The following is a 68,037-nucleotide window of genomic DNA, read 5'->3' as shown; positions in this document are numbered from 1 at the left end:
AAATTTTAAAAAGAACATAGTTTACACTGCAAAGCATGGAATACTTTTTTAAAAATTTATTTTCTTTTGAGAGAGAGGATTGGGGCGGGGGGAGGGGGCGGGCAGGCGGTGTGCTGGTGCATGCACCAGCAGAGGAGGGGCAGAGAAAGAGAGAGAGGATCCCAAACAGGCTCCATGCTGTCACCTCAGAGCCTGATGCCGGGCTCCAACCCCATGACCCGTGAGACTATGATCTGAACCAAAATCAAGAGTTGGAAGCCACCCAGGTGCCCTGGCAGGGAGTACTTAAAAAGAAAAAAAAAATTTTTTTTAACGGTTATTAATTTTTGAGAGACAGAGAGAGACAGGGCATGAGCGGGTAAGGGGCAGAGAGAGGGAGACACAGAATCCGAAGCAGGGTCCAGGCTCCAGGCTGTCAGCACAGAGCCCAACGCGGGGCTCAAACTCACGAACTGAGAGATCATGACCTGAGCTGAAGTTGAATGCTCAACCGACTGAGCCACCCAGGCACCCCATAGGCATGGAGTACTTTAATAAAAAATTTAAAATATCTAATGACAGGTTTGTGAGATGGAGCCCCACGCTGACAGCAAGGTGCCTGCTTGGGATTGTCTCTCTCTCCCTCTGCTGCTTTCCCCCGTGCTCTCTCTCTCTCTCTCTCTCAAGATAAATAAATAAGCTTAAGAAATATAACTTAAAAAAATCCAATGACATTAAACATTTCAAATTAAAATCACAAATTTGATAGGTTAAATTCTCTAATATGTTAGCTTTTCTAAAACATTTCAAACATCTACATCCTCTATACCTTTATAGGATGGTAAGATCTCTTATCTAAGAGAAGCCAACCGACCAGACTTATTTAAAGACTGAGGACCACAATATGGTTATAGATTGGAATTACAATAAGATATTCTGTACTGAGACATTGGTTCCTAGTTACTAATTCCACAATAATTCTACCTAAACTTCAGGTTTTCATGCTAATCTCTTCCTGTCCCAGGAATGTGGCCTTCAGACACAGGCAGGAGAGGCTCCTGCTCTAGTCTCAGCACATAGCACAAATACACATTTATTTTAAAAACACAGGCACCTTGGGGCACCTGGCTGGCTCAGTCATTAGAGCATGTGACTCTTGTTCTTGGGTTTGTGGGTTCGAGCCCCATGCTGGGTGTAGAGATTACTTTTAAAAAATCTTAGGGAGGTGCCTGGGTGACTCAATCAGTTGAGTGTCTGACTTTGGCTCAGGTCATGATCTCACAGCTTGTGAGTTCGAGCCCTACGTCGGGCTCTATGCTGACAGCCCAGAGCCTGGAGCCTGCTTCTGATTCTGTGTCTCCCTCTCTCTCTGCCCCTAACCCACTCGCATTCTGTCTCTGTCTCTCTCAAAAATAAATAAACATTAAAAAAAATTTAAAAAAAATCTTAGGGGCATCTGGAGGGCTCAGTCAGTTAAGCCTTCAACTTCGGCTCAGGTCATGAGCTCACGGCTTGGGGGTTTGAGCCCTAGGTCCAGCTCTGCGCTGACGACTCAGAGCCTGGAGCCTTCTTTGGATTTTGTGTCTCCCTCTCTCTCTGCCCCTTCCCCACACGTGCTCTGTCTCTCTGTCTCTCAGAAATAAATATTTTTTTAAAACTTCGAAAAAATCTTAAACAAACAAAACCACAGGTGCCTCGATTTTGTTATGTAGGTTTTACCAAGTATTAAAAAATCCCTTTTCTCCTTAGGAAAGGGGATATGCCTATTTTAGGCATAAACAGGCCTCTGAATGTGGTAACTTTCTTTCTTTCTTTCTTTCTTTCTTTCTTTCTTTCTTTCTTTCTTTCTTTCTTTTTTTTTTCCACATAAGTGGTAGTACCTGCTACATATAGAAGAAGAAAAAACCAAAAAACTCCATGAGTGCCTCTGTTACTCTCGATTCTATGCTCAGTGTGGAACCAGCATGACTTCTAAATATCGACCCTCGTGTCAGATGCTCTTCAGGCCCCAGATTGGCACTTCTCCACAGCTTGTGCCCAGTGTCTGTGAAACAGAATGGGTTGTGCTGCTCTCTGTGTTGGGGACAGAATGCTGTGGATTTGAGTGGCAGAGGGTTTAGGTAAGAGAAAAGACAAACTAACTTGTTAAGTCCTTTCTCTCAGACGGCATAAATGCAATAGATTTTTACATAATGTAGCATTTCCCAGTCGTGCTAAAGATCCATTTCTCTTGCTTCATGTTCCGTTTATAGTTCACACTGGTTAGTGTGGCATTTGCCAAAGTTACACAGAGGGACTGAGAAATATGTTGAAATATTAAACAACTCCTATTACTCTTAAATGGGCATGTATGTAGGTAATATGACGTGAAGCATGATAAAGATAACTTACATTATCACTAGATGGACAATTGAATGCTAGAATTGAGAACAGTTTTATTTTTGTAAAAATATTACAGTTTGACACTCCTGGCTGGCTCAGGCAGGTAAGCCTCCGACTCCTGATTTTGGCTCAGGTCATGATCTCAGGGTCGTGAGATGGAGCCCCGCATCAGGCTCCTCGCTGGGCATGGAGCCTTCTTGGGATTCTCTCTCTTTCTCTCTCTCTCTCTCTCCCTTTCCCTCTTCACCCCTTCCCCCACTCGTGCTCTCTTTCTAAAAAAAAAGGTTTAATTAAAATTTCCAAAAAAATTAAATTAAAACATCAGTTTGAGTATTTTAATTTATTTAAAAAACATTTTTTTAATGTTTTTGAGAGAGAGAGAGTGTGAGCAGAGGAGGGGCAGAGAGAGAGGAAGACTCAGAATCCGAAGCAGGCTCCAGGCTCTGAGCTGCCAGCACAGAGCCTGATGTAGGGCTTGAACCCATGAACCGTGAGATCATGATCTGAGCAGAAGTTGTATGCTCAATCAACTGAGCCACCCAGGCACCCCTAGAGTATTTTAATTTAAAGGTTGGTGTTTATTTATCATAATTTTAATTAAAAAAATTTAATGTTTATTTTTGAGAGAGAGAGAGGCAGAGAAAGAAGGAGACACAGAATCAGAAGCGGGCTCCAGGCTCTTAGCTGTCAGCACAGAGCCCAACACGGGGCTCGAACTCATGAGCTGTGAGATCATGACCTGAGCTGAAGTCGGACACTCAACCGACTGAGCCACCCAGGTCCCCAATTATAATTTGGATTTGAATTTCAATAGATAATTTTTAATTTTTAGAGGGAACTCTGAAACATGACTATAACTTTACATTTTAAATATTTGACACTTACTTTAACATTTTTGATGAAATGTATATATTTTGAATACAATTACATTTTGTTTTTTAATCTTTTAAATTGAAGGTTGGCAAGGCTTTTCTGTTTAAAGCCAGATAGTAAATATTTCAGGCCTAACGGGGCCTGTGATATCTGCTGCAACTATTCAGCTGTGCTTTTGTGGGGAAAGCTGCCATAGACAATAAATAAATGGATGACTGAGATTGTGTGACAGCAAATATTAACTTACAAAAACATACGGTGGGCTGAATTTTCCCAGTGGGCCTAATTTGCTGACCCTTGCTTTAGATCATTACTGTCAATACAATGTGAATTGTGTGAAAAATATGGATCATAATGATATAACTCATGATTTTGCTGACATAAAGGCAAGAAAAATTAGTTTTATAGAACAAAGATATAATAATGCATTAATTAACTCTGTCTCTATTTTATAATTGACCCAAAATTGCCACACATCAACAGAATGCCCAGAGAAGCAAATGATTATCTTCGTGACTCTGGGTTGGTTGGGCAATGATTTCTTAGCTATGTCATCAAAAGCACAAGTGATAAAAGGGAGAAAATAATGAAATTGGACTTCATCAAAAGCCAAAACATTTGCTTCCAAAGGACAACATCAGGAAGGTGAAAAACCCTACAGAATGGGAGAATATGTTTGCGAATCATATCTCTGATAAAGGAGCCTGTATCTAGAATACATAAAGAACTCTTACAACTCAGTAAGAAAATGACGAATAACCAAAATTTTAAATTGTCAAAGGATGTGAATAAACATTTCTTCAAAGAAGATATATAAATCGCCAATAAGCACGTGAAAAGATGCTCAACTTTATTAGCATCGGGGAAAGCAATGAGATACCACTCCACACCTACTAGGATGGATATAATAAAAAGGTCAGATAACAAGTGTTGGCAAGGATGTGGAGAAATTAGGAGCCTCCTACACCGCTGGTAGGAGTGGAAAATGGTGCAGCCGCTTTAGAAAACAGTCTGGCCCTGCACCACATGGTTAAACATCGGTTATCCATACAACCCAGCTCTTCCATTCCTGTGTATGTATTCTGGGACACGGGAAAACATATGTCCACGTAAAAACTGGTACATGAATGTTTATAGCAGCGTTACTCATGGTGACCAAAATGTGGGCTAACCCAAAGGTCCATCAACCAGTGAACAGATCAACAAAATGCATATCCAGACAATGGAATATTACCTGGCAATAAAAAGAAATGAGGTAGTGGGGAGCCTGGCTGGCTTAGTCAGTGGAGCACATGACTCTTGATCTCAGGGTTGTGAATTTGAGCCCCCTATTGGGTGTGGAGCTTAAAAAAAAAAAAACAACCAAAAACCCTTAAAACTTAAAAAAAACTATAAAAACAAAAGAAATGAAGCAATGAAACTTGAAAACATTATTGCTAAGTGAAAAAAGCCAGTCACAAAAGACCACATATCTTATGATTTCACTGACATGAACTGTCTAGACCAGACAAACAAGACAAAGTAGATTTGTGGTTGCCTAGGGTGGGGATTGGGCCAAAATGGTGTTGGGGGCATGACTGCCTATGGGTATGGGATTTCTTTTGTAGAGTGATGAAAATGTTCTGGAATTAGATAGTGGTGATGGTTGCACAACTCTGAATAAACGAAAAACCATTGAATTGTATATTTTATTATTTTAATTTATTTTTTAAGTTTATTTATTTTTTTAGTAATGTCTACACCAAACATGGGGCTTGAACTCATGACCTGAGATCAAGAGTTGGAGGCTCTTCCAACTGAGCCAGCCAGGCGCCTCTGAATTGTCTATTTTATCTCTGTTTCTTTTTTTTAATAAACTTTTTAAAAAGTTTATTTATTTATTTTGAGAGAGAGAGAGAGAGAGAGAGAGAGAAAGAGTATGAGGAGGGGCAGAGAGAGAGGGAGAGAGATCCCAAGCAGGCTCCGTGCTGTCAGCACAAGCCCTACTCAGGGCTCCATCTCACAAACTGAGAGGTTATGACCTGAGCAGAAATCAAGAGTCAGATGCTCAACAGAGCCACCCAGACACCCCCTGAATTGTGTATTTTACGTGGGTGAATTATATGGCATGTGAATTATATCTTATTAAAACTGCTATTTTAAAAAATGCCATCTATGGGGTGCCTGGCTAGCTCAGTAGATACAGCATGTGACTTTTTGTATCTCAAGGTTGTGAGTTCGAGCCCCACTTTAGGGATAGAGTTTACTTTAAAAAAAAAAAAAAAAAAAACAAAAAAACAAAAAAACAACTGTGCCTGGCCTACGGTAGAGGCTGAAATAAAAGTTTGTTGTTTTTTTTTTCTCTTTCCTCTTCCCCAAACTTCCCTACCCAGGTTATCCCTGAAAGAATTGTTAGGTTATTTCACCTCTGACAGGACTTTTACCCACCACCGTCTAGGTGATCAGGGTTTTCTCTCTCCAGACACATGTCATACCCTTTAGACTTTGCCCTTCCTTTTTTCGATACCCGCTGGCCACCAATCAGCAAAGGAATTTCCCAGGATAGGACAGGCTTTGCTAGCACTCATTTGATTGCTAAGGAAGCAGCCACACAGACTAGCTTAAAACAGCTTTATCCCCCAGGCTCTACAGGGACTGCTTCTGTGGACCCTTCTCCCTGGGGTCACTTCACAGTTTGAGCTGGAGACTTCCATGACTCATGCCTGCCTCACCTTCACCTCTCTTTCCATTTCTCCCCCCAGCTCCCTTCCTGACTAAATGCTCTTTCTGTCTGGACATCAGGTAGGCCCACTGGTAAAAACTTACTTAAAGTTGAATACAACAACCACCACCAGTAAATATTAATTTCTTCACAACTGCCTAAAACTTGATCGGACAATGTTTCCCTGAGTCTGTAATTTACCAAGATCTCCCTGAATCAGTTCTGTTGTTGACTTGGTGTTAGACTTTGGGCTTTGCTCATCTGTAAAGAGAGGTGAGTGGAGGGTAAATGGAGTCCAGATTCTCTGAGGATCCTCTAGTTCTTAGGTTTCATCTTCACCTACTCGCAAACTTTTCTAACAGCGACTCATAACAGCTGATCATACTGCTGCCTGTATGTTACTTCCGATTTTTATAGCATTGATGCCGGATGGGAGAGCCTTGGAACTCATGTTGAAAGCAAGGAGATGAGGGCAGGAATAAGAACCTGGGCTCTGTTCTCTCGGTGCATCTGTTGTCACCCAACCCCACTCTGGAGCGAGCACAAAGCCAGGTGACCATGAGCCCTTGGTGTGGTTATTCATGTTATTGTAATATGAACCACCAGGGCCAAGCATAGTGCTAAGAACTTCACAAGCATTATTTTATTTAATCCTCAATATAATCCTAATGTTACTTCTCATGTTATAGACAACAAACTGAGGCACAGATGGGTTAAGACCCTAGCCCAAGGGCAACCAGCTGGTAAAATAAAGCTGTCTAGGATTGGTACCCGGAGATGCTAAATCCTTAAGGCGAATGTTTGCATGTCTGAGGATTAATGTCCATTCTGATGATCCTATGTCCATCTGAAAAGGGCTTCTCAAATGGGTTTATGTTTGGGAAGGAGAATAGGTGTTATGACTCTTGATACTCAGAGTGGGACCCAAATAGTCACTCAGTAGCAGGCAAGCAGGCAATCCTAACATCTGTTGGCAAGATGCCTGGAATGCGGGGGTCTCCAGCCTTTCTGTATATTTTTTAATGCTTATTAATTTATTTTGAGACCAAAAGCGAGTGAGCGGGGGAGGACCAGAGAGAGAGAGAGAGAGAGGGAGGAGCAGAGAGAGAGGAGAGAGAGAATCAATCCCAAGCAGTCTCCATGCTGTCAGGACAGAGCCGGACATGGGTCTCAAACCCACAAACCTTGAGATCATAACCTGAGCCGAAATAAGAGTTGGACACTCAACTGACTAAGCCACTCAGGCGCCCCCTCCAGCCTTTCTTGAGTGATGAAATTTCAGTCTGGTTTGAGTTTTGAAAATATCATTGCAACTAAGTAACTAACATACTCTTCTTTAGAATCCTGTTCTGGTGGCCCCAAATGAACCCAGAGTCTTTTGTGTCCAGGTAAAGCTTGGAAAGCAGAAACTTTAAAATACTTGAACCATTTGAAGCAGGGCGTCAAGTCAAGTTGTTGCCATAAAAACATAAATATTGGGACCCAGAAGATACTAAGGGGGAAAAAAAAAAGACGAAATTTCATTTGCTGTAGAGAGGCTCGTAAAAGCAAAGCCAGCCCATCTCTGGCCAGGGCCCAAGAAGATAAAAATGTACATAAAGGGTAACAGAGGAAAGGTGATGACATGTCATTAGATTTAGGTCACTCGAGCCTGGGAATTACCTGAGAGGCATAGGTTTGCGTAAAAGCCTGGTAAATGGGAGAATCACTGAACCTTGACACTGAACCTTGAGCTAGGGGGAGAAAAAACAAAACAATGGTTCAAAATCATTCAATTTAGTAATTTTGTGACAGAAGAAAGGAGACTCGCTCAGAGAGTGAGGTGATTTCCTGAAGGCCATGGATCTGAAGAGAGGCAGTGGCAGAGCCAGAAGTGGTGGCCAGGCCTCCTTCGGGCTCTATTGCTAGCAGCTACCCACCAGGCTGACCAGGGGAAGCCTGGGAATAAGTAAGGAGGAAAGGACAAAGCATCCTCGGGGACCAGTAAACACAGAAGAGTAGCCACAGAAGGAGAAGGGTTGTGTGGAAGCAAAGTGCCATAGGAGGTTGAAAAGGTAGGTGATTTAAAGCCCTTCTAGGCCTTGGACTGGAGCCGGAAGTTATTGGGAGGAATCTGGGAGATTCACGCTTGACGAAGGAGTGAGGTCAAAAGGGGGAGGAAAAATCTTACTCTGGTGAAACTGTGCAGGCTGCCTTTGAGGAGGGATATTTTAAGGCAGGGAGGCCAGTGAGGATACTGTGGAGGAAGGTGTGTACATGGGGCGCCTGGGTGGCTCAGTCAGTCAAGTCCTTGATTTAGGCTCAGATCACGATCTCACAGTTCGTGAGTTTGAGCCCTGAGTCCGGCCCCTCGCTGACAGTGTGGAGCCTGCTTGGGATTCTCTCTCTCTCCCTCTGTCTCTCTGCCCCTCCCCCACTTACTCCTATCTCTCTCTCAGAATAAATAAAAATAAACTAAAAGAAAAAAAAAAAGAAGGCGTGTGCTAGAAGTCCTTTTACTTCTTAAATATACGAGAGAGACAGAGAGAGAGAGACGGAGAGGTCTCAGCCTCACGCTCAGCTAGAATTCAGACTTGTTGGGACATGTCTGATGAGTGGTTTGGGCTGCCTTCCAGAAGAATGACTTCTAAACCCCTTGAGGAATTTCCAGATGGTCCGTTTCCATCCTCCCCTGCCCACCTGCCTGCCTCCGGTGGAATGAGTCCACTTTACCCCAGGCACTCAAATGTACGAAGAGGTCTATTGATGGTACATTGTGAACGAGGGAACAAGTGGCAACTGCCCAGTGCCCCCTCTCGCCCAGCCCAGGGTGGGATTCCTCCCACCTGGACACTTGGAGCGGATTCTGTGCTCTTGGGCCCTCCCGCACCGAGCCTCAGCTGCATGACCCTCCGTGTCTCCTGTCCCAGGAGAGCTGGTGGAGTCTTGGGACTCAGGGCGTCCTCAGAATGGGCTGGCAGTGTTCCATCAGCTGAAGACTGTGACCAGGGCCCGACCGTGGGTACCAGTTCCCCCAGCTCCACTCTGTAGATGCAGGCCTACCCCTGACTGGATGGTTCCCGAGAACGGAGGCCTGTCTCTCATTGGCTAATCTCCCCACCAACCGCCGGCCACCAGTCTGAAGAGCAGGGTCTATTTATGAATGGCATAAGTGTTTCTAGCTTTCTTAGGGAAGCAATTTAACAAATCAGTACATTTTTTGAGCAATTGTTAGGTTAAATAAGCACAACTGATGAGATGTAATTATAAACTTGGGTTCTCTCTCTTGTTAACCGTTTAAATTCAGTGGGGCTGTAGGATTGCTGCACCTGGATAAAAATTGAGACAGTCCCCATAATTTTCTTGGTTTTTTTTTTCCTTTATTTTTTAATGTTTACTTTTGAGCGAGAGAGAGACGGAGTGCAAGCAGGGGAGGGGCAGAAAGAGAGGGAGACACAGAATCTGAAGCAGGCTCCAGGCTCTGAGCTCTCAGCATAGAGCCCGAAGGGGGGCTCAAACCAAATTGCGAGATCATGACCTGAGCCGAAGTCGGACGCTTAACCGACTGAGCCACCCCGGCACCCCTCTTTTTTTCTTTTTTCTTTCTTTCTTTTTTTTTTTTTTTAAGATTTTTAAAATTACGTTTAAGTAATCTCTACCCCTAATTTGGGGCTCAAACTTACAACTCTGAGATCAAGAGTTGCACACTCTACTGATGGAGACAGCCAGGTCCCCCTCCTGGGGCACAAAAAATTGTAGTCTGTGTTCACCCTAAATCTGAATATAGATGCAATTCGGTGACGAAATATTTATATAATCATTAACATTCCAAATATGATGTAAAATTAAGGCTTTTCCCCTGTCCTTTAGGTCAGGTTGGACATACGTGGTCAGCAACCCTTTTGTCCCTCCTCTCCCAGCTTTCTGGCTGTGGTTTCTGATGCTTACAGTGTTGGAATGGACAGAAGCAGGAAAGTTTCCACTTGATTGGTCCTGGCATGGGGATCTGGCGTTGGTGTTCTCTGCACTTGGCAGGTGTTTTAAGCAGATACTTTTATGTGCTTTATATCCCTCTCTGTCTTAATCAGTTAGGGCCACTATAACAGAGTACCAATGGGTGAGTTATAAACAACAGAAATTTCACACAGTTCTAAAGGCGAGAAGTCTGAGATCAGGGCGCCAGCAGGGGCAGGTTCTGGTGAGAGCACTCTTCTGGGTTTCAGACTGCTGACCAGTCTCACTGTATCCTCAAGTGGCAGAAAGACAGAGAGCTAGCTCCTTGGCCTCTTCTTATGAGGACACTAATCCCATTCATGAAGGCTCCACCCTCATGACCTAACTACATCTCAGAGGCCCCACCTCCAAAATACCATCACATCCTAGGTAGAATTTCAACATAAGAATTTGGGTGGGGGGCTCCTGGGTGGCTCAGTGGGTTAAGCGTCCGACTCTTGATCTGGGCTCAGGTCATGATCTCACGGTTCATAGTTTGAGTCCCCCCTCTCCCCCACCCTGTCTTTGAGCCCCTCGTCAGGCTCTGCGCTGACATCAAGGAGCCTGCTTGGAATTCTCTCTCTCTCTCTGTGTCTCTCTCTATCCCTACCCCAATCATGCTTACTCTCTCTTTCTCTCTAAATAAATAGGTGAACTTAAAATTAAAAAAAAAAAAAAAAGAATTTGTAGGGGACACATTTCGTTCGTAACACCCCCATTGCTGGGGACCTCTCACCTCTGGTTCTCTTCCTTTGGGTGATGCATTTACCTCTGGTTCATTGCTTACTGCTTTATCCATCCTTAGAAATCCAGCCATACCTCCAGGTTCCTGCTGAAATCTCTTTGCCCTTCTCGGCTGCCCTCTTAGATAGCACCTTTGACTCTCCCAGGCCAACCATTTCTCTTACTCACAGCTCTTCTTCTGCCCCAACAACTGTGAGGATAGCTACTTCCCAAGTATAACCCCTACTGTGCCTCTTGCCATTTTGGTTTCTCAGACTTGACACCTGTGAGATGGGGGTGGAAAGGAACTCACAGCACAGCTTTCTCCAAAGAAACTCTCATCTAAAATCTTACTCTCAGCTTGTTTATACCTTAAATACTCTTTGCCACTTACTTTGTAAATCCTGGTCTAACACTTCACTTTGGAAATTGGTATTTCTTGTGCTTCGACTAAAGCTTCTATTTTAATTCATCAATTTATTTATTTATTTATTTATTTATTTATTTATTTATTCATAATATAATTTGTCAAATTGGTTTCCATAAAACACCCAGTTAAAGCTCCTATTTTAACATCTGATTTTGTTTCATCTAAGACACGTCTTGAACCAAAATGCTTCTCTTATCTGAATCCTGAGCATTAATATGATATTTACTTCTACTTAAAATTTTTTTTTTCATCTTGATAAGTGTACTCTTCAATCCCCATCATCTACTTCCCCCGCCCCTCCACCCACCTCCCCTCTGGTAACCATCAGTTTTGTTCTCTACAGTGAAGAGTCTGTTTCTTGGTTTCTCTCTCTCTCTCTCTCTCCCTTGGCTCATGCATTTACCTCTATTTTTCAAGCAAAGGATACTGTCTACCATTTGGATTTATTTCCCCGGCTCCACCCTTATAGATCCAAATCTGGATTATAGTGTTCTAGTGAGAGAAGGGGGCTCTAATTTAAAAGAGAGAGAGAGAGGCAGCACTTCAACCAAACTGTAAGGCCCTTGGAGGGAACACCTGTATGGTCCTCTAACTCTGGAGGAGAGTTGCTCTCCCTCTCGGATTTCTAGCATCTCTGGGATGTGGCGAGAGGTGATAGAGAAGTGGCAAAGGGAAACGTCTTCAACCGAAGACTGAGACACTGCTGGGGATTCCCTGCAGGAACAGGCATGAGCAAAAAGCATTCAGAAACGTAGGGCATATATGACCTTGAGCAAGTTAATTCTCTAAGCCTTGGTTTCCACCTCTGTGGGATGAGAATAAGACTCTCTGTGTTGCTGAGAGCCAAGAGCCTATGAAGTGCATCTGAAGTTGAGAAGTGGGTCACGAGTGTCCAGAATTGGTATCGACAGTTAGACTCGATTTAGTCTCCCATCTCAGACCGTGTGGACCTTGAAAGTCAGGGCCCATGTCAAACTGTTTTCCTTCTGTCTCAATGGGAGCACAATTTACTGGATGAAATTGTGGTGCTGTTGGCCTGGATGTTTGTGGCGTGGATTTGCTCTACAGAGCCACATGTTTCTTTTCCGTGTGCTCTCCATCAGGCCGAACCTGCAGAAAGTGAGTGAAGGACCAGTAATTACCCCAGCTTCATCACATCCGAGAAAACCCACTCCAAAGCCCCTTTAATGATTGATGTGATTACTTTGTTTCCTTTTCCAAGATATTTTTTGAAATGTTGAGCCCAATTCTCTTTGCTTCTGCTTTTGCTGCAACTCAAGGTGTATTTCCCGAGTTTCTTTGCTTTTCCCCCTATTCTCTTAATGTTCTTTTTACCTTCACCTGCCTCTGGGTTTTTAGTGTGCCCCGTGACCTGTATTCATTTGCTCAGACAGGGGTGTGGAGAAAGCGTAGGCCAGGAAATCCCAGCAACCTCCAGCTAATGCACAGAGTCTTTAGTTTGGTGATTACTACAATTGTTGCCTCGTGGAACAGTGAGCCATTAGCTGGTTCTCACCCCCCTATTAGTATTACCCTGTAATTTGATCACAATTAGACTCCTAGAAACACAGACATAGAAAACAAGTGGGCAAAGGAGGGAGATGGCAGAAAGCAACAGCAGCCAGGGGTTCCAGTCGAAGGCACTGTTTTCAGAGGGTGCAGGGCCAGAGAAGAGGGAGGTTAGGGCTCAGAATGAGGTAACTGGGCAAATGATTAAAGGGACTTCACGTTTTACTCCTTGGTATTGGGGTTGGGGTCTACGGGGGCATTGATCTGATGGACTAGGCTGAGCTGGGCTTGTTTGACAGCAATGGGGATTGAAAGAGGTCTTAAGAAGTGACCCCACGTCCCCTTCACCTTCTCTCCTTGGAATCTGTGGGAGGAAGGTCTCAGAGAGGACCCCCAGAGGAGGTGTTTCTTTGTCTCATCTGGCTTCCTCTCTTGGGGCCCAAAGCAAGCTCTTGAATATATGTTGAAACCAACCTTCTTTCTGAGGGGCTCACAGAGATGTGGAGATACCATTCCCATTGGCTATGTGTCCTACCGGGAAGTCTGGATGTAGGCAGTGGACACAACCAGGGCTAGAAGTAGGAGGCATCGTGAGGTAGAGGAGATTTGAGGAGGGTGTCCTTAGACCTTTCCACAGTACTGCTGTCCTACTTAAGCCTCAGAAACCTGGAGTGCAGTGTAGAATGGAGGAAGCCCAGTACTGAGCCCCCAGATGACAAGGAAACTATTATATCACACTCTGACGTGGATTGATCCAGGAAGAAAAGAGCCAAGTGTGCAAGTTCAGCGCAGCCCTGTCCCCTCATTCTTAAATAATAGCAGCCGCCTTTGGCCAAAGTCAAGTTGCACAGTTGACTGAGGGCACGATGAAGATATGGCAGCGGGCAGGGGGAAGGGTGACTGGAGCAAGGCAGGGTGAGCAAGAAGCTGGGAGCCCAAACATGTGTGAGCAAAATTATAAAATGCCTCGGAGGCCTCCCAGTTCCCTTTACCCTACCTCTCCTCTTACAGTTAGGATCCAGTCTTCCTACAAATCCACTAATGTGTTTAATAACTGAATATCCTCAAGGGTATTAAGAGAAGTTTCTGGTACTCCAGAACGTTCTGGAAGTCCAAGGCTCCTTTCCCCAAATCAGGAGGCAAGACCTGGGTGCATGGGAAAGAGGACTTCTTCCTTCTGACTCTCTTGGTATCAAATTCTCCAGTTCTCATGGTAAACTTGCGATCCCAAGTTGGAGGCTTTCCAGGATAGTTCTAGTTTTAAATATTGTATCCTATTGTCCTCACAAGTACTTGTGAGGCCACATGCCCTGATTTTGTTATGGAAAAAAACTGTAAGTACGGTCCTAGCTCAGAGCATTTCCTGTCCAGCTGAGTCTACATAAATCTTGCCCTTCCCTGGCACCTAGGCGTAGTGGCGTTTGTTTAGCAGACTCGCTGGAATCCCAGCTAAGGAAACATTAGCTTGCAGGTTGGTGTAGGAACAAACCTCCCGTTTTTTGAAGCTTGATTCCGAAGCCCCCCAAAATGGATGCAAAAGCCCACCCTCATTATGGATGACGATTAAGACTTGTTTTCACCTGTAAACCTCAGATGTGGTCATGTGGCTTTCAGCTTTTCAGAATTCTCTCTCCCCCTGGCTCCCTGATACAAGTCCCTTTAATAGAGAACAGAGCCTTTTACTCTCTAACGAGAGACGAGAGTTAACTGGCCTCTTCCTTCTGGGGCACCGTTCTTCACACCAAAGGTTTCAACCCAAGGTTGGGTCATGAAATCAATTTAGTGGGTCCTGACCTTTGGCAACACTTCAAAACTCTATCTAAAAATGGATATAGAGGGGCGCCTGGGTGGCTCAGTCAGTTAAGCGGCCGACTTCGGCTCAGGTCATGATCTCACGGTCCGTGAGTTCGGGCCCCGCGTCGGGCTCCGTGCTGACAGCTCAGAGCCTGGAGCCTGTTTCAGATTCTGTGTCTCCCTCTCTCTGACCCTCCCCTGTCCATGCTCTGTCTCTCCCTGTCTCAAGGATAAATAAAACATTAAAAAGAATAAATAAAAATGGATATAGATATAGCTCTACATATAGATGTGGGTGCAGAATGGAAGGGAGAAGGGAAAGGAACACATTAGTACACACACTTGATTCGGGTAAGTACGGCTTCATGAAACGTTTGTTTCTGTTTTATCTACCTGTATGCATATGTATGTGTGTCTTACATGTGGGTCACTATGTAAAATGTAGTTTTTCCCTGTGAGTCACAGTAAGAAAGTTGGAGACCACTCTCCTAGGAGAGGTCACCTTGACACTGAAACCGCTAAGGCAGACCGTCCCCGAGAGCTGGTTCCACCGGGAAGGCAGAAAGAGTAGCAAGCTGCCCAGCACCTGTGTGGGAGGAGCCTGGCCAAGGGCAGGGGGACAGAGGGTGCAGGAGGAGAGAGGAAAGGGCCTGAGCCAAAGCCCACTCCTCGTCACCGTCACCTCCGCCAGAGCAGCCAGGATGCACTGAGTGCCAACAGCGCCCCAGGCGCTCCGCCAAGTGGCTTAAGTGAATTATCCTTTTCAAGTCTTACCACATCCCCTAAGGGAGATGAGTACTGTCCTTACCATCCCCATTTTTTTTTCTATTTTTAGATTTTTTAAAGTTATGTCGATGCCCAAACACAGGGCTCGAACTCACAATTCAGATCAAATGCTCTACTGATTGAGCCAGCCAGGTGACCCTACCACCCCCATTTTAGAGATGAGGAAACTGAGGCTCAGGAGGCTCAATAACTTGCCTGAAGACACAAAGCTTGTGCCTAGCAGACAAAACTTGGTCTCACACCCGGGTGTGCCCAATTTTTCAGCCCACGCTCTCTTGCAATCAGAGCGGGCGGTTCTCTCTGGCCTGAGGAAGGGGTCTGGTATTGGCCCGGTATCAATGATCAAGTTCTGCCAGCCAGGGGCCTTGCCTGTGGGCGCAGGGCGTGAAGGAGCTCAGGCTTGGGAGCCCCGGGGCCAGGGGCTGGTGGCTGCGAGGGTGGCGGGTGGCGGAGCCCTCCCCCAGCCCCGCTCCTGCTGGCAGTAGGCTGCAGCTTTGCCGCCGCAGAAATCGCTGCTAATTATAACCAAACAATGAGCAATCACAGCCTGCTGGCGGTTAAGCTCTCGTTAGAGGTCTGGCAGGCTTTTCATTAGAACCTCCCGGCGGCCTGAAGGCGGCGGCAGGAACTCTGGGCTCCAGCTCCCTCCTCCCCTCCTCCCTTCCTCCCAGCCTGGGCCCCCGGTTGCAGTGGGGCTTAAGCTAGCTCCTGCCCCGTGTGGGTGCTGTGTTCAGTGCTGCAGGGCGTACCGGAGGCAGAACTTTGCTCTTGGCTTCAGTGAGTTCACCGTCCCCCCAGCAGTCTTGTGATAGGAATCAAAAAAAGCCAGGCCCACTTGAGCCTGGCAGAGAAGAGAAAGGTTTTGGAAAGTTTTGTGTCCTTGGCCGCTTCTATCTTGAGGGCCTTTCTTGGATGCTGCGAAAATTTATTTTCTGCTGTTCAATAATGTGGAGCACAAAAGTGCTTGCTCTGGGTAAAGGATGTCTAGTGGTGCTCATTTCTACAGGACGTCCCAGGGAGAGGGACTCTCAGAATTTTGGGAAGTGTAAAGTGGGGTCAATAAAAGAGACACATGGAGGCGCCCGGGTGGCTCAGTCGGTTGAGTGTCCTACTCTTGGTTTTGGCTCAGGTCAGGTCAGGTCATGATCTCGTGGTACACGTGGGACTGAGCCCTGCATTGGGCTCTGCACAGAGTGCGGGGAGCCTGCTTGGGATTCTCTTTCGCCCTCTCTCTCTCTGCCCCTCCCCCGCTTGCACTCTTTCTCAAAATAAATAAACATTAAAAAAAAAAAAAGACACACATGAAGTCATTATAGGCCTTGGAACCCAGAAGAATTCCTCAGATGCCTAATTTGAGGGCTCAGGACTTTGGGAAGGGTGTGAGGGAACAGACAGCCCCAGATGGTGAAGCATCTGCTTCTGGTTGGGGGGAAATTTACGCTGTTATCCGGTCCTGGGCTGAATTGTGGACAGGTGGATCTTTGGCCAAACTTCAAAGTAGACCAGGTTTATCTTTTGCCCCTTCATCCCCCTCTTACCTTTCCTGGTATCTAACTTCCCTCAGGTGTGCACTGGGGACCATTCTCCCTGCCTCCATATTAGGGCTTCCTTGTCCGCTATCAACCAATCACGCAGGTCTCAGCTGAAAATTCATCAAGATATTCTCCCTCTGGGGAACCATCATGGATGTTCGGGATACTCGGGTCCCATTCCCCGAGGAATCTGTAATGCCTCCCTAGCAGAACACCTGCCCAGAGCTGAGTAGCATGGTACATGTTTACGGGGTGAATGAAGGAACATCTGAGAGGGACATGTGAGGGCCTCTGGTCCTCATTTTGCAGGTGAAGATCTAAGGCCCAGAGCTGGGCGACCAGCTGTCTCCATTTACCTGGGACTGAAGGGATTTCAGGACATGGGATTTCCACTTTTAAAACCAAACTAGTTGGTCACCTTGTCAGCAGCGGTGATAAGTAAACCAATGTGGGCAGAGTAGGAAGCCAACAGGAATTGGCTGGATTTTGTTCATTAGAAAGATGGGAAGCACCAGAGAGAAGCCTGTGGGAAGGCAATTCTTTTTTTTTTTTTTTAATGTTTATTTATTTTTGAGAGAGAGAGAGAGAGACAGAACTTGAGCAGGGAAGGGGCAGAGAGAGAGGGAGACACAGAAGCAGGCTCCTGAGCTGTTAACACAGAGCCAACATGAAGCTGGAACTCATGAACCACAAGATCATGACCTAAGCCAAAGTCAAATGTTTGACTGAGCTGCTCAGGTGCCCTGGGAAGACAATTCTTAAAAGAAGAAATAGATGCAGCCAATAAACACACAAAAAAGTCTTACTGGTAATATCAAAATACAAACTAAAGCAATTTTCATCTATGTGTTAAAGATTTTAAAATATATGAACACCTTGGGAAACTGGAAGTCTCACTCATTGCTGATAGAAATATAAACTGTTTTGATTTTTTTAAAAATATTTTAAGTAATCTCTACACCCAATGTGGGGCTCAAACTCACTGCCCTGAGATCAAGAGTCACATGTTCCATGGGTGCCAGCCAGGCACCCCTAAACTGTTTTGATCTTTCTGGAGGGCAATTTGGTGTCAGGTAAAAAAAAAAAAAAATGTCTTTAAGATAGCCATGCCCTTTGACCACATAATTCTATGTCTTAAAATCTGGTCTGAAGGAAATAGAGATATAATCAAAGTCTTGGGTACGAGGATGCTTATTTATTCACGATGGCTTCATAATAAAGTCAAGTTGGAGGCAACCTAAAATTTCCTCGTAGGAAACCAAATTATTAAAAAAAAAATTCCTCTTCATTTTTAAGCAAAGCAATTCAACTCCCCTTTTGCCTTGCCCTCAACTTCCAGCTTATGTCCAAAAGCCCGTATTTTAGACTCAGACAATTGTTTCTTAAAGAGGAATTTTGTCATCGGCCAGTACAATATTTTTTTTTAGCCACTCAGAGCTTGTACCACTCACATAGACTCTTCTGCCCCTTGGTGTAGTTACTCTGATCAGAGCATTTTTCGTTGTAAATAACAGAAACAAACTCAGACTATCTCAAGAAGAAAAAGGAGGAGGAAGGGGAGAAGGGGGAGAGAGGCAGGGGAGGGGGAGGAGAAAGAACGGTAGCAGGGAGGGTTTGCCTAAAATCCTCTGCGTAGGCTGCATTTCCAATAGGTTGTCTCTTTCTCTCATTTAACATAATTCTGAGTTTGAGTCCCTAACTCTGGCCCTTATTGGCTCTGTGCCCATAAAGTTACTTAACCTCTCTGTGCCTTAGTGGCTTCATCTGTAACAAGGGATTACTGATACCTTATACAGCATTTACTACATGGCGGGCTGTGGTATAATAAATAAGTACCTGGTTGTGGCACAGAGCTCCTAAAAACCATGGAATTTCCCGAGTGATAGGAGTGTGTTATGTTATTCCTAATGAGCCCTTTCTGACCACTTCTGAGTTTATGCTGAGATGGCTCAGGGTGGGGCCCCTAGATAGCTTCAGGATGGAGGCTGGCCACCACCAGTAAGACCAACAGGTATGATTAGAGTAAGGAACTTTCAGCTCCACCTCCCAATTTTCAGAGAGGGAGGAGGACTAGAGATTGTTCAGGATCAAAACTCTTGAACAGTAAACTTTGAAGAACTTCTTGGTTGGTGAATGCACCATGTACGGGAAGCATGGTGCACCCCAACTCCACAGGGACAGAGGCACTTGCATTGGGATCCTTCTGGATCCACTCTATGAATCTCTTCATCTGACCGTTCATTTGTATTCTTTATAATGAACCAACAAAGCATTCTCCTAAGTTCTGTGAGTCATTTTAGGAAATTACTGAACTTCAGCGGGCATTGTGGGAACTCCCAAGTTTGTAGTCATCTGGGCAGAAGTGTGGAAAGTCTGGGCACCCCATTCACCGTTGGCATTTGAAGTGGGGGCAGTCTTGTGGGACTGAGCCCTTTAACCTGTGGGATCTGATGTTAACTGCATGTTGATAGTGTAAGAATTGAATTGTTGTACACCCAGGTGCTGTTGGAGAATTGGTTTGTGTCAGAAAAAAAAACCCACACAAGCACTGTCTAAACATGAAGTGTTAGCTCAGTTAGTCCTTTTTTTTAATGTTTATTTATTTATTTTGAGAGAGAGTGCCCATGAGCTGGGGAGGGGCAGACAGCAGGAGGGAGAGAGAGAATCCCAAGCAAGCTCCTCAATGTCAGTGCAGAGCCTGACACAGAGCTCAATCCCGTGAACCATGAGATCATGACCTGAGCCGAAATCAAGAGTTGGATGCTTAATCAACTGAGCCACCCAGGCACCCCACTCAGTCCTTTTAACAACCCTCTGAGATATGTACTATTATCTGGTTGTTTGTGAGTGTGTGTGTCTGTGCTCAAATCCTCTGTTTCTCCTCCTCTTCTATCAAGCTTTTTCGCAACCTTGGCTGTGCACTTGGCTCCTTAGTAGCCACTTCAGTACTAACACCACAACCCTTCCCCCAGACTCTCAGACTACAACCTGAAATGTCCCTTTGAGTCCCACCTGCTGTCAAGTTCTGCCCCCTGCTACTACCCTCTTCCTCATTACTCCCCATTCATTGAAGACCTTACGCCTGGTTCACTGTGTTTCTCTCCATGCCTATACTCGGTATCATCCTGGTCCCTTCAGCATCTCTTGAATGATCTTTCCAACATTTTGCCTCTCTGCTAATTAATCTTCTTGCCACCAAAGATCTTTCTTTTCCCTCTCACCTGAGTCACCTCCTTCCATCATCTCATCCTAGATCTTGTCACCAGCATCAGCTGTGCCATGTCCAAAATCTCCATTTCGAGTCACTATTTTCTGGCCAGTACCTCATATCTGTTCAGTTGCTTCCCATTCCTACATTTCCCTACCCACTCAGGGACTTCTTCCAATCAGTGATTCACAATAAACACATTTGCACATACCCTTGTCCTTTGTAATATTAAGATATGTCTTCAGGTTCTCTGACAATTGTTTAGACTTCCTCGTGCTGCCATAATGAAGTATCATAGACTGGATGGCTTCTACAACAGAAATGTATTTTCTTGCCATTCTGGAGGCTAGAAGTCTAAGGTCAAAGTTCTAGCCAGTTCAGTTTCTGGTAAAGTCTCTCTTCTTGACTTGCAGATGGTCACCTTCTTGCTATGTCCTCACATAGCTTTTCCTTCTTGTGTGCACATGGAGGAAGCAAGCAAGCAAGCTCTCTGTGTCTCTTCTTATACGGACACTAATCCTATCAGATCAGGCCCCACTTTCATGACCCCATATAACCTTAATAACTTCCTTAGAGACTTCATCTCCAAATACAGCCACACTGGGGGGTAGAGAGTCTATGTATGAATTTTGGGGAGACACAAACATTCAGTCCATAACAATACTCCTCTATTCAAAAGGTGGAGTCAAATTCTCCTCCCCTTGAACATGGATTGGTCTTGGTGACTTGCTTCTAAGGAATGGAATGTGGCAAAAGTAATGCAAAGTGACCCAAGTCAAGGTCATAAAAGGACAGCTTCTGCTTAGTCCTTCTTTGGATTGCTCGTTCTGCAGGAAGCCATATGTCAGGTTGTGAGGACACTCGAGCACCCTTTGGAGAGGAACTGAGTCTGATTGCCAACAACCACCCCATGACTCTGCTAGTCATGAGTGTACTATCTTGGTAGCAGATTCTCCAACCCAGTCAAACTTTCAGATGACTGCAGCCCAGTTAACATCTTGGCTGCAGCCTTATTACAGATGCCAAGCCAGAACTGCTCAGCCAAGCTGCTTCCAGATTCCAAGTTGTGTCTCAAAGAAACTATGAGATAGTAAATGTCTATTGTTTTAAGCTACTAAGTGTTGGGATAATTTGTTTAACAGCAATTGATAACTGCAACCATCTTGACCTTTTTCCCTCCCAACCTAGAAGTAGCAAAACCCCGACATGGGTCAAATCTTTTACCTCTTCCACACCTGCACCCCAGCTGCTGAATGTGGTGAAAGGTATCCCTTTAAACTCATGAACTTTAACCTCAGGAGGACCACATGCTGCCCAGCAATCCTATAATCTGTCCCTGAGGAAGTCATTGTCCTTGGGATAACTGAGTCTTACTCCTCCCTTCTCAGGCCCTCACACAACTCCCCCTGCTTCTCATTTTTCAGCCCTTGATATTATCTTTTCCTCACTGAGAAAACAGAAACTGGGGTCGGGGTTGGGGGACAATCATTATCTTCCCACCACCCAAAATACCAACCTTCCTGATTCAGGCTCTCATAATCTGCCTTCCCTCCTCTTATGATGAATGGACAATCCATGTGTCTGAGGCCAGGCCCTTCCCTTGTTCACTAGATCCCTTCCCTTCTTGCTTATTAAAAGGTGTCAATCCAGTAATTCTCTGCATTCTCATCTGCATTGTTAAATTTTCTCTCTACTGGATCATTCCCATCAGCAACTAATGGGACATAATTCTCATCTTTAAAAAAAGAAATCCTTGGCTCTACCTTCCCCCTTTAGTTACTTCATCATTTTTCTGCTAACCATTCATAGCGAAACTTAAAAAAAAGTTTTTAAGGCTTGTACTGTGTTGGGGCACCTAGCTGGCTTAGTTGGAGGAACATGCAACTCTTGATCTCAGGGTCCTGAGTTCAAGCCCCACATTGGGTGTTGAGATTAGTTAAATAAAAAATGAAAACAAAACCAAAAACACTTGTGCTGTTTTTATCTCCTCCCCTCCTATTCTCCATCACACATCATCCAATCAGGCTTGTTCCCCTTACCATGACAGTGAAACCACATTTATCAAGGTTCCCAATGTGCTGACAAATTCAACAGTTGGTACTGTGTTCTTATTTGACCCATCAGCAGCAATTTCTGTCATTTGATCACTGCCCTCCTAGAAATACTTTCTTTAGGTGCTTTCAGACACCCTAGTCTACCAATTTTCCTCCTACTTTACCAGCTGTTTCTTGTCAATTTTCTTTTCTTGGTTCCCTTGTCCCCTTTCACTAGCCCTAAGATTGGAATACCCTGGGGCTTAGCTCTTAGATGTCCTCTTCCCTCTTCTCTTCCCTGCCCTTCCCCTCTCCTCTCCTTCCTTCCTTCCTTTGGGATGGCCTGATCTAGTCCCACGGCTTTAAGCACCATCTACACACAGTAAGATCCCCTCGTTATATCTCTCACCCAGAGCCTCTCTCCTGAGCCAGGATGATTAAAAGGCAAAGCGTGTCTTCAGCTTCCTCCCTTTAGAGCACATTTCTCCCCACCTCTCTGCACTTCCTCTTTCTTCTGATATCCAGTTTATTCATACTCAAGTGTAACTGATAGGATTACAATGCTAACTAGCGCTCAGCACAGTGCCTTGCACATAATGGAAATATTAATCAAATGTAACTCAATTGCTCCTTTCAGGAAACAATATTTACATCCGGCCTAAAGGCAAAGTTACGCCTCTCTACTGATGAAATTTCAGATATGGGTGGGTATGGTTTCTTCCTAATCAGGCCTGGGATGGACAAGGAGGATGTGTGTGGATTTTTGTCGATCGCTGACTCAGTCTTTCTGTAGGAGGTACTCGGTGTTTCTCTCTCTTTTATGGTCTTGCTGTGATCAGGAGAAGGTTGAGAGCAGCAAAGCCACACACTGAATTTTAGTGGTTGCTGCCTGGTTGTGGCAGTCCATCATTAGATCGCAGTAGTGACAAGCTTTGGATTCTTTTTCCACTTGGCTTTTCAGAGAGACATTGTTCTTCAACCACAGACTAAGCCCTTAACTTGGCCCAAAATGGTGGATAATCCAGTCCAAAGATGCAAGTTAGACCTTGACACTTGACTGAATCATTTTTGTAAGTTTCACATGTTAGATCCTCCATGAAAAAAAAAAAAGTATAATCCTCTCTCCCTTCCCTCTCTACTTTACATTGATAAGATGAGACTCAGTGAGGTGACAATGCCGTGGAGGTCAGGGGCACACTTAGGTAGTGAGCAGGCTTGGATGAAAGAGCTGTTCATAGGGCTCAGGGAAACAGCAATGGGGAGAAAGCAAGGGAAGGTGGTAATGAGTTCCAGGAACCAGAAACAATAGGGAACCATTGCCACCTCTAGGCTGAGGGGCAGTTGGGGAGTAGTGACAAGACCCCAGGGGTAGCTGCAGCTGGGAGAGGGCCTGGGACGGGAGCCTTGGCCAACCATCAGCTCACCAGGGTAGGATCTGGCAGAATAAATACCCTGACCTCCTTCTCCTTCCCATCTCTTGTCAATGCCTCTCAGTGGTCAAAGACAACCAGAAACCAGAGGACGAGAAAGCCTCTTGGTATGGATCACCAGCTCAGCCTCCTGGATCTCAGAGCAGGGTGGACACAGCTGGAGAGTGGAGAAGGAGAGGCCAGTGGAGATTATTCTGCAGACTTTTTCTGAAAAATAACTCCTGGTGTCGAAGCTATTATAAGGTAATATTCTCAAGATGGATGGTTTATGACCCCTGTCCCCACTAACAAAAACAACTAAAGCTGATGTTCTACTTCAGGATGGGGTATGTGATTGTTAATTTTATGTGTCAACTTGATTAGGCTGAGAGATGACAAGATAGCTGGTAAAACATTTCTGGGAGTGTCTATGAGGATGTTTCTGGAAGAGCATCAGTAGACTGAGTAAAGAAGATCCACCCTCACTAATGTGGGCTTTCATCATCAAATTCTTTGAGGGCCCAAATAGAACAAAATGATGGAGGACGGGTGGATTCTCTCTCTCTCTCTCTCTCTCTTTTTACTTAGTAATCTCTATACCCAACATGGAGCTCAAACTCACAACCCTTAGATCAAGAGTCACATGTTCTACCAACTGAGCCAACCAGGCACCTCTCCCTCTCTCTTTTTGAGCTAGATTTTATCTATATTTTCCTGCCCTTGGACACAGGAGTTCTTGGTTCTCAGGCCTTCAGGCTTGACCTGAATTATACCACCAGCTTTCCTGCTTCTCCAGCTTGTAGATGGCAGATCATGGATTTCTTGTCCTTTATAACCATGTGAGCAATTCCTTTAATAAAAATCTTATATGTATCTGTCTATATCCTATTGATTCTGTTTCTCTGGAGAACCTTAATACACACTATGAGAATAATCTATGCATATGTGAGCCTGGAAGTCTGTTCCCCAATAATGCTTATGTGACAGGACAAGATTTATTAAAGTGTGAGTATTCTACAGAGAGTTCTGTGTTAATAACTTTGATATCCAGATCTTCTCAGATGTAGAATTGGGGTAATGGGTGTGAAGAGAGACTGGAGGAAAAGAGGAAGGAACTGACACAAGAGGCTAACTTGACTGACCTCCATAATAAAGAGCTCGGAAAGAAGGGAGACATTTGGGTGCTGGAGAGACTATGGGAGATTTTGACGTGTAAAAGGCCCTTGAGTAGCTATCTATGTGACAGAATTAAGGAGGACAAAAGGGGGCTTCAGACCAACTTTGCAAAGTGTTTATATCTTTTCAAAAGACATTAATAAATAATTAGAATTCCTTTTGAAATGACTTTCAGTTGCTGAACCATATTTCTTTATATGAGTGTCTGAGCAGAGCCAGGGCCCACACAGAGCCCGTAATTTTATTGGAGTTATACTAAAATACCTTCTGGATGGTATTGGCAAGTGAGGACTGGTCAGAAACCACTCCACACACCATGATCTCTATGCTCTGAGCAGTTGCACACAAGCCTGGAATCTTCTGAGGACCCAGCTTCCTCCAAACTGTTGCTCCTTACATATGGAAGGGATGACAGTTTGACTCTTTCTGGGGCCAAAGAGGGTAAACAGGTTGTTCATGATCACCCAAAAGCTTAAAGGAGAAAGGAGGCCCATCCCAGGCCTCTGAACCCCTGTGTGGCCTGCATTCTGCTCAGCTGACTGGCTGTAGATTGTGTTTCCTTCCCTTTCTCTAGAAAATGAAAATCCATTCCCCCTTACCTCCTTGAGAAGGTCCATGCTCTTGTCAAGGGGCCAAGTGTGGGACAAGACTGGAGCCTTAGCATTTATAAAATCATTTCTTTTGAGTTATTAATCTCTCTCTGGAAAGCAGTTTGAATTGTGTAAGGGTGGGGGGGCCAAGCCCAAGGACCTGAGGTCTGAGCAATGAGGCATGCCGTTTATACTATGTTCTGAATTTCCCAGCCATGCAGTCCTGCATCATCAGAGGCTCTAATCAGGATGGGATGTTTCCCAATGTAGGCTAATAGGATGTGGGAGACACTGACTGAGGGGTTCTGGAAAGAAGCTTCCATTTTCTTTCATGGGTACTGTCAAAAAAGCAGCTTGCTCTCTCTCCCAAGTAGGAATGAGGGTGCATACAGTTTTGGTTGCTGCTGGCAAGACCACATTGCAACCTTGAAGGCTGGAAGTTTTTGGATGAGGTTGATGCCACGGAGGAGGATGGAGAGACCAAAAGCAAGCAAGCAAATGAACAAAAACAGCTCAGAGCAGATGGATCTCACCTGGATGGGCAAAAAGTCCAGCCACCTTGAAATTTTTTATTGTCATGGACCAATAGATTCCCTTTATTGGTTACGCCAGTCTGAGCTGTGTTTTCTGTCATCGTAGTAAAGACCATCCATCCTCCTGATACCTTATGGCAGCTTAGACCCTGTGCTGCAGGATCAGGAACAAGGAGGCATTGTCTGGGTCTGAGAAGATTCTGTTCAACGCAGGTGATGTGTCACTGTGTCACTGGGTTTTAACTCTTTCGTGGGGAGGGAGGGGAGGTCACTCAAGTTCATCTCACGGCTTGTGGTGAGGGGCGAGAAGTCAGACACTCAGCCAAGGCCCAGCTGAAAGGATGCCTCATGTGCTTGAATGTGACCCTCTAGAAGCTCAGAGGTCTTGGGCTGCCAGAGCCACGTGGGGCAGGGGTTGTGTACAAGGGATTCCTTGGACTCCTAGAGGGTCCATGGAAAGACATCAGGAAGTCCATGAAACCCTGAAACCGTAGGGGGAATTTTTGTGAGCACATTTTCACCAGGTTTTCAAAAGGAAATAATCACTGCTCTATGTTTAAGTAGTACAAAGCCCTCTTTATAAACCCCCTTGTTTGGGTTTCCCCTTGTCATAAAGCAGAGGAGTGACTCCTCTTCCTTCTTTCTCCCCAGAACTGATGAACATCGGAGAGATTATAGATGGTAGATAAACCCATTAGATGGAAAAATCATGCTTCAGTGATCAAGGACTGTGCCAAGCTATTAGGAGAGGTGAGCAGAGCACATGTCCTGGAGTGAGAAAGTCCATCTGGAAGTGAAGGCAGACATAAGCTAAGGTGAAGGACAGTGATGAACACCAGACCTGCCTTCTCTGTAGGGCATCCGGGGACATGGATACCCATGAATGTGTATCAGTGCATGCCATGTGCCATGTGTGTATGGGAAAACAACTAATTTTGCAATGTCAGCTGGTTTTCAACGGGCATTTCTGTAACACTGCCTCATATGGGCCATGGGAACTGGGTGTTTCCCCCAGGTTCAGAGAGTGCAGGGCCCAGGGTCCCTCAATAAACGGCGATGCTGTTACTCAAATTCAGGTGTTCTGTTTTCTCTTCTGGTGCTCTATGCTTTCTGTCAGTGGTTTCTAAACCTGACTGATCAACGCGGAAACTTGGGCTCTGCTCCAGCCCTAGAAATGCCGATTCAGTATGTCCAGGGCAAGGCCTGGGCACCTGCATTTTTGGAAGTATTCCCAGGTGAATACGAACATCACTTAGGTTTTGGGAACAACTGCTGTATATAAAGAGCACTGTGTGTGTGTGTGTGTGTGTGTGTGCGCGCGCACGCGCGCTTCTATATATGCACACGGTGTATCCAATAGGCAGGCCTAACAAACTGTAAAATAGGTAACATTTCTTGGATGCCTCTCATCCACTTTTTTAGGGCTCTTCTATCCTTTAGCCATTTTTCCTGATGCCTCATGGTTCTTTTGCTAACCCCTCATCAGATGGCAGCTTAGTCCTTTTAGGGGTTGGTGCATTGTCATAGTAGACTCTTAGGGATGGATAATCACCCAAGTTCAAAAGCAGTAAATCTCTAATGATAGAATTTCAGGCTTTGGAACAGGCAAATGGGTGTGAGAGATGTCTTAGGGAGGGAGGCATCTTACCGTGCTGTGTGGTGGTTGTGTATTTGCCAAGGCAGCTTTCCACCACAGAACCCCCACGTGTATTATCATATGCTTGTGTGCCTACCATACAAATATAATACCCACAAAACTCTCAGAATGAAAAGCAAACACATATAATGAGCAGGTGGATTTTTAGAGTGTGCAATCTTTTTTAAGGGGAAAAAAACATGAAAGCATTTTCAGTGTCAAGTCTCAGCACAAGGCATGCTCTTGAAGCTGGAAGAGAGGCATCCAGAAATACGAGTTTGTCATGGAAACGCTGACAGAGCTTCAGCTGAGGGATGCTCACAGGTGCAGCCTAGAATGGTGCAGCCTTTTATGGCTTATTTACATCCCAGCCCACTGAATGAATTCTCTTTTCCTGTTTCCTGGCCATGGAAAGCCAGCTGGCCCTCTGGGACCTAGGGAGTTCCTACCAGGAAATGGCTATATCTCTCCTGGTGGTAGTTTCTAGACTTTTTTTGGAGCAGGCAGTAGAGATGGTCTTAGGATTGGCTTCACATTTGGGAGATGGGGTCCTGGAAGGAGCAGAGAAAGAAATGAGGGAAGGAAGGAAGGAAGGAAGGAATGGGGGAGGGAGGAAGGGAGAAAGGAAGGAAGGTAGAAAGATAGGAAAGAAGGAAGGAAAACATACTGATTCCAAGTGCCAGGTGCACCCCTAGAAGTATAAGCATTGTCCTCGTGTCTTTGTCACCATCAGCTAGAACCCAGTGAGTTATGAAAGGTTATTGCTGTGTTACAGAGGAGGAGACAGGCTGGTAGCACATAAAGATTGGGAGCATACAACTCATCCTTGGGTAGACTAGTTGACTGGGTGGTGTGAGCGTTAGGAAGTTTCCCCTGAACCTACCACTTTTGTTGATGCCAAAAGCAGGGCACAAAGGTCTTCCCTTCACGAGCAGTGACAAAGCTAAGAAGGCCATGCCTCCTGGGAGAGGCCACACGGCGACCACCCCCGGTCCTGTACTGTGAGCGGACCTTGCTTGAGGTGGAGCACTGGGCCCCTGGAAATATGGGTTCTTTCTTCTTCCTAACTGGGTCCCAGGAGTCCAGCAGGAGCTGAGAAGGGCATCGGCTGCGTTATGGAGACAACTAGGCAGGGTGTAAGAGCCTGGGGAAGAGGGTTGGGAAAAGGAAATATGGTTTCTGTCTGTGAGAAGTTTCCATTTGGGGGTAAAAGGTGGCCCCTTTGGGCCTCCCAATCCAATCTGACAAGGAGGGCAAGAGCTCTGCATGAGTCCAAGAAAGATGGAAGAAAGGAGGTACAGTCCACGCACTCCAGGGCTTCATGGCCTGTAGAGAGAAAGACCTGTTTCTTCTATCTTGGCCATAGGCTGCCCCACCCCTGACCAACCATGTCAGGAATCAAGCTACCAACCCACCCTGGACTGTGGCAAGTGCCGGGGTGAGACAGAACCCCTTCCTGTGCACCTGCCCGGCCTGGCGGTCCCTTCTCTCAGAGCTGCCTGCTCCTGGGGGCTGCAGCTTTGGCCAGGCCCAGGCACCCTGCTGGAGCCTGGCTTGCAGTGGGGGCCTCTCTGCTCAGGCCCACCTTTCCTTCCCCACCAGGAGCCTTGGGAGCTTGGGAGACATTCTGGGGCTGGCTCTGACACGAATTTGCTGCTCGGTGTGCCAGGCGATCAGAACTCACTCCTCTCCCTCTTCCCTGGGAGGTGTTGATAGTAACAGCAGAGACGAGCTGCCAAGTTGGCAGGAGAACAGAGCGACTGTGCACTGCGGATTGAGGGGGGCGGGGAGCAGCCAGCCGGCAGAGGGCTGGGCCAGAGCCACAGTTTGTTTATCCCTCCCGTCTCAGCAGCCGGCATCTTGCATGAGGAGGGGAGACTGTGCGGGAAGGTGGGAGGCTCTAAGCGAGGCCCGCCCCGGGGCAGTGGTGCAGAGGGAGGCCTCTGGGAGGCTCCTGGGTCTGGGTTCTGCCAGAGGCAACAGTAGATACCTTCTGCCCCAGGAGGCAGGCCTCACCGGCAGGATAGAGGTCCATCTTTGTTCCTGCTGTGGAAGCAGCCATGGAGTTTCCAAACTGGAGTGGACCTGGGTGGGAGCTGGCGAGTTCTGGAGCTGCTTCCCGAGACAGAGAGAGAGAGAGAGAGAGAGAGAGAGAGAGGATCTTAGGAGGGCACCCATGCTGTCTGTCAAACAGACCTGGGACCTTTGGCAAGCATTCGACTTCTTTGAGCTTCCGAGATTAATAGCTACTCTAGGTGAGAGTTCAACAAGGTAGTAATAGCAAAACTTAGCTCACTACATGGCAAACACTGTCCTAAGAGTTGTGAGTGAATGCACTTAATCTTCAAGTGACTTTATCAGGTAGGTACTGTTAGTCCCGTTTTATTAATGAAGTAACTGAGGCACAGAGAGGTTAAGTGACTTACTCAAGGTCACAGAACTAGTGAGTAGCCAAGGTGGATCGAACCCAGTCATGAGTCACTTAGGCCGTGTTCTCAGCCCTTATACAAACTGCCTTCATAGTACAATAGAGTTCTTAGCACAGTGCCTGGCATACAGCAAGCATTTAATAAATGTTAGATCTCACCATTAGCCCAGAGCAGCCCCAAACAGGGGACCCAGGCTCCTGACGTCCCCCCCCCACCAGGGATGCCATGGGGCCCTACTGTTGTCTTCCCTGCCATCTTTGGCCCACACTACCTGGCTTATTTGAGGAGCTGGAACATTTCCTCCTTTGGAATGAGAGCCACTGGCCTTCCCATTTCCCCTCCTCCTGTCCCCTCTTCCTGCCGAGGCAGAGCAGAGCAGAGCAGAGCAGAGGAATTCTCAGCTTCTTCTAGTTACCCTCAGCCTGCGAAGAAAACAGAGTCTGCTGTGTCGGCTGCCAGTTCCTCTCTGGTGACAGCCACAACCCATTTGCTCAGCACCAGCCCCAACCCATGCTATGGGGAGAACGGGAAGCCTAGGGCCAGACCTGGGTGCCCTACATTAGACCCTGGGCCTGTCACTTCAGGGCTGGACCTTGGGGGCTGCTCATGGGGAGAGGGCCGGGCCAAATAATTTCTTGAAGACCCTCTTGGCTCTACGAACTGACTGAAGGCTGGTGTACTGCATTCATAGTCTCTTCCCTAGTGTAGGAAGTCCATTGCATAAATGTGTTCCTCGTATTTTGGGGCAGTTCATTCATGCAGCCTTACAAATTAGTAACCAGCTCTACGAGCCCATTACGCTGTGCTACTGGCTACCTTTGCCTCTTAGAAGGTACCAGGGAATGAGTCCTTTGCCACGTTCCGGGCAGCCAGAGCTACCTCTGTCAGCTGTGAGATAGCCACATCAGAGCCAGGAGTCTGGATTACCGACTGCTTCTGAGGCCTGAATTCCTCCCTGAGACAATGAAACCCCAATTACCAGTGCTCGGGGAAAGGAACTGCAGTGTAGATAATCTGAAAACAACACTGTTATGTTATGTGGGGCGGCGGGGCGCAGGGAGGGGGGAACATTGTGGGTATCTTAGCTACAGATTTACCCTCCTAATCATTTCATTCAGGTCATGACTGATGGCAGGCCGGCCCAGAGGCAGGGGGATGCCCAAGATGACCTGTAAGTGTTCCTTCCCTCTGGAGGCCTCCGTAGAAATCCAGAATGAGCGAGCAGAAGTGGGTCGAGGTTCGATTTTCCTGAAGAAGCTCTGAGCTGGAGACAGGATGCGTTGACTATTTATTTATTTACGAGGCTATCGATTATAATGCAGCTTTTCCACAGGATCCTGGGCTGGAGTTGGGGGAAGAATCCTCTTATCATTTAGCTTCCTTTGCCCTGAGATGTCAGGTGCTCAGATAGGCTGCTCCTCCCTCTCCTTGTTCTTCCTCCTTTTCCCACCCCTTCTGCGGCCCTCACACCTGAGCACACTGAGGGTTGGGGGCTCCGGACAGCCTCCCTAGTTTCCTCTTTTCTCATATCTGAATGTTCTGGGTTTCTTCCAATATTTAGGATACACACCCCAAATCTTAACAGCAGGGAGTTGCTTAACTCAGGTACAGGCGTTCGATTTCTGAGCTGTGAAAGACCCCTGAGATCCTTCCAGCAAAACCCTTTTGTTTTACTGAGAAGGAACAGAGGCCAAGGGGAAGTGATTTCCCCAAAGTCACACAAAGAGAGACGCACAAGGTGGACAAGAATGGAGGTCTCCTGATACCCCCCGGGTGAGGACACTTAGCGCCTTACCACGTGGCCTCCCAATCTGGCCCCTCAACCCCGGGTTGGGGATGGCACTGAGCTAGGAATCCCTCTCTGGGAAGGTGGCCCCTTTTGCAGCCGCTCCTTAGTTTGTTTTGAGCTTGGTGAAATCTCGCTCTCAGTCTCCCCCACTCTGACCTGGGATCGAAGGGTTTGTGTATAACCCCAGAGGAAGACGGAAGCCAGTGACAATGATAATGAACCAGCTCAGCCTCTTCCAGCTGAATCCACCCTCCAGTCCTCCCTCCCTCCCCATCAGCCACCTTTCCAGAGGCCTCTCCCAGCCTCTGTGCTCCATCACTGGCCTTCAGATTGGCACAGCTACCCATGTCTGCTTGTCCTTGTGAAAGAAAACCAGGGCTCTCCCTCAGCCCTGTTTCTCGGGCTCAATTTGCCAGAGAGGCAGGAACAGGCCTCCCTCGGTGGGCAGAATCCAGGACGCAGGCCAACACTGCACCAAGCCCCAAGGGCTGGCTCCCCACTTTGGGGACCCTCCCCACTTTGGCCCAGTTGAACTTGGCTCTAAAGATGAGGACAATTGCTTGGGGCTAGGTGGGCACTCTGCCCTATGTCATTATACTTCACACGTGCGTTTTGGCATCCTGCGTTCCAAAGTTTACCCCCAACTGAATTCACCGACTTCAACTCTTTTTCTTCCCTTTTCAGAGGCTATGCTATAGCAAAAAGGAAATCCTTCCAAGCACCACACTCTCTCCCTGTGCCCCTATCATTCTAGACTGCCTTTCCCTCCTGCTCTACACATGCAGAAAAACCATATTCTATGCCACTTTCCAGCTGACATCCATAGCAGGTGGACCCCTGAAAATTCTCATTTTTCCATGGGGTTACATAGTTAGTAGGTGAGAAAGTAAGGATTTGAACCAGGTCTGTTGTTCCAGAGTCTGTACTCTCAGCCATTGCACTATATTGACCATCAAGAAACAGCCACCCTTCCCAAAATTATCTTTCTCTCATCTAGGATTTTACCTGCACTTTCCTCCCCCCGCCCCATGTTTATTTATTTTTGAGAGAGAGAGAGTGCAAGCTGGAGAGGAGCAGAAAGAGAGAGTCAGAGGATATGAAGCAGCAGGCTCTGCACTGTCAGTGGAGACCCCCTACACAGGGCTTGAACTCACCAACCATGAGACCATGACCTGAGTGGAAGTTGGATGCTTAACCGACTGAGCCACCCAGGAGCCCCTTACCTGTGCTTTCCTTATCACACATCACTTTTTGATTTTTTTATTGTAACTATTTATATCATATACCTTACCTTCCTTACTAGACTATGATCTCCTCAACAGTAGGGATTGGGTCACATTTGGTGTGTCCCCAGCACCAGGCCCTGTGCTAGCACATGGCAGGGGGCCATTAAATGTGTGTTGGATGAGGGAATGAATACACGATTGAATGGATTTGAATCGTAGTGAGGTCTAGTGTTTGCCCATGGTGGAGCAGGGAGTCAGAACTCACTTTTCTGATGGGCCCAGCTTCCCGCTTCCTTGATAAAGACACCGTGGGAAGTGAAGGGGATGGAAGTGTTTCATTGATGAGTGAGGTCAGGAACACAAACCCCTGCATGTCTGTAATTACAGAGCTTCTTCACGCTGGCAGCATGCTGGGGAATGTTTTCAGTTCTCCAGGTTGGGAACTGCAGGTATTCTTGATGGCTTTGTGTGATCTCACACAGCTCTGAAAGGAAAAGAGAGAAGAGGCTGATAAAACTTGTGAGTGATCGCTTTGTCAAGTATAGGGTCTGCCCATAGAGCAAGGGCCTCCAGCATGCACCCCACCTTCAAGACCCACTTCATTAGCTCAGAGGGGTCTCCAGCAACCCTTTCTGTGCTGGCTGGCCTCTTTGGGGGATCAGGGACTCCGCATGGAGCAGCTCATGGTCTCTAGCTGGGTTAAGGGCAGGGTCAATCCACTGGGAGTCCTTCCAAGTTGAGAAGGAGTAACAGGAAGCTCTGAGGTTCAAGGCACTGGGCAGAGGACCTGGAGTGTGTGTATCATCTACAAAGGGTGTGTATTTGTGTGTGTGTGCACATATGGGTGTTTGTGTGTGCTCATGCTCACCTGAATGTGTCAGAAGCAGTGAGGGGGCCCTAAAGTGGGACTGTGCTTTCTGCAAGGCCTTGAGGATAGCTGCTGGGTGCACTTTCTTCAAGGCTCTGTTCAAGATTCAGCTTTTCGGGGCGTGTCTGGGTGGTTCAGTAGGTTGAGCCTCTGATTCTTGATCTGGAGTCAGGTCTTGATCTCACGATTGTGAGTTTGAGCCCTGCATTGGGCTCCATGCTGGGCATGAAGCTTACTTAAAAAAAAAAAAAAGAATAAAAAATAAAAGATTCAGTTTTTCTGCTCCAAGGCAAAATAGGCAGATAGGCTGATCAGACTCCTGGGAGGATCATGGCTGAAAGAATGGTTTCCGGCTTTGCCTTCTGCTCTCTTTTGTTGAGAGAATGTAGGTTCCTAGCCAGCACTCCCAGCCTCATTCCCACAACTGTGGGAATCTCCTGCCCAAACAGAACCACAGCCTAAAAACTTTGCCTGTGCATGGTAGTTTTACTTTGATACTTGTCTTTTCAAAGCCCATTTACATCCATTATCACCTTTCATTCTTACAACAACCCCTCCAGAGGTGCAGAAAGCTGATTCTTTTTTTTGACTTTGTTTTAATGTTTATTTATTTATGTTGAGAAAGAGAGAGAGAGAGAGGGCGCATGCATGTGTAAGTGGGAAGGGGGCAGAGAGAGAGAGAGAGAGAATCCCAAGCAGGCTCTGCACTAACAAGCATAGAGCCCAATGTGGGGCTCGACCTCACGAACTGTGAGATCACGACCTGAGCCAAAATTAAGAGTTGGATTCTTAACCGACTGAGCCACCCAGGTGGCCCAAAAGCTGATTTTTTTTATTATAAATGTTTGTTTGTTTATTTATTTATTTATTTATTTATTTTGAGAGAGAGAGAAAGAGAGAGCAAGCAAAAGTGGGGGGGGGGCACAGAGAGAGAGGGAGAGAGACAGAATCCCAAGCAGGCTTGCATTGTCAGCTCAGAGCCCGACAAAGGGCTTTATCTCATAACCATGAGATCATGACCTGAACCGAAATCAAGAGCTGGATGTTTTAATGACTGAGCCACCAAGGTGCCCCTCTTTTGATTATAGATGAGGAATTAAAGCCCAGAGCAGCTATATGGGCTTGTTTTGGGGCACACAGTAAATTAACAATGGAACCCCAGGCACTCCCTCTCTGGCTTCTTGACTCCAATTTCTTTCCTATCTTCAGTTCTGGGTCCCCATCTCCCCATCTCCTCCACCTCCTGTCTCCTCAAAGGAAATCTTCACAGAGAGGCTCACACTTTATAAGAAACATGCACATCAATTCTCCTGGTGCTGGGTAGACAGCAACTCAAAATGGGCACCCTTCTCACCTCCTTCCCTCATTCTGACCCACCCCACTCCACCCCACCCAGGAGGAAGCTCATTTCTGGTAAGTATCCTCAATATAGCTCTTTCTGAAAATGTTGGGGGCACATGCCAGAGAGCTTCCTTGGGAGGAGAGCCAGTATTGTTTGCCCTTCTTGGGAAAGGGGAAGAGACAGTGGTGGCTTGGGTCTCTATAAATGAACATATGTGGGCCTGGAGCAGGACTGGAGACTGGCAATGTGTTGCAAATTTCCCTTTGCCTCACTTCCCAGACTGGGAACCTAATGGTCACCTGGCCATTTCTTTGAGGCTTAGAAGTCATGAGGTCTGGTGTTACCCTACCTGAAATTTTGTTTATTTGGCTTTGGGGTGAGTCATTCATTGACTTGTTCATTGGTTCAGCAAATGCTTGTTGACTACTGGCCACATGTCAGTAGTCTTTCCTCTGGATACCACAGTGAATGCAACAGGCAAGATTCTAATCAGTCTGGAAAAGGACACAGCTAGTTGGCAAAACTGTTAGTTGGGGGTGGGGTAGAGTGGGGTCAAGGTAGAGATGTAAAGGGAGCTCAGAGAAACAGGGTAGCAGGGAAAGCCTCCTGGGGAAGAGACCTCTAAGGAGGATGGAAAGATGAGTGGCACTTTAAGCACCCAAGAGTATAAAGAGTGTTCCGGACACAGAATAGCATGTGTGAAGGCCTGGAACCTAGAGACAAGAGGCAAGAGGCAGGGGGAGGAGGTAAGTAATAAAAGATGAGGCTGAAAGGTGAGGCTGGGGCTGGGTCACGAAGCCTTGAAAACCGTACTGAGTGGAATGAACTTTACCCTAAAGATAATGGCTAAGCCACAGACAGGATTTAAGAAGATCGTGACGTGTTCAGATTTGTGTTTTAGAAAGATCTATTTTGGTTTTGTGTGGAGAGGTGCTGTTCACTGGAAATGTGACAAGAGCCACAAATGTGAGCCACATGTGTAATTTAAAATTTTCTAGCCGTCACCTTAAAAATGTAAAAGGATGTAAAAAGAAATAGGTGAAATTTTTAAAAATAATAGATGCTATTTAATCCAATATATCAAAATACTATCATTTAACAGATAATCAATAGAGAAATCTTAATAAGATATTTTACTTTTTTTTCATATTAAGCCTTCAAAATCCAGTGTGTATTTGATACTGATAATGCATCTCAATTTGGACTAGCCACGTTTTGAGTGCTCAATAGCTACATATGTTTGGTGGCTACCGTGTAGATGCAGAGAGTGTGCTTGAGAGGAGCAAGAATGGCAGAGCTGTTGCAGTGGACCTGGAGGAGGATGGTGGCTTGGGGACAGAGACAAAGGGACAGATCTCAGAGAGATGACTCCCAGGCTGCCATACCAGGCCGGAACTTAATACCTATAGACTCCTTTTATCTGAAAGAGAAATAAACTTCTATCTCATTTGGGCCATTTTACTTGGGACTTCCCTTCTAGTCACATCTGGACCTAATTTTATTTTATTTATTTATATTTTAATGTTTATTTATTTATTTTGAGAGAGAGAGAGAGAGGCAGAGTGCACACATGCACACACGCACAAGAACAGGGGAGGGGCAGAGAGAGAGGGAGAGAGAGAATCCCAAGCAGGTTCTGCCCTAGCATAGGGCTCAGCCTCACAACAGCGAGATCATGACCTGAGCTGATATTAAGAGTCAGACGCTCAACTGAATGAGCCACCCAGGCACCCCTGGACCTAATTTTAAAGAATATAGCACCTCAATGGAGATCTCTAATGGATAGTTAGATCTGATGGGTCTAAATAAGTAGACATGTCTGAGAAAGCTACACATAGATTGGAATTTCCAGTCCATAGTTGGTCATGAAGCCATGGTAACATAGAAGATCTCCAAGGGAAAGTGGTCCAGTGAGAAGAGAAAAGAATCTAGAACAGAACTCTGAGGAACACCAGCACTTAGGATGGGCAGAAGAAGAAGAGCCTGCTAAGGAGACTGAGAAGGAGCAGCCAGAGAGGTAGGAAGGCATCAGGGAAGTGCTGTGCCATGGAGCTTAAGGAGGAGAGAGTCCCAAGGAGGGTGTGACCAACAGTGGTAATGGCAGCTGTCACTGCTTGCTTCTGTAGGTGTGGATGGCACCAGAGAGTCTGAGTAAACCAACTTCAGTTTCTGTTGCAGCCCCGAGTTCCAACAAAGGCTGGTCACATCATCCTCCTGCTCAGTGCCCTTCAGTGGGCTCTGGGTTTCTTAAGGATAAAGTTCTAGCTCCACAGCATATCCTTTAGCCACCTCCAAAGTCTGGCCTTAACTTTTCTGTCCACCCTGTTTCCTTCTCCAGAACACTGCTCTCCTGCAAGGCCTGACTTCCTACAATTCTCTACCTTAGCCAGTGAGCTTCTCTCTAACTAAAGAAACGTACTTCCTCCCTTTTCTTTTTTTTCCTTCAAAACCTACCATGCTTCAAGACTTACCTCAAATGTCAACTCTTCTGCTCCCTGATTCTTCCAGAAAGATTGATTACCACCCAACCCTGTGTCCCCCATGAGCATTTGTTCACTCTTGATCACAGTTCTCATCATAGTCTAGCCTGGGGTCAAGTTGGTTGCGTACATGTGTGTCTCCCCAGCTAAAAGGCTGTGAGGGTGGAGAAGTCTGAGGCTACTTCTGGATACTCATCCATGTCCCGTTTCCACAGAGCTTGTTACAAATGTTTAAGAAATGTTTATGGATTTAATGAAATTTTGTCCCTCACAGCCCTCAATTAATAGTGTGGTTTCTGGTTTTTTTTTTTTTTTTTTTCATATCACTTCAGGGATTGGGGGGGCAAGGGAGACACTAAAATAGAGAGAACTCTGATTTAGAGGAAAATAGACAAGGAACTGAGTTTAAATCCAGCTGCTCAAAGAAATAGTTCCAGTCTGAGCTTCTCCTGACCCAGGAGCTTTTATTATCTGAGTGCTGGAGAACCACCTTATTCATAGGAAAGCAAGAGAAAAATTAATGCAATAAAAGTTGGTACCTTGAAGAGGTGAACAAAAGTGACAAATCTCTAGCTAGACCAAGAGAAAAGAGAAGACTCAGTTACTAAAGTCAGGAATGAAAGAAGGGACATTTCTACAGATCTTAAAGAAATAAAAAAGATTATAAAGTAACACTATGAACAACTATATGCTATCAAATTAGGTGACCCTAGATAAAATGGACAAATTCTTGAAAGACACAAACTACTGAAACTACTTCATGAAATAGATAATATGAATAGACCTAAAAGAAGTAGATTGCTTTGGTATTTTTAAAACTTCCCACAAAGAAAATTCCAAGCCTAAATGGCTTTACTGAATTCTACCAAATGTTTAAAGAATAATATCCATCCTCCACACTCTTCCAAAAAAAAAAAAAAAAAAAAAAAGAAAAAGAAAAAGAAAGAAAGAATAGTAGGGAACACTTTCCAATGCAGTCCAGTATTATCCAGATGCCCAAACAAGACAAAGACATCACAAGAAAACTATACATCAATATTGCTTATGTATATAGATACAAAAATCCTCTGTCAGCACAGAGCCTGATATGGGGCTAGATCAGTACCTGAGCCAAAGTCGGCGCTTAACCAATTAAGCCACCCAGGCACCCCATAATAACATTAAAAAAAAAGAATGAGGGGCACCTGGGTGGCTCAGTTGGTTAAACATCTGGTTCTTGATTTTGGCTCAGGTCATGATCTCATGGTTTGTGAGTTCAGGCCCCGCATCAGGCTCTGCACTGATGGTGGGGAGTCTGCTTAGGATTCTGTCTCTCTCCCTCTCTCTGCCCCTCCTCCACTCATACTTTCTCTCTCTCTCAAAATAAATAAATAAAATAAAACATTTAATAAAATACAATAAAGAATGAAATACTTAGGAATATATTTACCAAAAAAGTGAAAATTATAACAAATTATAACACAACTGAAAATTATAACACATTATTAAAAGAAATTAAAGAAGACCTAAATAAATGGAAAGAAATCCCATGTTCATGGATCAGAACATGTTAATATTATCTTAATTATCTTAATATTGTTAAGATAGCAATACTCCCCAACTTGATCTATGACTTAACATAATCTCTATTGAAAGTCCAGCTGGCTTTTTTACAGAAATTGGTAAACTGGTCCTTAAGGTAATATGGAAATGCCAGGGATCCAAATTAGACAAAGAATCTTGAAAAAGAAGAGCAAATTTGGAGGACATTTCCAGATTTCATAACTTACTAAACTATAGTAAGAATACAGTATCATACTGGCATAAGGATAGGTAGATCAATGGAATACAATTGGCAGTCTAAAAAAGAAACACATTTATGGTCAATTGATCTTTGATAAGGGTGTCAAGACAATTTAGTAGTGAAAGGATAGTCTTTTCAACTAAAGATGTGGCACAGTTGGATATCCACAAGCAAAACAATGAAGTTAAACCCCATCTCACACCATACAAAAATTAACTCAAATAGGTTCATTTAGAAAGAGCTAAAACTCTTAAAAGAAAACATAGAAGTAGATCTTTGTGATCTTGGATTAGGCAATGATTTCTTGGAATGACATCAAAAGCACAAGGGACAAAAAATTTGACAAATTTGTCTTCATCAAAATTCACAACTTTTGTGCTTCAAAGGTCACCATCAAGAAAATGAAAATACAACCGAGGGAAAAAAAAGAAAATCAAAATACAATCCACAGAATGGGAGAAAATATTTGTAAATCATATCTCTGGTGAGGGTCTAGTATCTAGAATATATAAAGAACTCTTACAATTCAATAATATAAAGACAATACAAACCTAATATAAAATATAAAAATGGGCAAAGTATCTGAACATATTTTTCCAAAGAAATATACACACTGCCAATTACATGAAAAGATGCTCAAGATCATTAAACACCAAGGAAATGTGAATGAAAACTACAGTTGGCTTCATACCCTCTAGGATGGCTATACTATAGAAGACAATAATAGGTGTGGGGTGAGAATGTGGAGAAATTGCAACTCTCATACACTGCTGGTAGGAATGTAAAATGAAGCAATTGCTTTGGAAAATAGTCTGACCATTCCTCAAAAGGTTAAGCATAGAATTGCTATGAAACCCAGCAATTCTACACCGGGGTGTATAGTCAAGAGAATTGAAGTCATATATCCACCCCAAAACTTGTGTAAGAATGCTTATAGAGGCATTGCCCATAACAGCTAAAAAGTGGAAACAACCCAAATGTCCATCAACTAATGAAGGGATAAACAAAATACGGTATGTTTATATGATGGAATATTAACCAGTCATAAAAAGGAATGAAGTACAGATTCATGCTATAACATGGATGAACCTAGACAACATTATACTGAGTGAACTAAGACAGTCCTAAAAGACCAGGTATTTTATTATTTAAAAAAATTTTTTAAATATTTATTTTTGAGAGAGAGAGATAGAATGCAAGCAGGTGAGGGGCAGAGAGAGGAGATACAGAATCTGAAGCAGGCTCCAGGCTCTGAGCTGTCAGCACAGAGCCCAATGCGGGGCTCGAACCCACGAGACATGAGATCATGACCTGAGTTGAAGTCAGATGCTTAACTGACTAAGCCACTCAGGCGACCCAAGACCATGTATTTTATGATTCAATTTGTAGGAAATGTCCACATTAGGCAAATCTATAGAGACAGAAAGTACATTAATGGGAACTGGGGACAAATGGAGGAGTGACTGCCAATGAGTATAGGGTTTCTTTTTTGGGTGGTGAAAATGTTCTAAAGTTAGGTAGTGGTGATGGTTGCACAGCTCTGTGAATACTAAAAACCATTGAATCGTGCACTAAAGCTGCTATATATGTAAAAACAGAATTAGCTTATTACGTTGAAATGTAAGGTGGGCCTCCATATCCTAGTGAGAAGATTTTTTTAAAAAGTTTTTGCCAACTGGAATATACTTCAATATGCCTAGCAAGGCAAAGTTTTTCTTCAAAATTGTTCTCAGAGAGGAAGGCAAAGTTGTACAGACCTCATTTTTTAGGACTCCACTCACCATTCCCCACCTCACTCTATGGAACTGAGGGTGTGAGAGCTTAGTGTTTGTTTTTATGACAGTGGGAACAAGGTTCTCCCTCATAAATAATCTTGCCTCCCACTCTGGAGGCTCTCCAAGAGTAGACATCTGTGTTTCTGCCTGCCCAGCACCCACTCTCTTGCTTCTTGCAACTTCATGTGGATTTTCCTTCTGTCAGATATTCCCCCCTCGATCTCAGAAGGTCTTTCAGGCTGCCTTCACTTCCAGGGCCAAAAAGTGGACCTGTGAGCCAATCTGTCCAATGAGATGCCCTTCTTTGGGAATTGAATCGACAGTTGGTCTGACTCAAGGAAAATGCCAGTGATTTGCCCCACTGAGATGCCCTGGGAAACTATTCCATGGTTCCTACTCCCTGGAGTCAGGGGTCTACTCTGGTCCTGCTTTTTTCTTCAGATGTTTCATGCACTCAAGAACCCTAACTTGATCTTTTGCACAAGGACTGACAAATTCCATATTACTCTTTTGGTTCTCCCATGGCAGGGGCAGGGTTCCTCAGGATTGTGCAGACAATGACGGAGGAAGACTCCTAAATTATGAGGAGTTGTGATCTAGAAACCACTACTTGCATTGGAACATCTTTTTTCTGGTTCTTTCTTGATGACCACTTGCTTTAATATTTTAATTGAAGCTCAAACATTAATTGAACTTTAACTATGTCAAGGCACTTTGTTAGTTGAGAGAATACAAAGATGAACAGAATGATATCCCAACTCTGTTGGGTGGTGGGAATATAGAGGAATGCTCTCTGAATTCTAAGAGGATCAGAGAGATCAGAAAAGAGGGTATTTAAGCTTGGCTACAGGTAGAGAAATTTCTCTAACCCACAGGGCAAGTATCCTTTATGATGGGGTATTGAAATCAGAGAATCATAGACCTGTGAAATCTGGGGGCTGACAGGGACCTTATAGACTATCCAGTCCTACATTTTCTAGATGAAGAAATCCATATTCTGAGGAATAAAATGATTTGACTGAGCCAATTTGGGCTTAGGACTTCTCCTCTGACTCCTATTCTAGTCTCATCTCACTAGTCCTTGGGCACATGGTTGACCTTGGCTGGCTCCTCCAGGTTTTGGGGGACTTGGGGAGGAGGAAAGGCAATATTTAGGACTTGGTAAATGGTTGCCTAGGGAAACATGTTTTCCAAGGCCACTCAAGAAATCAGTGGGGAATTGGGGCAGATTCCAGTCGTTCTTGTCACATTGCTTTCTTCCTTAGGTTCCCCACCCCCCCCCCCCCACAAAATGGGGACTTGGCAGAGGGAACTGGCACCAGGGTCTGCACTGTACTGAGTTTGAGGGTGTATGTTCCCACCCTTCTCCATCCTCCTGAAATCCTTGAAGCAAGTCAACAACTCAAGGGCTTGGTGAAACGACTTTTGTCATTGCCATGCTCTATTTCCTCTCAGTGACCTGGTCAGCTGGGGTGGAAGAACCTTTGGTTATTTTACCTATAAGGGTCAGGATATCAGCCAAATACCCAACAGGGAGTATGAGGAGGAAATCAATTCAGACATCAGGCCTGGGTGTTCCCCAGTGCTGACAATGGTTTACCTTAGCCAGCAACTTGTTCTGGGCAGGAAGGGCCCCAGTGTAAATAGCATGCTTTGCTAGTTCTAGGGAAAGAGAAAACCCAAATACGGTTCTTTGGGTGGAGGAAGGGATGGAGTGTCCTTCTAATCCATGTTTTTCAGCCATGGAGTAGTTTCATCCACATTCATGGTTTTTATCATGATGTGGGCCCTGATGGCCCCCTAAGTCCTGACCTCTCCACTGTGGGAGTCCCGCAGGCCCTACCCTAATAGAAATGATCAATGTAACCAATACTTCTAGAGAACTTCCCACGTAACAAGAACTGTGCTAGATTCTACAGCCCATACATAAATAAGATGTAATCCCTGTCTGCAAAGAACTACAGACAAATTTAAGCCTCACAAGTTTAATAGAATGTGGTCAGTGATAAGCCCTGGATGTTGTCAAAGCATCTGGGATTCAGGAAGGCTTCATAGAGGACACTCATACCGACGAGTTAGCCAGCAATGAAAGCCACAAACCTCACAGGCAAGGGAACCACATGAAAAAAGGTGTGGAATCTGGGTGTGAGGAAAACCACAGGCAGTAGACAGTGTTAGTAGAGCACGAAGAGGGAGATGGAAAGTGTGGGGAGATAAGGTAGGGGTGTGAGATGGGGGAGGTAAGTTATGGGAAAGAGCAGTCTTTTTTTCTGAGCAGGGAAGCAGGATGTGCCTAGGAGATTTGCATTTTAGACAGAACACTTCAGTGTGGATTTGGGGAGGAGGAGCCAGGATTGAGGGCAGGGAACCAACTAGAAGAGATGATGAGTGCCCCATGCAGGGTATTCATGATGAGAGGGGGCACGGACTGGAGAAATAGCCAAGAGGTGGGTGATGACAGACCTATGGTGGGTTCTAGGGAAAGAGAAGATCCTGAACACAGTTCTTTGGGTGGAGGAAGGGATGGAGTGTCTTTCTAATCCATATTTCTCAGCCATGGAGTAGTTTCATCCACATTCATGGTTCGCAGGTTTCTGACTTGGTGCCTGGGTAGATAATAGGGCCATGAACTGAGGTAAGAAATACAGGGAAGGGAAACAAGTCTGGAAAAGAAATGTGGATGATAGCTAACATTTATTAATCACTTATATGGACCAGGCATCATGCCAAGAGTTTTTCCAGTATTTTCTCCTAACTATGAAGTAGATACTGTTCTTGATTTACAGAGGAGGAAAATGAAAATCTGAGATGATGAATAGTTTGACTAGATCTGCACAGCTGGTAGACTGGTGGAAAGAATTTCGAATACAGGCATTCTGGCACCAGGGCCAATGCTTCTAATGACCAGGCTTTGTATGTGTGTATGTGAAGAGTCTGAGGAGCCCGTGGGACACCCACAGTGGGGAGATCTGAGATTTGGTGGGGGGGACCATCAGGGCCCTAGGGGACCCTTAGGTTAAAGAAGGCAGCAGGGGATAGGGGGCCCACAGATAAGGCAAGAATGAAAGTCCCCTGTGATTTTTACATTTGAAGACACGGTTATGTCATCCGGGCAACAGATAACTGGACAATCACGAATGTGTAGTGGCATCAAATAAAAAGATCCACCAAGTTAAGCTGACGTATTAATTACAGCAGTTCCTGTGTTGCATAGTAATTACCCTAAACAGTACGCATTTCACATAAATAGCAGTAATTAGTATAGCACAAGTTTCCCAAACTGTGTCCTGTGGAATAGTAGTTCCTGGAGACGTTAATAAACGTTTGGATGAAAAAGGGCTTAGGAGTAAGGCAAGTTTACGAAATGCTGGTATAATTCAGATAGAAAACCAAACCCTTGGTTTACAGTTTTTTCTTTTCTCGGTTAGGAGGCAGGATAGCGGAAGGCTAAGAGTATAGGCCCTGGGAACAGACAGCCTGGGGCTGAATCCTGCACTGACAAAAGCTGGGTAACCTTGGGCAAGTTACTGAACTTCTCTAAGGGGTAGTTTCTGCGTCTGTGCAGAAAGATGGTAATACATATTCACTGTAATTGTTTCAGATTTAAATGCAACAACACATTTAAAACACTTAGAATAGAGCCTGGCGCAGAGTGAGGGCTCTATAAATATTAATTATTGTCTATAAACCATACTATTATTAGCAAGTCTCCATGATATCCCACAGAGTCAGTCTTTCTCACACGTATTTCACACACACACTGACATTCATATTTCTTAACAGCAAAGCACTGGTTCTAACTCTGTGCCCTTACCTCCACCCCACCACAGCCCAGGACCGGGAATGACCAAATGCTTGCCTACTCTACTCTAAGCATTGAGGCCAGGGAGAGGGAGGATTTATATATACATCAGCAGTATGGCCTTGGCAGGGCCACCACTAGTTCAGTTTCCTCTGTGCCCACTTGAAAAAAAAGTACGCATCTTTTGGGTGAACGTTGTCCTGTACCAGGGCACGCAGTTTAGCAAGTGAAGTGTAGGCTATATTTTAGCTCTCACTTGCCTTTTAGCCTGAATGTCATTGTACAATGAACAACCTGCACAACCATACATGGCTGTTCTGATCTTTAGACCATAGAAGGGGCTGGAAGCTAATGACCATTGGAGAAGGAGGGTAAGAGTTCTCCTCCCAGTAATCCATGAGATTAGCTCTCCACAAACCTTGAGGTGATAAAGCATCCTTCTTCATCTCCTCCCTCTCTGCCCACATGTGCCCCGCCCCCCATTCATTCACACAGAGGCTGACATCAGAATACCCTGGGTGTGAGGGGATACAGCATGCCTCGTCTATTTCTCTGAAATACCCAGAGTTTGGGAGATGATAGAACTGTGGCCAGCAGAATGGGAGGGCATGATTTCTAGGTTTTCCCTAACACATAATGAACATTAAATTATGATGCTCCTCACCAGAGAAGACCAGGGCCAGAGCAAGTCTGACTTCCTGACCATGGTTTGGGACAGTGAAGGGAAAATGGGAATGGGAGCTTCTTAATCCTCACTGTGTGGCCCAAATGCATAGCTCCCTATACAGATTCTCACCACCCCTTTAGGTAGATACTTCCTTTGTGAAACAGAAGGGAAGAAAAATGCAGACATTTCCTGTTCTCTGGAGGTGGGTGGGGTAGAGTGGAAGGCAGGCACCCTCCCAATGGGCACATGCATTAAGGCTCACTCCCACAAATAGCCCCTTCAGCCACCAGAGGGGCTGCTGCCTAGAAGCTAAGACCAGGCCTGACTTGCCAGTGATCTGGTGAGGGCTTTGGTTCTCTCCTCTGTAAGGTGAGAAATATGGATGGCCTGAATTTTAAGCTCCTCACATCTCTGCCATACTTTGGTTCCCACGTCTAGGGGGTTCTATTCACTCCCCCTCCAGTCTAGACTGACTAGAAATGGCTTATTCTCACCTCTATCCCAGGAGCCTGCGTGCCAAACACCAACCTCCCTTCTCACAACTGTGCTTAGGGTCGGCCTCCATTGCTCTTGGTGATAAAGAGCAGCTGGAGCTCCAGCTGGGAGTTTAGGTCCTGTGGCCTTGAGACTCGGGAACAAAGGCTGAGCTGCGTGGGGAAGGGACTTTTCCTGAATGTAAGGGGAGGGGGAGCCCTTGGGGCTGTTTGTGCCTATACCTCTCTGTGGAGCAGGCTGTTCCTCTTCTTCCTACAGATCTGGGGGGAGGAAAGGGGTCCTGTCTTTTCCTCTGAGGCTGATGACTTCACCTCCTTCCCTGCTTCTTCCTCAGGTTAGGATCTCTACCCCTTCCCCAGCTGCTCCCCGGGTCTGAATCTCCTTCCCTCTCTCTTCCTTTATTCTTCTTGGGATTGGGGTCTTTATACCCCTCCCTCTGTCTAAGCCTTGCCTCTTTATTCCTTTTTAGGCCTGGCCTCCTAGCCCTGGTAGAAGGGTCTGCATTCTTCTCCTTCTTTCTCTTCTTAAGGCCACATTCCCTCCCCCAACCCTTTCCAGCTCCCCCTCCCTCCGCCCCGAGGCATTGTGGGAGGAAACAAGATGTGGGGCGAGAGAGGCGCGGGGAGAAGCCCGCAGTGCGGGGCCGGGCGGGCGCAGCCAATGGGGAGGGCGGACGGCGGCGCGCGCGGCGGGGGGGCGGGGGCGGGGCGCTATTTCAGTGGGGGCCGCGCGTCGGCCGCGCTCAGCGGCAGAGCGGAGCGGAGCTGTGAGGCGCCAGCGCGGAGCAGGCGGGCGGGTCGGCGGGCGAGAGGCGGAGCGCGGGCGGCCGGGGAAGCTCGAAGGGCCGACGGCGACGGCGAGCGCTCGGCCCGGGGCTGCGGGAACCGGAGACCGCGGCGGCGGCGGCTGCTGCCGGAGGAGCCGAGGGGACACCGCCCCTGCCCGCGCCCAGCCTCAGGCCATCGCTGCTCCCCCGGGGCCCCGCGCAGACTAGCCTCCGTGAAGGTGAGCGGTGGGTGGGGGCGTCCCCGGGGCGGCGGCCCGCACCTGTCGCGTGTAGGCCCACGCGCCGGGCCCAGCCCCGACGCCCGGAGCAGGGCTGGCCTCGGCGTGACGCCCCCGGCGCCCCTCCTTCCCGGGGCTGCGCCACCCCGTGTCCTGGCGACCCCTGGGCGCGGCTGGAGGCCCTGGGCTGCGGGGGTGCGGCTCCCCGCCTCCTCCCCGCCCCCCACCCCTACAGTCTCTGCGCTGCGTGGAGGCCCCTGGTGTTTGGGGCCGAGGGAGAGGGGGTGGAGAGGGCTCGGGCGTGACGCGGCGCCTCCTGCCGCCGCCGCCGCCACCCTCTGGGGCGTCCTTCCTGCAGCGAGGACGCCCAGTCACTCCGGCGCTGCTCCAGGCCGGGCGGGGGAGGGCGGCTGACCGGCCGGGGCGGAGGTGGGGGGAGGATGCTTTCTCCTTCCCCAGGTGCTGGCCTTTGGGGACCGCCGCTCTCTGGAGGATGGCACGGTGGAGGGATAAGCCCCCTTGGAGATCTCAAGGGAGGAAATACAAGCGTTTGTGTGTGTTGGGGGCTGGGGAGGGTAGGGTGGTCCGTCTTTCGGAGGCTTAGCCTTTTCTGTTGCAAAACCGGGGTTAGAGGATGGGGAGCTGTCCTGGAGTGCCCTCTTCGCTTTTCACAGGATCCCCTGGCTCTTGACTGAGGCAGCTGGCCTGGGGCCTTCTGGTCATTCTTCTGTCTGAAGGCCCAAGTCCCCCTTTTTTTTTCTCAGGAGGGAGGGGTTAGGCAGGGCACCTCCCTGTCCTTTTCTCATTGGCACCTTGGACAGGGCAGGTTGGGGCTAGGCCTCCCCTCTCAGACGCCTGGGGGGCCAGGGGTGAAGAATCGTAGCATTGTAGTCACAAGACCCAACGTTATGTAACTGCAGGCTCTCTCCTACTAGAGAGTAAGGTGGCTTTTAATTATTGTGACAAAGTTGTTCCTTTGGACTTTGGTGGTGAGGCACTGGAGCAGGTGAGTTTGCTGGGAAAACCGGTGCCAATTTCATGCTTTAACTTCGCAGTCTCTAACCAGGCCCCACCCCCACCCTAGCGTTTGTAAACAGTGCCCCCTTCTGAGTGGTAACCTGGCATAGGGTACCAGGTGATACTAGTTTTCTTCAAATATAAAGAGCCTTATAGTATCAGAACATTCTTCCTGTGCTGCTGTTGTATATCTGCTCAAACTCCTTGAAGTTGCCCCATATCATATTTCAACCATTGGTTTTTAAAATGAAGATGTTGTTTTGCCCAAGGTCATGTAGCTCGTCAGGCCTCGAACAGGGTTCTCCGGACCTTTCCTCAGCACCAGGTGGTGCACACAGACTCCTTGAGGCTCTTTTTCTTTCGGGTGTGGGGCAGAGGATGCTGGTCCACTAACCCTTTGCTCTGCCAGTCTCTGCTGAAGTGGAACCAGCCCTGCTTAGTTTGAAAGTGCCAGACAGAGGTGGCCTTGGGTGCGGTCAAGGGCCGTGTGGCTGGCAGCTGGCATGTATACTTTCTTTGCATCTGGTGCAGGCTGAAGGAGTAATCATGAGTTCTGCTTTCCCTTTCAGTTCACCCAGCTCACAGGCTAGTGTGGACTCAGAGATCAGGGTGGCCTGATACCATATCAGAGTATCATTCCCATATCAAGGTATCATTCCCAGGGGTCTCTCTTTGAGTGGGCAGCTCCCCCCACCCCCGCCTTAATATCAGACAGGGCTGGAATGACGACATCTTTTGTCCACTGGGTTGGATGACAAAATTCCTCTTTGGGGGGGGGGGTCAGTGTGATGGGACTGTGGTCAAGGACAAGATTGGATTTTGCAGCTCATCTCTGTTCTTGCATCTCACCTCACATGCTATAGACTGCCAGGTGGATCCTGACTAGTTTTATCGGGGTTCCTGTCATTCTAGGAATGGACCATGCAAGGTGTATCCCAGAACTCTGGTTGCTGTAGGATGAATGCCATGGCTTAGATAGCAGAGATATGAAAAAAGACTGTTAATAATTTCTTGCCTTTTGTTAGCTCTATCACTATCACTGGGCATTGACAACCTTTTTCTGTGAAAGACCAGATAGCAAATATTTTAGGCTTTATAGGCCATGCATTCTCTTTGCAACTAACTACTCCATTCTGCCATTGTAGCCTGTTTCTGTAAAACTTTATTTACAGAAACAGATGGTGGGCTGAATCTGGCCGACCCCAGTGTAGACTGTCCTTGTTTGCAGATGTTCTCATATTAACCTTAATTAATCCTTATAGAGGATAGAGAGCTATCCTCATTGCTAAAATGGAAGTAATGAATGCAGTAAGGCTAAGTGACTTGCCCTTAGACTACAAGACTTCATAGTCAGGACCCGAAGTCAGGCCTACTGATTCCTAGTCCCATCTTGTTTCCACTATGATACCAATGATGCAATAATGGTCATTAAATTAAGGATTTATTGTGTTCAGGTGTTAATGCCACCTAGTTTACCCTTGATAACCCTGAGTCTCCATTTTAAGATGATGGTATGAAAGCACAGAGGTTAAGTAACTTGCCCAAGGACACAACTAGTAGGTTATAGATACGTTGTAATGTCTTGGCAATTGATGCTTTTGAAAATATCAGAAATAAATAAGTTAGAAACACCTCATTTTACAAATGATTAAAAACTGATGGCTAATTATGTCTTTTTTACTATCTACCTTGTATTTCCCAGGCTTGGGAACCATGTCTTTGCTTAAAGCTTAGGACCTCCTCCTAATTAATACCTCATGTCTTTGTTTTCTGTTGCCCTCACTCTCTGTACTCAGCTCTCCCACTGAGGCTCCACATTCAGCTGCTAATGCTCATTGCTTAGCGCATGGGGCTGTCAGCTTCACCTCTCTGCTTCTTCTGCAGTGTCACGATGTCTGACCGGAAGGCAGTGATCAAGAATGCAGACATGTCTGAGGACATGCAACAGGATGCCGTTGACTGCGCCACGCAGGCTATGGAGAAGTACAACATAGAGAAGGACATTGCTGCCTATATCAAGAAGGTGCGCCCAGAGAGCTGTGCCTTTTAGCCAGGGATGGGGATGGGCAGCTGAGCTGGGACTTAGGAAAGCAGGTATAACCCATGTAAACAAAACCCAGGAGATTGCAAAGCAGACAAATTAGGGAATGATTCTTACCAAAGCCTTCACCTTAGGAATTCTTAACAGGAACTCTGCCAAAGTGTGCGTGTGTGTGTGTGTGTGTAGATAGTTATGTGATAATAGATAATTTATAGATAATTATTGCAAGGCATTGGGGAGAGAAACTTGGGATCAAATATGACCACATTAATTCAGAAGTATTCAAAATGTAGATAAGGATATTTGAACAGATAATATAAGATCATACACAAATTTTCAGGGAACTGCATCATTTAAAGTGAGCTATCCCTATAATAATCCCTATCATGTGGTGGTTTCTTTTTCTTTTAAAAAGGACACAGGTACTATATCATCTCTTTCTCCTCACCTTCTTAAGAAAAGGGTGGGCTTGAATATATAATATTGGATGAGCAATATGGGCAATAGGTTTAGTCCCTGAAAAATTCCTGAGTGAATGAGTGAATGGATATGGTTAACATGGTGAAGAAGCAGCTGAGCTAGAGGTGAGAAGTGGTACCCAGGGTCTCTGATTTTGTTTCGAATCTATGTCCATTGGTGACGTAATCCAGTCTTTGATATTTTCAACTCTTATATCCCAAAAAGGATGTCTAAGTACAGTGGTATTCTGGTCCATAGAGGTGGTAGGGTATCCTTAAGTTTTCCAGAGTTTTGCTTCTCTATGCAGGTAAAGAGGAAACTCTGGAGTCCTGAGAGACTTTCTGTGTAAGGAGCCAATGGGTGCAGACCCAGCAAGGCTGCTGGGGGTGCTAGCTCCTTGCTGAGTGATGGCCTTATCTGTCCTGTACAGGGAATCTGGAATTATGGACTTTGAGGGTCAGGAGAATCCTTAGATTATATCTGTCCCAGGTTCCTTGTTTTGCTGACTGAGAAAATAAGACCCAGGGAAGTGACTATGGCTCTCCTATCTTACACAGAGTAAGAGTCAGCATTAAGTCTAGATTTGGTGATCCATGCCCTTTCTACTGTTCCCTAATACCTCTTGGAGTCCTGTGGTATAGGGGCTGTGAGGAGTCCAAACAAGTTGAATGTTGAGCACCTAGGGGACAGTCCCAGGGTTGGCAGCTTTGCTAGGCCCATGGTGGAGGGCTGCTGCATGGCAGGGTGCATCTACTCAGCCATCTGTTTCCTGCTGCATGCATGGAGTGACCGGGAATTGCCTGTCTGATTAGGTCATAAGGATTTCCTAGGTTGCTTTGGTGCTGAACTTGTGCCCTTGAGAGAAGTGAAGGAAATTGCCTTGATCTCCTGGCCAATGTCCTTGTTCTGCATCTTACAGCCCACATGGTGTCTGGCACATAGGAATGGGTTTAATGTTGACTTACAAAGAACTGCTTCCTGGTACTCCTGACTTTGGCTGTAGGGTCTTGCTTCTTGGCATTTGGAAATGCTGGTTTAATAATGTGGGAGGCAATGGGTGTCCAGTCAGGGAGGCTCTTCTGTTTTCCACATGCTGCGTGACTCTGGAGTGGTCGTTTATGCCTCTGGCTTCCCTGACTCCTTTGCTAAAGAATCACAGGGTGGGCTATGGAGTAGGGTAGCTAGGAGGAGGGGAGATGATCGGGGTGTAAAGTGCTAGAGAGAAATAACAGAGCCTTTGCGGTGTTCCATTATTAATGAAGGAAGGAGTGTCCTAGCCAGCCTTAACCTGAGCTCCTGAGGTTTGGGGAGCTGAGGCCATGGGCTAGGAGTAGGTGGGGGATGATAACTAAATTAATCAGATTCCTATTCTGATTTCTCATCTTCCAGCTGTCCTAATCACCTTTCTTCTCTCCCTTTTATTCTTCTTTTAGGAATTTGACAAGAAATATAACCCTACCTGGCATTGTATCGTGGGCCGAAATTTTGGCAGCTATGTTACACACGAGACAAAGCACTTCATCTATTTTTACTTGGGTCAAGTTGCAATCCTCCTCTTCAAGTCAGGCTAGGTGGCCACAGTGAAGGTGTCAGTGGCGGCGGCAGTGATGGCAAGCAGGCGGCGTTGCTGGGACTGTTTTGCACTGGGGCCAGCATCAGGATGTCCTCTCCAATGGCTGTGCTACTGCATGGACTGTATACTCGATTTCATGTGTATGTCGCAGTAAACAAAACCAAACTTCTTTCTGTTTAGTTGCCTGGGGAAGAAGGCTGCTTTATGTTTATTTTTCAAGACTTAAAATTTTTTTCTTTGGTTGTATTGCACTAGAAAGTCTCTCCCACTCCTCCCTCTTCTCTTTCTCTCCCTATATAAAATAAAAAGCCCTCCACAAAGTCTGTAAGCCTAGGAGGGCTGGGGAAGGAAATTGGTTTCTGGAGGTGGAAGTAAATGTAGCAGCCTCCTCCTGGCAGCGGATGCTGCTTTGGGAGGGCCAGGGGGGCTGCAGGGGGGGCGGCATTAAGATTGGCAGGGAGAGAGGGATAGGAAGGAGGTAGGGGGATTGATCTAGTACCAGGGAGAATATTCCACTGAACTGTGATTTCACGGCTTGGGGCAAAGGGTGGGGTGGGGGGTGGATTCTTTAAGGGGCCCTGAGACGTGTTTGTCTGTGGTGTGTGGGAGTGGGGAGCAGACTTGTCTTGCTGTCTTTGTCAGAAGAGTTTCTAAGTAAGGGCTGTGTCTTTGTGGATTACCTTCTTTTATTCTTCCTGCTGGAGCTCCTGCTAGGAGGATGTTGGAGGTAGGATTAGCTTGATTTTTTTTCCGATTCATTCTTCTCTCCTTCTGTCTGCTCCCTGCTTAGCCCTTGGTTTTCTCATTCCTCTGGAGTTCTCTTAGAGCAGCCCCTGTTAGTTGGCTGGCAAGGGAATTTCTGGTGACTGTAGTACCTTAGTTAAGTCTTAGCAATCAAACCAAATCAATGTCTCCCTTGATTCTCCTCTGTGTATATGTATGTATGTGTGTGTGTGTCTTGGTTTGGGGTAGAGGGGAGGGAGGGGCAGGACAGTGTGGAATCTCTAGGGTGTATGGGTAGATAGGCTGCACAGTTAGTTCTAATTGGGCCTTTATGTTAAAAAATCTCTGGGGCTGAAGATAGTTGTCAACTCCCCAGGCCATCTGGCCCAGACACTGCTTGCTCTATGGCTATCTGCTCCCCAGAAGGCTTTGGGAGGATTATCCATGAGGAGATGGCTATGATGCCATCTGCCCTGGAACTGGTTCTCCATGGAGAGGGAAAGTGACGTTGTGGGTGGTTGCAGCCTCTTGTGGGAGGTAGGGATAGAAGTGATAAAGGGCTGTGAGGACCTTTGGGGGAACTTTGGAGGGGATTAGTCTTGCAGTGGTGAAGCTGGGTATCAGGCGATGGAGCAGGGCCGCTAGTGGCAGGAGATTCCAAGGAGAGTGTGGGGGGAAATCTTGTCTGTTGATCAAACAGGGATGGTGGAGGGAGGGCAGTCATTGCTGACTGAGCTGCTGATTCTTGTAAATCGCATTTAAAACTCTCATGTGTAGGGTTGACACTATGGGAGGGGGGTGGTTGGGATCCAGCTCATTCTTTTTTCTTTGTTTTTCTAAGTCCATCCTTGGGGCTGGTGGGGAGGCAGGAGAATGCCCCCTCCCTAAGCCTTTAGTGTGTGCCGAGTTTTCTTTTTGATGCTGACAGGGGAGGGTGGGTACGGGGATGGTGAGTGAGTTCCCTATATCAAACCCTTCGGTGGGCACAAGATTGAGTGCTTGGTTTTAGGTTTTGTTTTTTTATGATTGTCCAGATCTGTGTTTCCCCCTGCCTTCCCAGACTTGTGTGGCCAGTTGGAAATGTCTGGTTTGTGTTCATCTCTCCCTCATTTCTGGAGCAGGGGCTGAGACCCCACCACATCTTCTATGCTCTGCATCCATGCCTCTTTTGGACATTAAAGGTCGATTGATGCACTTCTGAGCTGTTTGGGTTTTTCTTGGGGGGGGGATGGTGGGTAAAAGGGTTGCCCTGGTGGCAGTGATGCCACATGGGTGGGGGTAGAGGGTATCTAGGGTGGAATAGAATTGGGGCTGAAGAGTTAAGACCAGGCAGAGAGACTGATTGGCCCGAATTAGGTCTTAGTTGTAGGGTCTAGTCTGTGGCCCCTTAATGGCATGGGGCGGGGCGGGGAGAGGACTAACCAGTAGTACTCACCCACAGGGCTTTCTAGGTATCTTGGTGGAGATGGCCAGATGAGCCACTTTTTGGGTCTTTGGTGTAGTAGATGTTGCCTCCCCAGTTTCCAGCCCCAGGTCCAGATGGTGGTTTCCAGCTGCTGTCTTAGACCTGAGGAGCTTCTTAGCTTCTTAGAACTTTTGGCCAAAGCTCATAGCCTTCCTACTCCTTATTCTATGCTTCCCTGAGACCTGGACACTGTCTGTTAGCTAAATGCTGCTCTAGCCACTTAGAAATGGAAAAGTAGGGGATCTTTAGAAAAGTGGAAACACTTTTGGGGGAACGTGAGTGATTCCCTAACTCCTAGGTTGTCCTGGTTGTTCCACATGGGGTCTCCTGCTCCCACACACCTGAAGAAATCAATACTTCTGAAAGGATCTGCCCACCCCGAATGCCAAGCAATTATTAACAATCCTCATGGAAGTGTCAGGGAACAGAAGTGCTTCGTACTCTTTTCCGTTGCTTCTTACTCAAAAACATGCCCTGAGTTTTTGTGTATGTGCGCCTAGGATGCTGTCACACAGAACAACACAAGTTCTGTGTTTCCAAGGCGTACAACCTTCTAATCAAAGCAGGTCTACACATTGAAAAGCTTTTTCCAATGGTGATAAATGTACAATCAAGGAAATAAACTGGGTAATGAGCTATTAATTATTAGAGATAGGTAGATTGAATTCCCTCAGCTAGGAAGTTGGTGGGCTGGATCTTGGACAAGGCTCGGTCTCTGGGGGCAGTGAGGTCCTAAGGGGCTGTCAAACCCCAAATTCTGTTCTGGCCTTTGGTGTGATGAATAATTTGACAGCTGGAGCACTGAGGGATGAGCGAGGCCGTGGTCCACATTTTGTCTGTGATGGGTGTCTCTAGGGCCCAAACCCCACCCCCTTCCTGCCCTGGTGGGAGAGGCAGTCCAGCTGGCATCTATGGACAACACATCCCTGCACAGGTAGGTACACTGTGCATCTGGAAGGCTAATCCTGCAACGCTTTGTGGTGAGGATGACCCTGTGGGGCACAGGAAGGGCAGGATGGGAGGATGGGTTACAGAGGGAACTGTGGAAGGCAGATGGACATTGTGGCGTAGAGGAAAGCAGCCACTGTCAGAACTGGGGCCAGGCAAAGAGTGGGATTGTCCATCTTCTTCTACCTCTTTTATCCTGTGCAATCTCTGGGGCCTTTGGCTGGACCTAACTGAAAGGCAGATGGCAAGGCTGAGCAATCTGTAAGGGTCAGCCCCCTCTCAGGGAACAGAATGGAGAATAAATCGAAGGGGGGCAAACCAAACCAACATCGTAGGGAGCTGTCTCTGTTGCCATGAATATGTGTGTCTGTGTCTAGAACTCTAGTGTCCACAGGCCTAGGCCTAAGAGGTGGCTGTCCCCTTAACTCTCCCCTCACTTCCTTCATGTCTTTACTCAGACATCTTGTTACCCATCAGAAGGGCCTTCTGACATCCTATATGAAATTGCATTCTCCACCCCCCCACCCCCCACTTCACTACTAACCTTATTACCCAGTTTAATTCAGCACAGAACCTGCCAATGCTTGACACGCATGCTGTTTACTTGTTGGTCTCCCACAACTAGAATATAAACTCTGACAGCAGAGCCATTTTCCCTTTTCTTCACTGCCTTCTTCGAGCACACACAACAGCACTTGTCCTGGAGTAAATGCTTGATAAATGGTGGTGGTTCACATGAAAAATGAAGAGTGTAAGCGAGCCTTAGGGCAGCTCCCCTGCCCTAGGACAGCCCGGCCTTTCCTGAAGAGACTTCTGTCTGGCTTCATGCCCTCTTGCTGCCCAACCTGTGCATCGTCCTGCTGCCTGGAGAGGAGTGAGTGTGTCCCTCCCCAAGTGTGCTCAAGCTTCAGCCCTTTGTTTCTGCCAGCTATGGAAGAATGAAAGCATGTGTTCACTACCCTCCCTTCTCGCTCCTCCCATATACTAAAGATTGAGGAGCTGCCCCTCCCTCCTTGAGGTCTCACCTAGTAAGTCTTCTGGACTTAGGAGAAAAAACAGAATCCCACAGTCCTGACCTCTTAGGCCTCCCCTGAACTAAAGGTACAGCTTCCCTACCATCCTGGTAACAAAGAGTGACCCATATCACCTGTTGCAGAGGTCAAGTGTACCTGTATGAATATCTTTGTGATGTAATGGGCCTGGTGTCTAGATCCATGTACAGGCATAGTCCTATGCATAGACAGCTGCTGTGCCAATATAGACAGGTTCATAAGGAAAGATCAAAACCCCAGGTCCCTGTGCCTTTCCTTCCTTGCTTTGTCTAAACAAAGGTGTGCAGTGCTTGTGGTGAGGCTGCTAGACGTTGTTCTCTTGAGTTTCCAGAGAGAGGCCAAACATGCAAAAACAGTGTGGTAGTGTGGGTTGAACCCAGTTCTAGAATCAGAAGATCTAGGGTTGAGTCCCAGCTCAAGTCCACTCTGAGGCTCAATTTCTTCATCTGAAAATGGGGATGATACCTATCTACCCTAAAGTATATGACATGTATGCAAAAGTGCTTTGAGAGTGGAAAGCAATGATGAGGAGGACACTGATTATTAGGCTCTGTGACAATAAAGCTTGGGGAAAGAATAAAGGATTCTGGGAAGTCAGGGCCTTCAGATAACCCCTCACACCTTGTACCAGCCTTCCCCTTCATGTCCAAATATACCCGTATTATAGAGAAGGAAATTAGGACCAGATAAGGAAAGAAACTGACCTAACATCACATGGATGTTTGGGACAATTGGGATGCCGACTCCCAGGCCAGTTCTGATGTAAACATTCATGTATATGTTTTTTAATTCTCTTGGGGCATATTTGATTATTTACTTATTTAAAATGTCTTATTGAGAGACAGAGCTTGAGCGGGGGAGGAGCAGAGAGAGACGGAGACAGAGGATCCAAAGCAGGCTCTGTGCTGACAGCAGAGAGCCCGATGTGGGACTGGAACCCATGAACTGCAAGACCATAACCTGAGCCAAAGTTGGACACTTAACCGACTGAACCACCCAGGAGCCCCTTGAAGCATCTTTTATTTTTTTAATGTCAGTTTACTTTGCTATTTTTTAAAAATCTGTATTGAAATTGCCAATTTTTTTCTGTAAGGGTCAGATAGTAAATATTTGAGGCTTCATGGGCCATATGACATTGTATACGTAGTTATCGCAACTGCTGAACTCTGCCATTGTAGCATGGAAGTGGCTGTGGGCAATATGTAAACAAACGAGCATGGATGTCTTCCAATAAAACCAAACAGGCAGCGGGCCAGATTTGACCTGTAGACCATAGTTTGCCCAACCCTGATTTATTTTTTCTAATGTTTATTTATTTATTGAGAGAGAAAGAGAGCATGAGCAGATGAGGGTCAGAGAGGGAGAGAATCCCAAGCAGGCTCTATGCTGTCAGCACAGAGCCCGACATGGGGTCTGAACTCACAAACCACAAGATCATGACCTGAGCCAAAGTCAGACGCTTAAGGACTGATCCACCCAGGCACCCCTGCTAACCCCTAATTTAGATAGATTAACATGATTCAGTATTCCAAAGTAGAAAAAGTGGAAATTCTCCCTCCCACTTCTGTCCCCGAGCATTGACTGGGTTTCTCTCCTTAGAAAAAATTAACGTTATGAGATTTGTGTTTCCTTTCAGATACAGTTGATAAAAAGTGTATTTTTAAGTGGCTGTACAATATTCCAATGTGTTGCATGTAGTTTAATAAGCATGAAAGGACTAGGACTCCTGAAGACATGTCCTGAAAGACAGAACACTCTTCTAGGTGTATTGTCCTGACTTGCCCAATGGACTCCTTCATCAGGATAATCTTTTGAACAACTAGGATTTGCCTGGGAGTTTTGGGGATCATGCCTGATGAATATGCTGGGCGATCCCTTTTGGGTCAAAAACAACTCTGACTCTTGGGAGTGCAATATTTTTTTAGGTGGTTTGTGTACCAGTTTCACCAGTAAAATATAACTGGTAGGAAGGATATCTATTTGTTCTATCTATCTATCTATCTATCTATCTAATCTATCTATCTAGTTTCTTACTAGGAATTGGTTTACTTACTTGTGGGGGACAGGTAGACCAGTCTGGAAAATAGTTCAGGCTGTAAGGAAGGTCAGACTGGAAGCTCAGGCAGGAGGTAACACTGAAGTCCACAGATAGAATTCTTTAGGGAAACTTCAGGCCTTTCAGCTGATTGGAAGTTGGTCCACCCAGATTATCCAGGATAATCTCCTTTACATAAAGTTAACTGATTGTAGACATTAATCACACCTACAAAATAATTTTACAGTAATATCTAGATTAGTATTTGGTTGAATATCTAGGTGCTAGAGCCTAGCCAAGTTAACACATGAAACTGATAATCTCAGTCCACATCTGATCAACTCAGCACCATATGCCTCTCCTCAAACTATACTTAATCTCTAGGGCCACCTGGGTGGCTCAGTTGGTTAAGTGTCTGACCCTTGATTTGGGCTCAGGTCATGTCATCACTGTTCATGAGATCGAGCCCTGCATAGGGCTCTGTGCTGACAGTGAGGAGACTGCTTGGGATTTCTCTCTCCCTCTCTCTTTGTGCGCCGAAAAGATAAATAAACATTAAAAAAAACTATACTTAATCTCTAAATAAAAACAATAACAAGTCATATTTCCACATAACATTATACAATTATCCTGTGTACAAAATAAAATGTGCTAACCCTTTCCCCAGAAGAGGATGCAAAGTCTTTGGGTGATGTTCATTCTTCTTCTTGATAATCCTGTAACTTCAATAATTTAATGTAAAGTTAGCTATTATTAATATGTTTTATGTAAAAATATGAGAGGGATAAGAAGAAACACACAAAAATAAATACATGTATTTTTAAATAAAATAAGGAATAAATAGTCATAATATTTATAGTCCCCATTTCTGCAATTGGTCAGGTGGTTGTAGCCCCAAAACCTTCATTCTTGAAGGGTCTGTGCCATTAGAAGTTTTGCCTAAAATTGGGTCGTTATAGTTTCCCATAGGTTTTAATCACGGGACCTGGGAGTACTAAGAGATGCCTTAAGGGCTATGTTATATCCAGACATACTTTTCTTTACCTCCATTGTATGGTTAATGCCCAATTTCCCCTCAGGGGTCAGAATCAATCACCCCAGCTAGTACAGTAACTCCTTATTTGGTCTGTTAATTCAGAGGAATGAGGAGCCCAAAGTGGCAGTTCTAATTCAATGGAACCATTGTGTCTTCTGGTGGAAGTGTTCTTCCATTTGGAATAAAGCATATCTTTATAGATAGAGCATAAGGTTGCAAGGATGGGAAGCAAAAATTTTGCTAGTGGATCACTGGGGGTACAGTGAGTGATAACATTCTATTTCCAATCCTTAATTCCTGGAATCATGAGTCCTTCCTAGCTGTGGGAGAGACCGCCATACCTGGATTGCTGATTTCGAACATATGCGGTCTCTGAAGTACATTGCTACAGTCCTGCAAAGCATTGTCACCTAGCTGGTGCTGTAACTAGATCTTCAAAAGGCTATTCAACCTTCCTATCAAGCCAGCTATTTCAGGGTGATGGGGTAACATAGTGAGACCAGTAAATTCCATGGACATAGACCCACTGCTGCACTTCATTTCCTGTGAAGTGAATTCTTTGATTAGAAGCAATGCTGTGTGGAATACCATGACGGTGGATAAGGCATTCTGGAAGTCCACAGATGGTAGTTTTGGCAGAAGTGTTATATACAAGGAAAGCAAATCCATATCCAGATTAAGTGTCTGTTCCAGTAAGAGCAAAGCACTATCCCTTCCATGATGGAAGTAATCCAATGTAATCAACCTGCCATGAGGTAGCTGGCTGAGCACCCCAGGGAATGGTGCCGGCTCTCAGTATTGGTCTCTACTACTGGCAGGTTAGGCACTCAGCATTGGCTGCAGCCAGGTTGGCCGTGGTGGGTGGAAGTCCATGTTAGCCCATGCATAACCTCCAACCCTGCCACCTGGCTGTTATATTCATAAACCATATGAGTATACATATCATATATCAATATATCAATATAGATATCTATATTTGGATATCTATATCTATATATCTATAGATATATCTATCTACCTATATATATATCTATATATCTATAGATATCTATAGATATGAGATAGATATAGTATCTATATATCTATGGATATCTATAGATATGAGATAGATATAGATATGACATAGATATAGATATAGATATCTATATATCTATATATCTCATATCTATATCTATCTAATATATAGATATAGATATCTATATCTGTATCTCATATACAGAACCATTATCATATATATGATACATACAGATATATAATTATTGATAATATAGGATCAATAGAACAATAATATATGATCCTAATAGACACATTGGATATATATACTATAAAAATATAAAATGTATTATATATTATAAAAAATATACATACAAAGAGATTTTATTGCAAGCACTTGGCTTATGTGATTGTGAGGGTCGAGTAGGCAAGTTTGAGGTCAAGTAGACTGGCAGACTGGGGCTCTGGCAGGACCTGAAGCTACTGTCCACGGACAGAATTTCTTCTTCCTCAGGAAAACTTCAGTTCTGTTCTTAAGGCTTTTCAGCTGATTGCATCAGGCCCTCCGTATTAGCCAGGATAATCTCCTTCCATAAAATCAACTAATTGTAGATGTTAATCTTATCTCCAAAACACCTTTCCTGCAATACTGGGATTAGTGCTTGATTGAATAATTAACTATATGGCCTACCTAAATTGACACAGAACACCATCACAGTTTGCAAACTGTATATGTGAAAGTTGTACCTTCTCATAGAGGAATCCAAACGTACAAAGAGACAAATCATTCTTTTAAATGTTTATTTGTTTATTTTGAGAGAGAGACAGAGCACGCAAGCAGGGGAGGGGCAGAAAGAGAGAGAGAGAGAGAGAGAGAGAGAGAGAGAGAGAGAGAGAGAGAGAGAGAGAATCCCAAGCAGACTCCACAATCAGCACTGGAGCCCAACGTGGGGCTCGATCTCATGACTGTGAGATCATGAGCCCAAGATCATGATCTAGCTGATATCAAGTCAGACAATTAATTGACTGGGCCATCCATGTGCCCTAGAGGCAAGTCATTTTTAAAAGCAGCTTTATTGAAGTGTTATTGATATACACTAAATTGCACATATTTAAAGTGTACAATTTGAAAAGTTTTGACATATGTATACGCCATTAAAACTATCACCACAATCAAGATATCAAACATTCCTATGAAACCCAAAAGTCTTCTCATGACCCTCTGGAACCCTCTCTCTCCCTTCCTTGCCTCCTTCCAGCCCCAGGAAACCACTGATCTATTTTTCATCAACGTAGATGAGTTTGCACTTTCCGGAGCTTTTTAAAAATGGAATCATATGGTATGTATTCTTTTTTTTTTTTTTTTTTTTGGTTTAGTTTCTTCCACTCAACATAATTATTTTGAGATTTATCCATGCTGTTCTTCTGTGTAGCATAGTTTATTCTTTTTTTATTGTTGAGTAGTCCTACTATATAGATATACCAAAGTGTATTTATCCATCCTCCAAATCAGGGACATTTAAAATTCCATTTTGGCAATTATGAATAGAGCCTCATAAACATTTGTATACAGGTTTTTGTGTTAATGTAGGTTTTTATTTTATTTGGGTAAGTAACTAGGAGTAGGATTGCTGGATTTTATGGTAAGCATATGTTTAACCTTAAAAGAAACTGCTGAACTATTTTCCAAAGGGACCACGCCATTTTACATTCCTACCAGCAGTGTGTGAGATTTTCAGTTGCTCCCTATCCTGTTAACACTTGCTGTTGTCATTTTTTCTTTTTATATTTAACTTTTCAAAAGGTATGTAGCAGTATCTCATTGTAGTTTTAACTTACATTTCCCTAATGATGTTGAGCACCTTCTCACATGATTGTTACATATATATCTTTGCTCATCTTTTTATTGGGTTGTTTGTTTTTCTCATTGTTGAGTTTTAAGAATTCCTTCTATGTTCTGGATATGAGTCTGTTATCAAATATATGATTTTCAAGTATGGTCTTTCAGTCTGTGCCTTGGCTTTTCATTCTCTTAATTGTCTTTTACAAAGTAAACATGAAGTCTAATTTATTTCTTTTTTGCATTGTGCTTTTGGTGAATCTAAGAACACTTTGATAACCCAAGGTAACAAAGGTTTCTTCCTCCTTTTTCCTAAAAGTTTTAAAGTTTTACATTTTAAATTTAGATCCATCATACATTTGGAGTTAATTTTTGTGTATGATGTGAGGTATGGATCATGGTTTGCTTCTTCTCTCTTCTCTCCCCTCACTTCCCCTTTGCATATTGTCGTGTCTTCCAATTGTTTCCACATCATTTTTGAAAAGATTCTCCATCTCCTGTTCAGTTGCCTTTGTACCTTTGTAAAAATTCAATTGGCCATATTTGTGTGTTTCTGGACTTTCTATTCTGTTCCATCAATCTGTGTGTCTTTCTATTTTCCGATACCATACCATAGCTTTATAGTAAGTCTTGAATTTGGGTAATGAGAATCCTCCAAGTTTATTCTTTTTTTTTTCAAAATTATTTTGTCTATTCTAGTGTCTTTGCCTTTGCATATAAATGTAAGAATTGTTTTATTAATATTTACAAAATATCTTTCTGATATTTTGGATTGGATTGCTTTGAATTTATAAATCAATTTGGAGACAATTGACAGCTTAACATAATTGAGTTTACTGAGTCATGATCATAGTCTTTCTCTCTTTTTTTGTCTTTTTGATTTTTTCTATGACTGTTCTGCACATATTTTGTTTCCTTTTTCTGTGTTATTGTAATAGTATTTCCTTTTTCTGTGCTATTGTAATAGTATTGTTTTTAAACATTTATGTTTCCAATTGTTCAATGTTGTTACATAGAAATGTGATTGACTTTGTATCCTGTGACTTTGCTAAACTCATTTTTAAGTTCTAGGACCTTCTTTGTGTATTCCATGGCATTTTCTATTATCTGTGAATGGAAACAGTTTTATTTTTTCCTTTCCTTTCTGTATGCTTTTTTCCCCTCTTTTCTGCAGTATATATTGAGGACTTCTAGTATATATTGAGTAGGAACACTAAGAGTGAACATCTGGGCTCCTTCTGGATCTAGAAAGCATTCAATATTCAATCTTTTACTGTAAAGTATGATATTAACTATAGGATTATTTTGTTTTGTTTTGTTTTTACAGATGACCTTTATCAGGTTAAGGATTTTCCCTTTTATTCCTAGTTTCTGAGAGTTTTTGTAGACATAGACATAAATAAATTTCTATTTATTTATTTTGAGAGAGAGAGAGAGAGAGAGAGAGCAAGCAAGTGAGGGGCAGAGAGAGAGAGAGAGAGAGAGAGAGAGAGAGAAAGAATCCCAAGCAGGCACCATGCCTTTGGCACAGAGTCTGACACAGGGCTTGATCTCAGGTCATGAGATCATGACCTGAGCAGAAATCCACAGTCAGCTGCTTAACCCACTGAGCCAGCCAGGCACCCCTCTGAGAGTTTTTACATTGAATAAATGTTGAAATCTGCCAAATGCTTTTTCCACACCTGTTGAGATGATCCTGTGGTTTTTCTTTTTTACTCTATTAGTATAAGGGATTACATTGATTGATTTTTGAGTTTTAAACCAAACTTGCATTACTAGGTAGAATAAATGCTGCTTGGACATGATGATTATCTTTTTTTATACATTGTTGAATTTTATATGCTAAAATTTTGTTAAGAAGTTCTGCACTTATGGGGTGTCTGGCTGGCCTAGTCAGAAGAACATGCAACCCTTGATCTCGGGGTTGTGAATTCAAGCCCCATGTTTGGTGTAGAGATAATGTAAAAAAAAAATCTTAAAAAAAAAGTTTTGTGCGTATTTTCAGGAGGGGTATTGGCCTGTAGTTTTCTTTCCTTGAAATGTCTTCACTTGGTTTTGTCATCAGAATCATGTTAGCTTCATAAAATGGGTTAGGAACTATTTCCTCCTCTTTAATTTTCTGCAAGTGTGAAGAATAGTTATTTTTTTCTTAAATGTTTGATAGAAATCATCAGTGAATCCATCAGTGTCTGGAATTTTCTTGTACATAGGTTTTTAACTGCAAATTCAATTTCTTTCTTTTAAGTTTATGTATTTGTTTTGAGAGAGAGAGAGAGAGAGAGAGAGAGAGAGAGAGAGAGAGAATGAACAGGGGAGGGGCAGAGAGAGAGAATCTGAAGCAGGCTCCACACTGTCAGCACAGAGCCCAGTGTGGGACTTGAACCCACTAACCATGAGTTCATGACCTGAGCCAAAATCAAGAGTCAGTCGCTTATCTGACTGAGCCACCCAGGCACCCCTATCATTTTATTTTCATAGAATCTATATAGCAATGTCATTTGTCACCCCTACTATTGGTAATTTTTGTTTTCTCTCTTTTTATCCTGATTAGTTTGGCTGGAAGTTTATCAACATTATTGATATTATCAAGAAACCAGATTTTGGGGGCACCTGGGTGGCTCTGTTAAGTGTCTGACTCTTGATTTTGGCTCAGGTCATGATCTCACAGTTCAGGAGATTGAGCCCTGCATCAGGTTCCATGCTGACAGCAAGGAGCCTGCTTGGGATTCTTCTCTCCCTCTTTCTGCCCCTCCCCTGCTCATATTCTCTCTCTCTCTCTCTCTCAAAATAAATAAATAAACTTAAAAAAAAGAAAGAAAAAGAAAAATCAGATTTTGTTTGCATTTATTTTTCTCAAGTTTTATGTTTTCTATTTTATTTATTTCTGCTTCAATCTTTCTTATTTTCTTTTTCTGCTTACTTTGTGATCAATTTACCATTCTTATTTTTGTGGAAACTGAGGTTATTGTTTGAAATCTTTCTCTTTTTCTCATATAGGCACTTAGTGCTATACATTTTCCTCTAAGCTTTAGCTGCATCCACAAATTTTGATAGGTTGTATTTTGATTTTCATTCAGTGAAAATTACTTTCTAATTTCTTTTTTATTTTTCTTTGACCTATGTATTATTTAAAGTAAATTAGGGGCACCTCGGTGGCTCAGTCAGGTAAGCTTCTGACTCTTGATTTTGACTCAGGTCATGATCTCGAGGTTTGTGAGTTCAAGTCCCGCTCTTGTGATTCTCTCTCTCCCCCTCTCTCTCTGCCCTGCCCCGTTCTCTTAGTCTCTCTCTCTCTCTCAAAATAAATAAATGATCATTTAATAAACAAAAAAATAAACAAACATATAAACAAAATTACTTAGTTTCCAAATATTTGGGGATTTTCAGGTTATCTTTAGGTTATCGACTTGTTAATTCTATTGTAGTTAGATAATATATTTTTATGATTTGAATCCTTTAAACTTTATTTAGATTTGTTTTATGGCCCAGACTATGGTCTACCATGATAAATTTTCAATATGCATTGAAAAATAATGCATATTGTACTGTTACTGGGCACTGGGCCAATTTGATCCATACAGTCTTCTCTATCCTTACTGGTCTCTGTCCACTTGTTCTCTAAATTATTGATAGAGGAGTTTTGAAAATTCCAACTATAATTATGGACTTTTCTATTTTTCCTTAAATTTCTAGCATTTTTTGTTTCATATATTTTGAAGCTCTTCTTAAATGTTTAAGATTATTATATCCTTTTGATGAACTGATTTATTTATCATTATGAAATGATTCTCTTTATCCCTGGTAATATTCTTTGCTTTGAAATCTATTGTGTCTTCAGCTTTGTTTTGATTAGAATTAGCATGGTATATCTTTTCCCCACCCTTTTTATTTTAACCTATCTGTGTTTTTATATTTAAGTGGATTTCTTGTAAGCAGCATATAGTTGGGGCTTACTTTCCTTTTTTTTTTTCCAATTGAGGTATAATTTATATGTAACATTGTATAAGTTTAAAGTATACAATATGTTGATTTGAAACATTTATATATTGCAATATGCTTACCACCATCGCTTAGCTCTAACACCTCTATTATTTCATATAATTATTTTTTTTTTGTGGTGAGAACAATTAAGATCTAGTCTCTTAGAAACTTTGAAGTTTGTAATACAGTAATAATCACTCTGCTCTGCATTAGACCTCCAAAACTTATTTATCTTCTATTTGCATTCATATTTTTATTTGCTAAATGTGGCAACCCTCAATGGAGAGGAACTGAGGTCCCCTGCCAACAGCTAGCACTGACTCTTCATGTATGTGAATGAGACATTTGGGAAGCCCCACTCACACCTTCAGATGACTACAGTCCTTGCCAGTATCTTGACTGCAACCTCATGAGAGAATCTGAATCAGAACCAACTAGCTAAATCACTCCAGAGTTCCTGATTCTTAGACACTGTGTGAAATAGTAAACATTTATTATTTTTTTAAGTCACTAGATTTTGGAGTAATTTATTTCACAGTGATAGATAAGTAATACGGATACATATATATTTGTGCAGAGAAAAGTTTGGATAAACTTTAATCCTCTAGGGAGGGAATTGGCTTGGCTGGAGTGTAAGGCAATTTTAATCTTATCTATAATTTTTTAATGTTTTATTTATTTTTGAGAGAGAGAAGGAGAGAGAGCATGAGCGGGAGAGGGGCAGAAGAGGGGGGGACAGAAGATCCGAAGTGGGCTCTGCACTGACAGCAGAGAGACAGATGCAGGGCTCGAACTCACACACCAGGAAAGCACGACCTGAGCTGAAGTCGGATGTTCAACCGACTGAGCCACCCAGGTGCCCCTTATCTATAATTTTTAAGAAGGAGAATGTAGAGGGGCACCTGGGTGGCTCAGTTGGTTAAGCGGTCGACTTCGGCTCAGGTCATGATCTCGCAGTCCGTGAGTTTGAGCCCGGCGTCGGGCTCTGTGCTGACGGCTCAGAGCCTGGAGCCTGTTTCAGATTCTGTGTCTCCTTCTCTCTGACCCTCCCCTGTTCATGCTCTGTCTCTCCCTGTCTCAAAAATAAATAAAACGTTAAAAAAATTAAAAAAAAAGGAGAATGTAGGATGGAAAAATATGTGCTTTGTAAATATTAATTAAAAGAATCTCTATTAAGCAGTAACAAGTGTTGGTGAGGATGTGGGGAAAAAGGAACGCTTGTGGACTGTTGGTGGAAATGTAAATTGGTACAGCCACTGTGGAAAACAATATGGAGATTCCTCAAAGAATTAAAATTAGAAATATTACATGATCCAGTAATTCTCCTACTGAGCATCCCCAAAGAAAAGGAAAACACTAATTCAAAAGTATATATGCATCTCTATGTTTATCGCAACATTATTTACAATAGTCAAGGTATGGTAGCAATACATTGTCCATTGGGTAAGGTTAATGGATAAGGAAGATTAAATATATATATACATATATATATGAATATATATACATATACATATATATATGAATATATATACATATACACATATATGAATATATATACATATATATGTGTGTGTGTATATATATATATATATATGTAATATTGTGCAGCCATGAAAAGGATGAGATCTTGCCATATGTGACAACACGGATAGACTTGGGGTATTAGGTTAACTGAAATAAGTCATTGAGAAAGACAAATGCCATATGATTTCACTTATATGTACAACCTAAAAAACAAAACACGAATAAACAAACAGAAAGCAGAACCAGACCTATAAATTGATGGTTGCCAGAGGGAAAGGGTAGGGGGTGGGCAAAATGGGTGAAGGGGAATGGAAGATGCAGCATTCCAGTTATGGAGTGAATAGGTCATTATTCATAAGGTACAGAATAGGGAATATAGTCAATGTTGTAACAGCATTGTATGGTGACAGATGGGAGCTACAC

General features: G+C 44.7%; 1 protein-coding gene and 2 long non-coding RNA genes across 18 annotated transcripts; 1 reads left to right on the top strand and 2 right to left on the bottom strand.

Annotated features, from left to right (window-relative positions):
- Nucleotides 1-25,624: 25,624 nt before the first annotated feature.
- On the bottom strand, nucleotides 25,625-33,777 carry LOC122207152. Of its 12 annotated transcripts, none has more exons than XR_006196684.1 (8): nucleotides 33,579-33,777; nucleotides 32,976-33,194; nucleotides 30,793-31,037; nucleotides 30,512-30,650; nucleotides 29,967-30,117; nucleotides 29,283-29,378; nucleotides 28,150-28,592; nucleotides 25,625-26,112 (listed from the first exon to the last, which is right to left on the bottom strand). It is a non-coding gene; the product is annotated as an uncharacterized LOC122207152 (long non-coding RNA). The 12 variants fall into 12 exon arrangements; XR_006196683.1 differs by lacking the exon at nucleotides 25,625-26,112 and adding an exon at nucleotides 26,187-26,417; XR_006196682.1 differs by lacking the exon at nucleotides 25,625-26,112 and adding an exon at nucleotides 27,397-27,817.
- A 3,077-nt stretch (nucleotides 33,778-36,854) lies between these two features.
- Nucleotides 36,855-53,939, top strand: DYNLL2 (dynein light chain LC8-type 2). 5 transcript variants are annotated; one of them, XM_042916983.1, is made up of 4 exons: nucleotides 47,383-47,481; nucleotides 47,863-47,933; nucleotides 49,829-49,967; nucleotides 51,878-53,939. In XM_042916983.1, the coding sequence occupies exons 3-4, from the start codon at nucleotides 49,836-49,838 to the stop codon at nucleotides 52,013-52,015; spliced, it is 270 nt and encodes an 89-aa protein (XP_042772917.1). In that variant the 5' UTR covers nucleotides 47,383-47,481; nucleotides 47,863-47,933; nucleotides 49,829-49,835; the 3' UTR covers nucleotides 52,016-53,939. The 5 variants fall into 5 exon arrangements, with proteins under 5 accessions (XP_042772919.1, XP_042772921.1, XP_042772918.1 ...); XM_042916985.1 differs by lacking the exons at nucleotides 47,383-47,481; nucleotides 47,863-47,933 and adding an exon at nucleotides 36,855-36,937; XM_042916987.1 differs by lacking the exons at nucleotides 47,383-47,481; nucleotides 47,863-47,933 and adding an exon at nucleotides 45,714-45,796.
- Nucleotides 53,940-55,734: 1,795 nt separating this feature from the next.
- On the bottom strand, nucleotides 55,735-56,754 carry LOC122206484. The gene is made up of 2 exons (XR_006196480.1): nucleotides 56,179-56,754; nucleotides 55,735-56,081 (listed from the first exon to the last, which is right to left on the bottom strand). It is a non-coding gene; the product is annotated as an uncharacterized LOC122206484 (long non-coding RNA).
- Nucleotides 56,755-68,037: the final 11,283 nt, after the last annotated feature.

The sequence above is a fragment of the Panthera leo genome, chromosome E1 (genome assembly GCF_018350215.1).
Source record: "Panthera leo isolate Ple1 chromosome E1, P.leo_Ple1_pat1.1, whole genome shotgun sequence".
Lineage (NCBI taxonomy): Eukaryota > Metazoa > Chordata > Mammalia > Carnivora > Felidae > Panthera > Panthera leo.
This window is presented reverse-complemented; position numbering and strand designations above follow the sequence as displayed.

Coding starts and splice junctions, on each gene's coding strand:
- DYNLL2 (XM_042916985.1), top strand. CDS start 49,836: ATGTCTGACCGGAAGGCAGTGATCAAGAATGCAGACATGTCTGAGGAC. Junction 49,968..51,877: donor TTGCTGCCTATATCAAGAAG/GTGCGCCCAGAG, acceptor TTCTTCTTTTAG/GAATTTGACAAGAAATATAA.